The sequence below is a fragment of the Cherax quadricarinatus genome, chromosome 78, assembly GCF_038502225.1.
Source record: "Cherax quadricarinatus isolate ZL_2023a chromosome 78, ASM3850222v1, whole genome shotgun sequence".
Lineage (NCBI taxonomy): Eukaryota > Metazoa > Arthropoda > Malacostraca > Decapoda > Parastacidae > Cherax > Cherax quadricarinatus.
This window is the reverse complement of record NC_091369.1, coordinates 10,853,496-10,925,584: the sequence shown is the minus strand read 5'-3', so window position 1 is coordinate 10,925,584 and position 72,089 is coordinate 10,853,496. Positions and strand designations below refer to the sequence as shown.

At 39.6% G+C, this 72,089-nt stretch overlaps 1 protein-coding gene across 5 annotated transcripts; it reads right to left on the bottom strand.

Moving 5' to 3' along the window:
* Positions 1-35,371: 35,371 nt before the first annotated feature.
* LOC128701618 (uncharacterized) lies at positions 35,372-62,717 on the bottom strand. 5 transcript variants are annotated; one of them, XM_053795474.2, is made up of 3 exons: positions 62,597-62,717; positions 59,196-59,367; positions 35,372-55,579 (listed from the first exon to the last, which is right to left on the bottom strand). In XM_053795474.2, exon 3 carries the CDS (start codon positions 55,139-55,141, stop codon positions 51,371-51,373), a length of 3,771 nt encoding a protein of 1,256 aa, XP_053651449.2. In that variant the 5' UTR covers positions 55,142-55,579; positions 59,196-59,367; positions 62,597-62,717; the 3' UTR covers positions 35,372-51,370. The 5 variants fall into 5 exon arrangements, with proteins under 5 accessions (XP_053651449.2, XP_053651447.2, XP_053651451.2 ...); XM_053795472.2 differs by having other exon boundaries at positions 62,559-62,677; XM_053795476.2 differs by having other exon boundaries at positions 62,570-62,664.
* Between the last annotated feature and the right edge of the window lie 9,372 nt (positions 62,718-72,089).

Below are 72,089 nucleotides of genomic sequence, written 5' to 3'. Positions count from 1 at the left end.
ATCTGGTCTGGAACATAACGGTGTCAAAAACAACAAACTCAGACCACAACTTAATCAGTTCAGACCTACATACACACTGGTCTTGAGCAGCAAAACAACCAATCGCGAAGGTGTATTTAACCGATTCAATTTCTACAAGAAAAACATTAACTAGGATCAAATAAATCATAACTTTAATGAAACATGCTGGGAAATTTATATGAATATGAATTTGAACCAATGTTTCTAGAGTAAAAGACTAGCATGAGGAACTTGGGAGTAAGTAGATATCACTCTCGAGCATCACAACCGCAAGGAAATGATAGGCTGGATAACTAGAACATTCAGAACAAGAGATGCCAAGCTATGATGACAGTCAAGTCACTTGTTCTCTCTAGGCTTTAATACTGTTTTACTCTAACAGCCCAGTTTAAGGCAAGTGTAATTACTGATCTGGAGAATGTACACAGAACCTACACTGCTTGCATAAACCAGTCAAGCGCCTAGATTATTGGAATGTTTAGTCCCTCGATCTTAACTCCTTGGAACGTAGGCATGAAAGATACACACATACAATCTGCACTCGGAAAAATCTAACTGGATTGGTTCCAAATCTGATCAAACACAAATCACTCTCTACGAAAGTGAGAGGCTTGGCAGACGGTGCAAAATATTCCAATGATAAGCATGGGTGCAATGAGTACACTAAATGTAACGGGACCAAGATTCTTCAACAGCCTTTCCTCATCCATAAGTAGAATTACCAACAGACCCCCGTTATACCTTCAAGAGCGAACTTGGTAAGTTTCTCCATTTAATTCCTAATCAGCCGGGCTGTGGTGCATTTGTTGGACTGCATGCGGCTAGCACCAACAGGCTGGTTGATAAGGCATCCACCGGGAGACTTGGTCTGGGACACCGGGTCACAGGAACGTTGACCCCCGAAACACTGTTCAGGTCACCTACAGGTCACCCAGACACCTATTGCCTACTAGCCAAAAATAGACAGATGTAAGAAGACTTGTCCAGGAGTCTCGCCCCCGCCTAGGAATCGAAACTGAGTCCAATTCGCTGAGAGTCCCTGTGACGGAACTCTAATTCTCAGTAGACAAATCTAGCGCTGTTAGTATGGTCTGCGTGGTCCTGGCATCGATGCCGGGTCTTGGGACCGATATTGGCGGCCAGCACCACACTTTGATCTCCCTGGGCGCTGTAGTGAGGTGAGACAGCTAGAGAGAGAGAACCAGGGAACTGGAGGGAGGGAGGGATGGAGAGCGTAAAGAATAAGAAGGGAAAACTAAGAAGGTTGCATAAGTAGGAGAAAGAAACAGAGAGGAAGTGAAATGGGATATTTTAAAAATTCGTCCAGAGGGGTGAATTTACTGGAAAGAACCAACTCATCCTGTGAGCATAATAATAGTAGTAGTAGTAATAGTAATAATAGTAATAATAATTATAATAAGAATAATAATAATAATAACAACAACAATAACAATAATAAAAATAATGAACATCCCGGTATTGCCGTAACAGCAGTTACGGCAATACCGGGATATTCATTATTTTTATTACCCGAATATGGCAGTTTATATAATTTTTTGGGTGACATAAACTGCCACATTCAGGTATTAATAACTAATTAGCCCTTCAAGGATGGGGGGGGGGGGTGCTGGGGCCTACTTTTCCTCAGATTAAGCCTGATGACTTACATTCCCCAGACGCTGTATGGCCCCTTTGGATTTAGTGCTTCAAAGTAAGAAGAAGAAGAAAACGAAAAAGAAGTTAAATTATCCAGAGACAACAAATCCTACTCATTTTCATAAAATACTGTGAAGCTTAATTTCAACGTGTGGAAATGAACGCTAAGACTGACAAATAAGGGTGAAACATACGGGGATAAAGTACACAATATTCTTTTATTATAAATGAAACAATTCTGTGAAAACGTTAAAATCATATGGTTGGTTTTGAGAAGGATTTGCCCTGTATGGGACTAGAGGTACATAATGAGTCCAGGGAGTGGACCGCAAAGTTTTGACAGCTGAACAACTTACAAAGGTAATAAACTATTTGCATGTTTATATCTGGTCACAATCGTAATGAGTTATTAACGAAACCACTAATTAGGTCACACACACACACACACACACGATAGGCCAGTAGGCCTGCTGTAGTGTTCCTCCATTCTCATGTTCTTTAAAAACAATTTTGTACCACTGAATCATAAGATACACTTAATTTTGCTTGTCCTTAATAACATGCGACTACAGATTAACTCCTAAATATCTAACCGCAGACTAGTCACTGCACGATATTATATCAGTTATGCCTTCACTTCAGAGTGTTCAGAGATCATTATTAGATACACAGAACAGTGTTCGGAACTTCCGCCTCCAGTTCGAGTTGCCCAGTGAGTGATGTATAGAGCAACCACCTCCAATTAGAGCTACAGAGTCAGTGAAAACTCTTCTACTGGAAATCGAGTCAAGCACGAATTGAGAAATAAGTTTCTTGTAGTCTGTCCGCAACCGGTGGGTCGCGGAGAAGCCAAGAAAGAGAGAGAGAGAGAGAGAGAGAGAGAGAGAGAGAGAGAGAGAGAGAGAGAGAGAGAGAGAGAGAGAGAGAGAGAGAGAGAGAGAGAGAGAAAGAGAGAAAGAGAGAGAGAGAGAGAAAGAGAGAGAGAGAGAGACAGAGAGAGAGAGAGAGAGAGAGAGAGAGAGAGAGAGAGAGAGAGAGAGAGAGAGAGATAGAGTATGCTAAGGGGAAATTGAGAGACCATCCTGTGGGAGTGGGGTACGTGCACCGCTAGCAAAATGACACCAGCCCCATGGGAACCTGTGTTAGCAAGAGAGGAGGACTTCTCTGGGGAGGCCTAGAATGTATGGAGGGAGGCGTGAGGTGTATCGAGGGAAGGGCTGGGGGGGTGTATGGAAGGGAAGCCTAAGAGTGTATGAAGGGAAGGCCAACCACCTTAATTACTAAGAACTTTTGAAGTCCCTTGACCTGTACTCCCTGGAATGCAGGCCAGAAAGATGCATCATAATTTACACCTGGAAAATACTAGAGGGACTGCTTCAAAATCTGCACACAGAAATCACTTCCTACGAAAGCAAAATACTAGGCAGATGGTGTAACATACCCCAGTGAAAAGCAGAGGTGCCATGAGTACACTAAGAAAAAACACAAATAATTGTCCGGGGTCCAAGACCGTTCAATAGCCTCCCATTATACATAAAGGGAATTATCAACAGACCCTGGATGTCTTCAAGAGGGAACTGGACAGATGCCTTAAGTCAGTGCCCGATCTGCTGGGCTGTGTTCGTACGTTGGATTGCGTTCAGCCAGTAGGCATAGCCTGGTTGATCAGGCCCTGATCCACCGGGAGGCATGGTCGAGGACCGGGCCGCAGGGGCGTTGACCCCCGGAACAACCTCCAAGTAGACTCCATGCAGGGTGTTTAGTGAAGCAAGCACTTGCGAGAAGAGTGGCACCCCTCTTAGAGAAGAAGCACCAACACTTACCTCAAGACACATCACTCGAACTTCCTCACCATGTTGAGTGACCCAGGGTCTGAGGAAAGGACTTCCTGGTGCACCATACCTGGAGTATACCTGGAGGGAGTTTCGGGAGCCAGTAGCAGTGTTCAGTTACACATGCATGTTCTTCCCTCATCTTACTCTCAATTTCCCCCCCCCCACCTTACCTCACCCTCAATTTTCCCCTCACCTCATCCTCATCTCCCCTCGCCTCACCCTCAATTCTTCCCTCGATATATTAACCATAATATGCATCATTAAAATGCATAGTAAAGAAGTTATTAAATATGTTAATATTCTTGTAGATATTAACAAGTGATGAAGTAGGGATCATCCTTGATAAAAATTTATAATCCAGCCCGCTCCCTCCTAGGTTACAAGTTACACCTACGTACCTACCTCCCCTTCCTCTCTCTCTCTCTCCCCCGTGGTGATGTACTACGCCAGGAAGGAGCCCCTCACTACCAGCAGCATCGTCAAAACATAACATTGTCTTGGGAACTCCACACGCGAATTTACTGAAAATACGACACCCAGGAGAAGAATTCTTCTGCATTATAGAGAAAAATATTGTTTTAGACTCACACTGAACTCACCAAACTGCGTTTCCAGGGAACGAGTTCCTGCTCCAGCATGCATGCATGTATTGGCCGGTTTGTGTTAGCGGGGGTCGATCCACAGGACATATGCCCTCTTGTTTCATAGACGTGTGAACACAAGACATTGGCTAGTAGATTGCTTGGCTTCATATAAAGTAATATACAGTTACATCTATTTTTGGTTCCTTTAAGCAAGGTACCTTGACGTTGGGGTAAGGCTCTCGACCTTTTACTGGTAAGACAACTAACAAAATACCTTTTATATATTCTAGTTGATGACGCCATCAACCAGGAGGGGTGGTATGGGACCGGGCCGAGGGGGCGGTGACCCTGTAATCGTATTCAGGTTTACCTGGAGTTTACGTGAAGTCGCTTCCGGAGCTCCCCTTCCTTGCGGCCCGGTCCCAGACAAGGCCTCCTGGTTGCTGGCCTGATCGATCAAGCTGTAAGTGCCAGCCGCCCACAGTCTAACATATGCAAAGCAACCCTACTTATCAGGAATTATTTTGAGGACTGCTGAGTTCCCTCTTAAAGAAGGGTGTTGAAGAGTCGTGGTTCTTTAATTAAGAGTTACTGAGCTCTCTCTCGGTGTACTCATCGCTCCGCTGCTTATCAGTGGAGGTATTTTATACCGTCTGCCAAGCCTTTTATATTCATATGTAATAATTTCGGTATGCAGGTTTGGGATCAGTCCGTCCAGTGTCTTCCAGGTGTAGATTATAATGTATCTTTCTCGCCTACGTTCTAAGGAATACATGTCAACGGACTTCAATCACTCCCAGTAATTTAGGTGCTTGACCGAGTTTATATGAGCTGTGAATGTTCTCGGCACATTTTCCAGCTCTGTAATTTCGCTTTCCTTGAAAGTGGCCGTTAGTACATCAATATTCCAGCCTAGAGAGAATAAGTGACCTGAAGAGTATCAGCACTGGCGTGTCACCTCTTGTTTTATAAACTTCTAGTTATCCAACGTATCGTTTATCTTGCAGTTGCGATAACAACACTGTTGTACTCCTTGAACCCGAGATCTTCTGATATCGCTCCCAGGTCTCTCACGTTTGACATGCGTTCTATTGCGTAGTTTAAGCTTGTCTTGTACTTCAATCTTGTTTGCATTTCCTCCATTCTGCCGTGACGTAGTAATCGAATATGCTAATATTTACTCCTAGGTAAACAGGTACAGCAGATGCTAGGAATGCCTAGTGTAAACTAAGTAAGACAGTTAAGTTTATTTAGGTACAGGCACACGTAAGTCCAGTTATCATATACATAGTGTAAATTATCTAGGACAACCCCCTAAAAAAAGTCAGAAAAAAGTGTTAGCCAGTAGACATACTGCAGTGTTCCTCATTTCTCATGAGGCACCCAACTTCTGTATTCTAGCTTACACAGAACAGTGCAGAGGATGTACATCTGTCTGTAACTTTCTTTCCATCCCTCCCCCTGTGTATCCTCTCTCTCCCTTCCCTTCACTGTATCTACTCTTCCTCCCCTCCACTGTACACTCTCTCCCTCCCCATACTTTTCCTCCCCTCCAGCCTTGCCCTGGGGAAGGCCGCCTGTAATATGATCCTCTGTCCTGAGTGGTGGTGAGTTGAGTCGTGGACCTGGCACTGGTCCAGAGGGGAATAAGAGGCACTGGTCCAGGGGAGAACAAGAAGCACTGGCCCAGGGAGAAAAGGGGGCAATGTTCCGGGGTGGAACAAGAGGCACTGGTCCAGGGAGAACAGGAGGCACTGGTCCGGGGGGGAAGAAGAGGCACTGGTCCAGGGAGAACAGGAGGCACTGGTCCAGGGAGAACAGGAGGCAATGGTCCAGGCTGGAACAAGAGGCACTGGTCCAGGGAGAACAGGAGGCAATGGCCCAGGGAGAACAGGAGGCAATGGTCCAGGGAGAGCAGGAGGCAATGGTCCAGGGTGGAACAAGAAGCACTGGCCCAGGGAGAACAGGAGGCAATGGTCCAGGCTGGAACAAGAGGCACTGGTCCAGGGAGAACAGGAGGCAATGGTCCAGGGAGAACAGGAGGCAATGGTCCAGGGAGAACAGGAGGCAATGGTCCAGGGTGGAACAAGAGGTACTGGTCCAGGGAGAACAGGAGGCAATGGTTCAGCGTGGAACAAGAGGCACTGGTCCAGGGTGGAACAAGAGAAAATGGTCCAGGGTGGAACAAGAGGCACTGGTCCAGGAAGAACAGGAGGCAATGGTCCAGGGTGGAACAAGAGGCACTGGTCCAGGGAGAACAGGAGGCAATGGTCCAGGCTGGAACAAGAGGCACTGGTCCAGGGAGAACAGGAGGCAATGGTCCAGGCTGGAACAAGAGGCACTGGTCCAGGGAGAACAGGAGGCAATGGTCCAGGCTGGAACAAGAGGCACTGGTCCAGGGAGAACAGGAGGCAATGGTCCAGGATGGAATAAGAGGCACTGGTCCAGGGTGGAACAAGAGGCACTGGTCCAGGGTGGAACAAGAGGCACTGGTCCAGGGTGGAACAAGAGGCACTGGTCCAGGGTGGAACAAGAGGCACTGGTCCAGGGTGGAACAAGAGGCACTGGTCCAGGGTGGAACAAGAGGCACTGGTCCAGGGTGGAACAAGAGGTACTGGTCCAGGGTGGAACAAGAGGCACTGGTCCAGGGTGGAACAAGAGGCACTGGTCCAGGGTGGAACAAGAGGCACTGGTCCAGGGTGGAACAAGAGGCACTGGTCCAGGGTGGAACAAGAGGTACTGGTCCAGGATGGAACAAGAGGCACTGGTCCAGGGTGGAACAAGAGGCACTGGCCCAGGGTGGAACAAGAGGCACTGGTTCAGGGTGGAACAAGAGGCACTGGTCCAGGGTGGAACAAGAGGCACTGGTCCAGGGTGGAACAAGAGGCACTGGTCCAGGGTGGAACAAGAGGCACTGGTCCAGGGTGGAACAAGAGGCACTGGTCCAGGGTGGAACAAAAGGCACTACCCAGAAAGAATATCAAAATAAAAGCAAAAGATATATTGACCAAGGCGAGGGAGCTGTTTGACTTATGAGATTTCCAGTCTATCTACTACAACAGACTCATCAATTATATTCAAAACAAGTGTTAACCCGTATGGGTCATTCAGCGCTGCACGAGGGTCAACAGTTACTTGAAAAGCATTGGAAACCTTTAATATAACGGGCAGGTTTGCTGTCTCGCAGTGATATTAAACATTTTTAAATATAGGACTTAACATCACCTTCCGTTACGTCAAGTCTCAGTATAAAAACATCAGCCGTTCCTCTCGCTGTACTGTGTAAGTCTTGACTCTAGCTCCCACACGTAATTTGCCACCACCACCACCACATCCATTCCATTTCCATCCCACAGAATCATATTCACACTTAAGTTTTCTTTACCGTTCAATTAATCTCCACTCTTTTTCACCATACTGACTCATGTAGTCTGCTTCTTTCTTAAACTTCGTGTCGTATCGTCACATGGCCTCACATTTGGTAAACTTTCCTTACTTGGTAACAGTTATGCATAATGTAAATTACCTAGGATAACCCAAAAATTCCAGGCCAAGTGCTATACAGTGTAGATATAAGACATAAATAAACATGATGCAAATAATAGCAGTGTCACTTGCTCAGCAATCAGGGAGCAGCCCATACACCACAAACCAACAGGTTTACTAGCCACTGCCTGAGACAGAGATGTTTGTGTGTAAAAACACAAAGGCAAGGTTCCCCATCCAGCAGTGCACATTCATCAAATATCACTTGCTATCTGACACCTGTCATAACACTGTTGTTCAAGGCGTTCATGTACATGGATAATGAGAACCTTCAAAACTAGGGAGGCCAAGCCCATGATGACACTCTTCAGGTCACTTGTTCTATCTAGGCTGGAGTATTGCTGCACACTAACAGCACCTTTCAAGGCAGGTGAAATTGCCGACCTAGAAAATGTACAGAGAACTTTCACGGCTCGCATAACGGAGATAAAACACCTCAATTACTGGGAGCGCTTGAGGTTCCTAAACCTGTATTCCCTGGAACGCAGGAGGGAGAGATACATGATTATATACACCTGGAAAATCCTAGAGGGACTAGTACCGAACTTGCACACGAAAATCACTCACTACGAAAGCAAAAGACTTGGCAGACGATGCACCATCCCCCCAATGAAAAGCAGGGGTGTCACTAGCACGTTAAGAGACCATACAATAAGTGTCAGGGGCCCCCGAGACTGTTCAACTGCCTCCCAGCACACATAAGGGGGATTACCAACAGACCCCTGGCAGTCTTCAAGCTGGCACTGGATAAGCACCTAAAGTCAGTTCCTGATCAGCCGGGCTGTGGCTCGTACGTTGCTTTGCGTGCAGCCAGCAGCAACAGCCTGGTTGATCAGGCTCTGATCCACCAGGATGCCTGGTCACAGACCGGGCCGCGGGGGCGTTGACCCCCGGAACTCTCTCCAGGTAAACTCCAGGTGATGTACCCGGTACTCCAACTGATGCTGATAATCAGTCCCAATCCTCAGGTCTTGGGTAAAGCAAAAGATGCACTGTTAGTCAAAGTACCAATTCAAGTGACAAAAGAACTCTGTTGTCCCCACTTATAGCCACCTCAGTGTGCTCATGCTATACTGCAGCGTAAAGTACTGCATGTAATAACTTTCAAACTTGTATCTTTAGGGGGTAACTTCCCTAAACTCCTTGACTGTATAAATGAGTGAATGTCTGTGATCACATTTACCAGTGCTGCTTCATCTTCTAACGTACAACATCCAAAAGACCAATAACTGCCTTACTAAATTTTGTCAAGCTCAACCACATCTATTGTAATTGTGTATTTCTATTGTAATTTGCCTAGCTGTACGAGCAGTGTTAGATACTTCTCTCTTCAATTCAGTAGCTCTTCAATCCTTGAGTGGATATATGAGCTAAAGAGAGTGGATTATTATTATAATCAAGGGGGAAGCGACTGGAGAATAGGAAGAGATCCGTCAACATATTTAGCTCAACCTGGGTCATAATAGCACTATCAGAAACAGTGTTAACATCAGTAAAGTCCTTAAAGACCTTCCATAATCTGTCTACTCCATGAGTACACACATACTCTATCCTTTCCTCTTCCTCACCATTCTTCTCTTTCCCTCACCATTCTTGCTTCTCTTACCACTCTTGTGTCCCCATCACTACTCTTGTCTCTCTGACTCACCAGTTTTGTCTCCCTCACCTTCCCTATCTTTCTTCCCTGGTGAAGGGCTTTTGATCAGAGACACTGGAGCTACCTGTCGCTTTCCTCAATCTAAGTACATTACCTCCCGTTCCCAGGAGCCGTATGACCTTCACGAATTTAAGAGCTTCAGTCAATTTTTATTTTTTACACAAACGATTTTCACAGGGTTAAGAGATCCCACCATTATTTACAAGCTAAGAGCTGTTACCTACCTCACCTCTCTCTCTCTCTCTCACTAACCACAAATCCGTGTATGCCAGCAGAGAGTGCATCATACATACATTACCATATTCGGGGATTACATTCGCCCAAAACACTGAATAGTAATGCTCCCTTAAAATGGAGAAATATTCTCCCTTTTTCCACCCTCATTTTTTTGAATATTGACTTGGTGGGGGTCTCTAAAAGCTATTTTGAAATTCAGTCATGTATTATTTATACGGGGTGTTCCCTTCAAAGTGGGTACTTTGATGTGTGTGAAGAGTCCTTGATCCAAGGAAATGGAGCTGCCCTTCCCCACTGAAACACTGATTGCCTCTCACTCACCAGACGCTGTATGACCCATATGGGTTTGGCTCTTCACCGTCAATGTACGGTACAACTACCTCTATTATTACTGCCATTATTACAGTTCCTATTATCACTATTCCTATTTTCACTATTAATATTACTATTTTTATTATCACTTACTTTTTATTACCACAATTCCTATTTTTACTAATACTATTACTATTCTTATTATCACTATTACTATATTATTTGTCTTACTACTTTTACTACTATCCCAACTATTCACACCTTCTGCCACAAAAATGTCATCAATGTGAAGGAAATGAAATAATTTACCAGAAAACACGATAGTGATAGCGCCAGCCAGACAGTAAATGGTAGTAGTGTCGCACCACAGAAAATGGCAGTTGTGTTGCACCACAGAAAACGGCAGTTGTGCTGCACCAACAGAAAATGGCAGTTGTGTTACACCACAGAAAATGGCAATTGCAATGCACAACAGAAAACAACAGTTGCGATGCACAACAGAAAACGGCAGTGATGCACAACAGAAAACGGCAGTTTTGATGAACCACATAAAACGGCAGTAGTGATACGGAACAGAAAACGGCAGTTTGCATGCACAACATAAAAACACAAGAAAAAAAACAAGGGTTTCCCCCCATTCCGAATCCCAAAAGCGAAGCCCTGAATCACACAATCAAGATCCCGACTCGCAAGACCACGAGTCACGAAATCAAAACCCTGACGTACAAAATTAAGACCAGGACTCAAGATCCATACTATGATTCACAAAATCAAGACCCTGACTCATACAGTCAAGACCCTTTCACACAATCACGATCCTGACTAGCTGAAATCAAGACCCTGTCTCACAAAATCAAGACTATCTTACAAAATCATGACCTTGACTCGCAAAATCTAGAACCTGGCTCACAAAATCAAGACCCTCTCTCACAAAATCAATAATCAACAATAACAATCCTGGATATGCCACTCAGTGGGGTCCACCACAGTAATCTGCTTTTCCCACGATTATCTTTTTTATCGCCTCCCTACATCCTCTCCAACTGAATTCCTTTCAACCTCATCCTCAAATCCCTACCCCAACTACTCCCCCTCCCATAAACAAAATACAAATTCCACCTTAATCTTTCCCTCACCCAATACTCCCTAAAATTCTCCCTAACTTTCCAAGAAAATTATCTAAACTTATCCTTCCCCAAAACCCTCCTTCAGTCTCCCCATAAATCTTAAATCCCATCCCCAACTTTCCCGAAAAGCTCTAAATCAAAGATCCTTAAATCTCTAAGACAACTCCCTAGCTAATACACAAATTTCCCTCAAAACACTCTTCCCAAATCCCTCCCCACATACGCTCGCTTCCAGCTGCTCCCACTCCTCTCGAATCCCTCCCTAATGCTGCATCACATACAAACAGGGTTTAGCTTTTTTTTTTTTTCAAATAAATAACCATCTGCCCACAGTTGCAGGATTATGCATCACGATACGATAAGTTTTGTTCGGATTTTTAACCCGGAGTGCTAGCTACCCAGAATAACCCAATAAAGTCAGTGCGTCACTGAGGACTGTCTTATTTCCAATGGAGTCCTGCAATCTTGTCCCTCAGGATGCGACCCATACCTGTCGAGTAACACCCGGATACCTACTTACTACTAAGTGAACAGAGCCAACAGGTGTAGGGAAACATGCATAACAATTCTACCCATGCCGGGAATTGAACAACTAACACTCAGTGTGAAAGGCGAGTGCGTTGCCTACCAAGCCACGGGACATCATAACTTCTCTTCCCCAGGATTTTAATTACCCTCAGCATTCTTAAGTTTCTTCCGATATGAGTTTAACGTTTGGTTTTAAAATAATGATAATAATGATGATGATAATAATAATAATAATAATAATAATAATAATAATAATAATAATAATAATCTCAACAGAGAAAGACGAGACAAGGACCTGGACTCTCCCCAGGCTCGTCGAGACATATGGGCACGTTTCTTGCACCTTCTGCCCCGTGGTTCACCCAGCAGTAATAGGTATCTAAGTGTTAATCTCCTGCACGTGCTCCCCCTGATTCAACTAGCAATGGTAGGTACCCTACTCTTCATAGATCTAAACTTACTCCCTGTTCAGAGCATCCACACTTACTACTGTGCAATCTATATCTACAGGACCTTAAATTCCAATATTAACCTTGACCTAAAATGCTTTCTTGATAGTTGTGACAGGATCCACAGGCATAACACCAGACACAAACATCTCCATGACATTCCCCGTGTTTGACTAAACCTTTACAAAAATTCAATGTATTTCAAAGGACCTAAAATCTGGAACACCCTACCTGAAAACTCTAGAACTGCAGACACATTCATCACTTTCAAAACTACAGTTAGAAAACATCTTATCTCCCTGATCCACCCCGACAACTAGCTACATGATAACCACCTGGTGGTTCACAATTACACTCACTCACCCACTGACTATAAACCCAGAAATACTAATCTTAATCTTAAAATAATAAATCCTAACTAGTCATAAGTTTGCCTATGATACTCCAATATAGACACTTTGTATTGTGCCAAAACAAAAACATTCACATTGTTAAACTCACAAATTATGATGTAGTCACTTAGCCTTAATACCATAATCTGTAAGGATTTAATGTTAAGAATTAGTCTAAGTCTGCTCGAAATGCCTAGCCAGGCTAGGTGTCCTAGTGGCCCCTCTGTAATTAGTATTTTATAACATGTAAACCACACAATACCCAAAACCTGTAAACCCCACATTGTAACCCTTATAGAGAATAAACTTGAATTGAATAGAATTGAATAATCTGTTGCACCTACTACCCTGGCACATCTAGCAATAACAGATACCCAAGTGTTAATCTCCTGCACCTGATGCCTCTGGGTCAACTAATAATGAAAGTATCTCTAACTTCTTCCCAAACTGGAGCTACTCCCCATCTTCGTATCAAGCTTGATTACCTCCCATTCCTGAGGTGCTGCATAACCCATACGGTTTTAGTCCTTCCCCATGGCTATTCTATCTTCCAAATCGCACAGTGGAGAGAGAAACAGCACTAAAATAGACTGTGCTTGAAGGGAATATTCCTGTGGAAAATTGCATTTATCTGAATGTTACTCATTATGTACATAACAGAAAATGATAACAAAGATAATTATCATTTATCAGAGTTACATAGACAAGTAGGAATTTGGGACACCTAGGTCGCAAAAATGTCCCCCTTTGATACCTACCACTGTCATATCTACAAGTTGCTCTGGACCTATTAATTAAATGAAATATACATACACCAGGAATACTGGTAAATATATAAATTTGTGGACTGTATATTAAAAATAATAAATGGTTATATATATACACAATTACATAACAGAAGGAAAATATATCTTAATATCACTCACCAATTTGACTGGAGATTAATGTGTATTATACCCAGAAAACCTCACTGTCTAAATTTATGAAATTACTGGCCAGAATTAAACATAAACAGACTTATCTGAGGTTCCTGGAGCTGTCTTGTCCAGTCGCCTGATACTCAAATTATACAGGAATGCATATCCACCAATTTCGCCTCCTATTTGAGAGGTGTCAGCACAATTTTGACCTCTAGAGCACAAAAAATTCTTCCCATTCACTAACGTTGTAGCCAATTCAAAACCAAGATGGCGAGTCTCGTCTGCGCAGACGCAGGCTTTCCGTTTTCTATGACATAAATATTATTAAATACAGTATGGCCATCTATTTACATATAAATACTGAATTTCTGGAAAATATATACAGTATTTTCCACACTGCGGCCGACCGGAGTTCGTTGCTAAACAACTCAAATTGCTCATTTGACAATGGTGGAGGACCTGGGTACATATAGGATCTGGCATCCACATGGCGACATATTACACAAGATTTAATCACCCTTTTTACACTTTCCGTCCTTGTGGAATCCAGAAAGTTTCCCTAATACAATTTAAGGTATCTTGTACCCCACCATGCATTACATTTTTATGGGCATTTAGAACAATTAAATTTGTTAGATGATGAGTTTTGGGAAGTAAGATAGGGTGTTTAACATAATCACCCAATTCAGCATTTTGTAACCTACCTCTGCACCTAATTACATTGTTCTCTAAATACAGCCCCAATTTCTCTATTATGGAACCTTCCACAATTTTACTTTCCATCATCAATTTAATCTCATTTCCATAGATTTCCTCCTGTACCCTCTTTATCCAATATTCAAGAGGATGTAAAAACTTAAATGAAATATTCATCTTGTTTAGAAAATTAAACACCAACTTAGTTACATTGATTAGTTTGGGTAAAGAAGAATACCTATTTATATCAATGGCTAAGGAAGGACAAACTACTGGAGCGGTGGTCACAGTAATTTCAACAGGAGCAATATACGCTTTTTGTACAGGCCAATTAGCTTTATTTACCAACCAACTCGGTCCTTTAAACCATGATACAGCATTTACAAATTTAGCATAAGGTAAACCTCGAGAAAAGAAATCAGCTCGATTCTCCTCACCAGGTATATGATTAAATGTTAACATATGCTGACCCAAACTATTATACTTCTCTTGCATCTGATTAATTTCAGCGACTCTGTTTTGTACGTACACAATTTTACTGTTTCCATTATGAATCCATTGTAAGGATACCTCATTATCAGACCAAATTACAGTGTCGCTAATATTTATCTCCTGCAACTTATTTCTTATATAATTAGCTAATTTGACACCTACATAAATGGCTGTTAATTCCAACTGAGGCAAGGTACGTGATTTAATTGGAGACACTTTAGCCTTAGACATAACAAGAGAAATAACACTATTACACTGAAGGTAAACAACTGCTCCATATGCCAATTTTGAAGCATCACAAAAAATGTGGAGTACATTTTTCCCATTTGGATTGGCCACCTGGCGTGGGAACTCCAACATTGGAATTTTTTCATAATCACCAATTAATTCATCCCACTTGTTAATGAATTCCTCAGGTAGTATTTCATCCCAAGCACATTTAAGTTTCCATGCTTCCTGTATTAATAATTTCCCTCTTATAGTAAGGGGTGACACTAAACCTAGTGGATCAAAACATTTGGAAACTTCAGCAAGCAAAACTCTCTTAGTTAATTTATTGGGCATACTGTAATTATTAGGTTTTAACATTAACAAATCTCTCTCAGTATCCCAATTTAAACCTAATATACATTACTACATTTTGGCACTTCATCTCCAGGGTAATCTTTACTTATTTTGTCCTTCAATTTGGACGAATTACTACTCCATTCTCTCAGAGGCATATTTGCACTTTGCATTATTTTATTAGCCTCTCCATAAGTCATTAACAGTTCCTCTTCAGTTGACGTCACACCCAGGAAATTGTCCACATAAAATTGTTTGCTCATTACTTTACTCAATGGACTTCCCGTATATTTAAGGTGTGCATTTATCGTCGCTTGAAGTAGGAACGGACTGGATGTAGCACCAAATAATACGTTCCTAAAGCGAAAGGTTTTCAGAGGGCTAAGTGGGTCACTAGGATTCTCAGGCCATAAGAAGCGGGTACAATCCCGGTCAGCCTCTTGTAAACCCACTCTTAGGAAAGCTTTACTTATGTCAGCCGTAAAGGCATAATTTTTCATCCTGAAATTTAATAAGATATCTCCTAATTTTTCCATCAACGACGGACCTGTCATTAAACAGTCATTTAAACTAGGTACATTTTTGTTACTCCTGGCACTACAATTAAACACAATTCTCAAAGGAGTGGTCTTAGAATCCTTCTTCACTCCGTGATGTGGCAAATAGTGACCATAAATTTTGGCTTGCTCAGGAGGTACCTCTACTATAAATTTATTAATTAACTGCTCAGCAATTATATCATTATAGGCAGTTAACAATTCTGGTGTCTTACTCAGTTCGCGGAGCTGAGCTTTTAACTGCCCATATGCCATTCTGTAATTTTGGCCAATTCTGGATGGTTCAGTCTCCACGGAAGTCGTACCCAGTATTGTCCAAATTCAAATTTTACATCTCTCAGGTATTGCTCCTGAGTAAAAGAATTGTCTGGACTTTCTTCATTTACATTTATTCCAATGCTGTCTAATTCCCACAATTTATGCACTGGCTCAACACCATCCTCTATGGAAGAATTATACTGGGGTACAACTTCATGAGTAAGACACACAGTTATGGTATTTGTAGTTTCCTCTAGTCATGAATTATTATTACGAGGAATCCTACCATACATTACATGGCCTCCAGCAGTCTTCAAAAGGGTGACACCACATTTCTTTACCATACCCTTTACAAAGGAGGCATAATAGTCACTACCTATCAAAATATTTATTGGGCCTACAGAATCATCGCTTACACCAGAAGGTGCTAAATTTACATTATGTGAGAGTCTTTCTGTAGCTTTACTAAGTCCTACTGTAGATATTTTCTCTGGAAGTCTATCTACAATTACTGCATTAACACGTTTTTTCTCATTGCCCAACCTGACAGTTACATAAACAGTGTCATACAATTGAGACCTTTTATCCGAGAGAAAACCAGATAATTTTAAAGTTGTGGGATCTCCCATCTGTACTTTCATACCATCAAGACATTTACGTTTAATGAAAGTACGTTGGGATCCTTGTTTTAATAATGCAGTTACATTTTTTTATTTATGCCTTTTATCATCAATTTTTACCTGTAACACAGGTAAGGCTACTTCAGCAAAACCATCATTATTAACATTAGCAGCAATTTTTACATTAGCCACTGTTGTGTCAGGATTGTCAACATTATCATCATTATCAACATCATATAGACCCTTACACATGACTATATGGTGTCTTCCTTTGTGACATTGATAACAGTTGTTTAATTTGGCAAAGCAATCCTTTACATTGTGATTACCTAAACATCTGATACATCTGTCAAGTTCCTCCAATCTTTCAACTTTATCATTCCATGAATTGTATGCATTGCAATTCTTAGAAAAATGAGTACCCTTGCAGAAGAGACAATCTCTCTTTTCTCTGACTGGTTTCTTATTAACTGGGCTACTCTTAGAAGGGTACTTAATCTTCTTACCTTGTTGAGAATCATTATTTCTGATTCTTGCTACTTCATATGCACCTATGCAACTATTTTTAGGAAATGAATTTTGATTATTACCATTGGGATAATTTTCCCTTTGTGAAACTTGACAGATACCTCAGAGTTATTATGTGTTGCATCTTTAAAATGAGTTAGTTGGCTGGTCTGCAACTGCACAATTAATTCTTGTAGACCTAGTCTTATTTCCTCCAGACCAAAATAACTCTTGTGATACTTGTTCGAGACCCATTCAAGTGTTTTACAGCTTAATTTATTCTGTACCATGGCACTCAATAACCAGTCTGATTCCTTCAGATTATATTTATTACTTAAAAGTTTGGAGAGTGCTCTCCAGTTTAACTCTAAACTGCTGTAAACCTTTGTAAGTGTGATCTGGGGATTTTAAATTAACAATGATATTCACTAGATCCAACCTACTTTGTTCTATATTACCATAAGTGACCTTCAACAAGTCAACTGCTTCCTTGTAAGAGTCATTTACATTGGGAAAGGCTTGTATGAGTATGTGAGCATCTCCTCTTACCTGTCCTTTGAGGTAAAATAATTTAGTTACACAGGCTAGGTCACTCCTGTCATGCACAGCTGCTTTAAAAATTGACCAAAATTCCTCCCAATTTTCTCCAAGATTAAACACAGGCAAACACAATTCTGGGAGTTTTGGCAAAGACATATTATTTGTTGGAGCAGACTGACCAACTGCCTGGTTTACACATTTTAATTTATTCAAGGCCTGACTTTTACAAGAAAGAATCTTTTCCTCTAATTCATAATACTGATTAATCATGAGATCTATTTCAGTCTCATCTACACAGTTTACTAATAAATCTCCTTCATATTTGTTGTAATATAATTTGTATGAATCATATCTATTCCCTAAAGCATCTAAATACAATTTTAAATCATCAGTATTCACAGTTTCTTGATTCATTAATTCCAAGCACTTATTATATGCCTTGGTTACATAAACTTTTTTAGCCTGTACTGACGCTTTCTTTACTCTATATTCCATATGTTTGTCTTCTATATTAATTTCCTCATTTTCAGCCATGATGCAATGTATTAAATTCAACTTAATAACACTGATTATGTACTAAATTATGCACTTTATAAAGGTAAATAGTACAACTTACCTTTAAATAAATTCTAGCTACTTGAGCTTAGCAATTACATGTAAAAAATTGTAATATAAATTTTAAATACACATTAATAATGTTAGCTACACTTGAGCTTAGCAATTACACATGTAAGAAATTTATATATAAATTTTAAATGTACATTAATACAAACCTTTAGCCAGCCTTGGCTTATCAAAATTATTATACAAATTAATATAAATCCTTGCCAGAATTTGGCATAGCAAAATTAATATTATATACATTAATATAATTAGCAACACTTGCCTTATCAATTACACATACATTGATATAAATCTTGGCCAGAATTGTCTTATCAAATTAATATTGTAATAATTATAATCCACTACACATTAAGTAAAATTAATATTATACACATTAATATAATTAGCAACACCTGGCTTATCAATTACACATACACCGATATAAATCTTGGCCAGAATTGTCTTATCAATTTAATATTATACAAATTAATATAAACTTAGCCAGATTTGACTTATCAAAATTAATATTGTAATAATTATAATTCACTACACATTCAGTAAATTTGTGAACTTAATAACATCCACCTCCTTCTGCCATTTCACATATAATTATTAAGTAATTAACTAATTAATGACTTCACTAATTACCTCCGGTTCAAGAAGGACCAACAGGCAAATTAAATGTGGAAAATTGCATTTATCTGAATGTAACTCATTATATACATAACAGAAAATAATAACAAAGATAATTATTATTTATCAGTTACATAGACAAGTAGGAATTTGGGACACCTAGGTCGCAAAAATGTCCCCCGTCGATACCTACCACTGTCATATCCACAAGTTGCTCTGGACCTATTAATTAAATGAAATATACATACACCAGGAATACTGGTAAATATATAAATTTGTGGACTGTACATTAAAAATAATAAATGGTTATATATATACACAATTACATAACAGAAGGAAAATATATCTTAATATCACTCACCAATTTGACTGGAGAATGATGTGTATTATACCCAGAAAACCTCACTGTCTAAATTTATGAAATTACTGGCCAGAATTAAACATAAACAGACTTATCTGAGGTTCCTGGAGCTGTCTTGTCCAGTCGCCTGATACTCAAATTATACAGGAATGCATATCCACCAATTTCGCCTCCTATTTGAGAGGTGTCAGCACAATTTTGACCTCTAGAGCACGAAAAATTCTTCCCATTCACTAACGTTGTAGCCAATTCAAAACCAAGATGGCGAGTCTCGTCTGCGCAGACGCAGGATTTCCGTTTTCTATGACATAAATATTATTAAATACAGTATGGCCATCTATTTACATATAAATGCTGAATTTCTGGAAAATATATACAGTATTTTCCACAATTCCTTTAAGAGAGGAGGGGGGGGGGGAAGTGCGGGGTGTATTGATGCTTATGAAGGGCTTTTGATCCCAGGAATTAGAGATGCGTGATCCCTATGGGTTTAGCGTAAAATGAGACGGATGGAATGATGTAAATCGTGAAAGAAATGTATCGAGCGTTCGTATATTTAGACATTTTGTCCCTGAAGAAATCTGTTTGATGGATTCCACCGATCACACTGAACTTTAGGGATGAGATTAATGTTGGGAGAACTGGGGGGGGGGAGTTGTAAGGGTTGGGAGAAAGTGGAGGGATTGTGAATATTGGGATAACGTGGGGAGGGAAAGATTGTGGGTGTTGAGAGAACGTGGGGGGGGGGAGATTGTGGGTGTTGGGAGAATGGGGGGAGGAAGATTGTGGGAGTTGGGAGGACATGAGCTCAGGCTTAGGGTGTTGGGGAGACGTGGACCTTGTGGGTGTTGCAAGGACGCCAGGATTAAAAGTGGGGGAGGGGAACATGGGAAAAACTATAAAGAACCTTTGAACCATGTTTAGTGAACCCAAGTAAACATGTTCACTGTGATGCCTAAGGCCACCTTATGAATTGGAGATACCCAACTAGTTTTCACCAAACCTGAATTAAATAGGCATCGGTGCTTAGAAGTTTCTCATAACTGATTCTAACAATACTGAACAGAAAAAGGTAGCTATAGCGTTAATAGCACCCTAGCCCGTCATGCCTATATCACAAGACAACGGTCAAGTGACTGTTTTCATGAGGCGAGGCTTAAACCTGAGAAGACTTTGCTTACACTTGACTTGAACACTCTTACGTCATTTGTTACCTCTGCTATACAGTACATTTGTGCATCACTAGAATGAACAAGTTCCCATAACTGAAACATTTCCTATTGAAATGTCTTAAATGTTCACATACATGTCTTTTTTCAATATAGTTGTAGCTGGAGCTGTCATCAGCACCCGCCACTCCGGAAAACCGAGAGCGCTCGTAATAACGTATTTACAGTTACACTCCTCTCATTATTATTACATTCTCTACAGTACATGGTAGAATGTGAGAAAATCAGGTACGATTCCACGAAAGGAAGGGTAGGTCCAAACCTCGGAAGAAGAGCCCATCACCAGCAATAAGGTACTTCCCTATAGAAGCACACTAGTCACAGCCACTTTATTTACAAATAAGCTATACAAAATATTCCAACATTTCTTAACCTATTTACCATTTTTGGGTTATCTAAGGTTATTTAGCATATGTATTTGTAAAAGAAATCGGTTAAGATCACGATAATTTATTATATTGCAGATGATGTGCTTAATGTCCCTTTGAGGGGGAAAAGGGGCTCTTGGCCCAAGGAACTGGAGCAATCCTTTCTTTCCACGGATCAAACCTGATATCCTGTTTTCCAGGTGCTGCATGACAATTTGTTAGTTTAGCGCTTTCCCATGAATATAACAATGTGTTTAGTGTAAATATTGTAGAAATTAAATCAATAAGTTTAAATGTCTGCAGATGAAATAAGGCAAAATCTTATAATAATGTGCTTAATGTAAATATTGTAGAAATTAAATCAATAACCTAAAATATCTGTGTATGAAATAAGCCAAAATCTTATTATTATTTTACTGCGTTGCCTATTTTCCCTTGGAGATTTTAAGATGAAAAAAAATGATCGCATTCCTATTCTTTTCTGATCATACTTCCTCTCGCTGGTTGTGGCAGGGTCCGCAGGTCCAGAATCTGGTCAAGCCAGGTTAAATCCTCCTGCAGTCCTAATCTAAACCTTCCTGGAAATCTCAGAAGGAACTCCCTATATCTCCAGCGTCAAGGAAGCGTGAAATGAGCTGGAACTGGGAATCAAACTTCAAAAGGACACAAGTTTAATTACTCCTCATTTAGTTTTAATTGAAAATTAATCTTTTCTTTCTTATTTATATACTACCTTACCAGATGTAATTTATGATTCCTCCCAAATCTGACTGACTGTGAGTAAGTGTGTGTGTGTGTGTGTGTGTAAATTAGTTAAATTTAGAAGTTCTGTATTTTAGAAGGATTCATAAGTTACAACTGATAAGGTAGTACATAATGGTTTAGAAAGACACGTAAGCAAGTGCATAATACTTAAACCTGCCTGAGCTTCTCTTTACGAACTAGAACCTAGAACCTAGAACCTGCCTGGGCCTCTATTTTCACACGAGCTCATTTGATCCCCCTCCTTGTTACACACCCACCTAAAGTATGAAAAATATTTTAATATTTTGAAATATATGATACGAGAGCAATGTGTTGAAAAAGACAAAACTTACATTACAAGTAGTAGTAGTATAATCAAAGGGGGCGCTAAACACGTAGGATTATGCAGCGCCTGTGGGGGGGATGTGGAAGGTATTCATGCTTAATTCAGGGAACTGGAGCACAGATCCAATTCCCAAGATCAAAGACCCCTCACCAACGTCAAGGAACCTCCCTTTATTAATACATAAATAACCCGTACACAGGAGAAAAACTTATGATGACTTTTCGGTCCAGCTAGGACTATTAACTAGTCAGTTTGGCTAATTAATGGTACAAGTCAGACCGAAACGTTATCATAAGTTTCTTTCTCCCATATGCGAGCTACTGTGAACTGTCCCGGTCAAGATATTGTGTCTTTTTATTCTTAACCTTAATTACTAAAAATGTATGAAGTCCCTCGATCTGTACTCCTGTATCTGCACACAAATCATTCCCCAATAAAGTAAAAGGAATGGCAGACAGTGCAAAATACTCCCAGTTAAAAGTAGTAAGTGTGAAGGGACGAAGATTTTTCAATATTCTCCCTTCCAACATAAAGAATACCAATAGACCTCTGGCTGTCTTCAAGAAAGAACTGGAAGTTTCTAAAGTCAGTGCCTGATCAGCCGGGCTGTGGTGCTTATACTGGCCTTCGTGTGGCTAGCACCAACGGTCTGGTTGATCAGATCCGGTCTGGGACCAAGCCTTGACTCTCGAACATTCCAGGTCAGGAGCATATCTTATTTTTTGTCGATTTTAATAAGGGGAAAGTGTTAAACCCAACGGGGTCATTTAGCGCCTAGGGAATGGAAGGCAATCAGGCTCGATTTATTGAAGGGGAGGTAAAGTCCAATTCCTTGGATCAAGAGCCCCTCGCCAGTATCAAGGCACCTCACTGGATTTATTATTAAAATCAAAACTAAGCGCTAAACCCAACAGGGTCATACAGCTCTGTTACTGGAGAAGCACAACTTTGTTGAAGCTTACCTGAACCTTCTGCGAGAATATGGCTGCCTCTACAACTTCAATTCCCCTCAAGGGAGGTTCCTTGACGGTGGTGAGGGGCTCTTGATCTAGGGAATTGGATCTGTGCTCCAGTTCCCTGAATTGAGCCTGAATACCTTCCCCCCCCCCAACATGCACTGTATAATCCTACGGGTTTAGTGCTCCCCCATAATTATAATACAACTTCAATTTTCGTTCCTTACCTGAGCCTTTGGAGACATCCCACGGTTTCCAACGCATCCTACACAAAGTCTCGTACTTTGAGTGTCTGGAGGCATGTCGTGGCTGACTGACTGCAGCACCTGCTAAAAACAGCATTGCACAACACTTAATATTCACACTTCGCGCAGCATGTGGGTCTCTGTCAACTCGCCAAACACAACCAGCCTATTATATTTATGAGAAAGCACCAAACCCGTAGAGGCACAAGGATATATACACCTACAGCCGTATATCTCTCAGTGTGCAGTATATATGCCGAGAGTTTATTTTAATCTTAAACATTAAAGTCATTGCGTGATAGGCATCCTTAAACATCCTCGTATTATCGATAAGCTTTAAACCCAATTAATTAACTGTAGGAGGTCATATAATGCCTGGGTAAATGGGAGCTAATTAGGTTCGATCCAAGGAAGAGGAAGACAAATTCAATTCCTTGGATCAAGAGCCCCTCGCCAGTATCTAGGAGCCTCCCTTTAGGAGACTACCAACCTATTACAATATGCTTCTACAATTTCTTTTTCGTATACACTGTCTAGCGAGGACAAAAAATATCATTAGCTTAAATTATAATTCTTTTATAGGGGAGAAATGCCCGGCACAGATAGGAGACGACAGTAGATGAGGTAGTCGTTCATCCTAGCAGTTATACACCTCTTTGGTATCCAAGTTATTATTACAATAAAACTAAGCGCTAAACCCACTAGGGTTATGCAGATGTGGTATCATGTAATTATCTATTTGTAGCTACAAGAATATAACTATGCTCATGGTGCTACGTCATTAATATTTCATATGGCTGAAAAAATTCCAGTTGTTGTAGCATCAACTACCCACTTTTCCATTATGATTATCATGGGAAGTGCTAAACCAGTAGTGATTATACCGCGCCTGTGTTGGGAGATGGAAGGTATTCAGGCTCAATTTAGGGAACTGGAGCACAGATTCAATTCCCTCGATCAAGAGCCCCTCACCAGCATCAAGGAACCACCCTTGAGGGGGAGCCCCTTTTTCCAAATTTTCACTCTTCTACCACTGTTAAGGAAAAAAATATCCCTTAGTTATTATATTATTTATGGGGGAGCGCTAAACCTGTAGGGGTCATACAGCACCTGGGAAGAATGGAAAGCATTCACGCTTGATTCAAAGAATTGCAGCACAGGTCCAATTCTTCGGATCAAGGGCCCCTCACTAGCATAAAGAAACCTCCCTTGAGAAGAGCAGTTATTGAGAATTATTATTATTATTATTATTATTATTATTATTATTATTATTAAGTGAGCAAATTGCCTGCAGGAGGTTTTCAGGGCATTACCTGAATTATTACCTGCAAGTAATTTGGGTTAGGTAAGTGGGGCTTAGTCACAGCAGGTGGCTAAACTGTAACTCCCTCGATGCCCACTTCTTCACCACTCACAAAAAGCCAGACCTGACATTAAATTAATAATTATATTAAACATTAATACCAATAAGGGTAATTCATAATGTGGACTGTATATGATTAGGTTTGCTGGGTACACAATAGAAATTCTTATTAACACCATTTAATTACTGGAAGACACTTAATGCTGATGGAACACACCCTAACCTTACCATAGCAGCTAAAATTTATGATGGCCAACAAAAACTACTGTACATTATGGGTAAGCATCACTTAACTGAGGTGTGCTCCTGGGAGAATTGGAGTCCTCTATTTTTTCGTCCTGGTTACCGAATTACATGTATAAAGGTTTTCCACACTATCCCAATTCTTCAGCAGGGGACATTAACATGGGTTCCTATTACAAATTCAGGCCGAAAAACCCCAACTGACCTTCGAGAATGCCTGATTACATTGCAAAATTCAATTCAGTGTTCACACATTAAATTCAATATGGCGTCTCTCCCTCTATGGCATCACTCAAAATTTCTCGAAGGGTCTAAATAGCATTATAATATGCAATTATATTATTCATTTATATGTTCTACATTTTGGAAATTATGTATAAATTTCCACAGCAGTATTATTACTGCAGTCAGAACAAAGCGCTAAACCCACAAAGGTCTTCAGAAGACCTGTATACCTTCACTTCTATTTCTTTTTTAATTTATACCTGTGGCCTCTCGTTACTTTTGTTGAAAGTGCTAAACTTTTATATTATGACAAAATATGTTGGTGTATCACTTCTTTTTCCCTCTTATCAGCACGTTTAGGCTTTAGTGTTTTCATCATCTCATTGTAACTCCTATTCATTCGCTCGAGATAAATTATTTTGTTGCTCTTCGAATCTTATCAATACTTATTTTAGGATTAGACGCCAGATTACAGCTGTACATTACAATTTTAACTTGGGTTAAGTTTTATAGTTTTTATTTACATTACATTTAAGGGAAGGCACTAAACCCAGTCATACAACACCTGGGTAACAGGTGTGGAGATTTTTTTACATAATTTTCCTAAAGATAAAACATATATAATAATGTATTAAAATGTGATGCTATTGGACCCTTCGAGAAATTTTAAGTCAAGGGGGGTGTGGAAGAGCCGGAGAGTGACATGGACAAGAGATGCCATATTGTGCAATGTGATCGGGCATTCTCGAAGGTCAATTGGGGGTTTTTCGGCCTGAATTTGTAGTTAGGAACCCATGTTAATGTCTCCTGCTGAAGAACTAGGATAGGAAATTTGCAGGACCTCAAGAATTACGTGCGAATGGTGTTAGATAAGGGAAGTGCACCATTAGTTCTTGCATTTAGATCTCTAGCTGGCCAGTGTAGGGTTTAGGTGTTAGGCAGGTTTTGTGGTGTGAGCCATCTACAGTAATTAAATGGCATGTGTTAATACCAATTATATTTTGTGTTCCCAGCAAGCTTAATCCTATATAGTCCACAACTTTAATTTAACAGAGTAGCTGGTTTTAATATTGTATTAATTTAATTTCATGTCTAGCTTCTTGTGAGAGTGGTAGGGAGTGGGCTTCAAGGGAGTGACAGTTTGGAGACCTGCTGTGGCAAAGTCCCACTTACCTCATCCAGATTACTTGCAGGTAATAATTCAGATAATTAAACTACTAAAACTAGCTACTCTGTTAAATTAAAGTTATGGACTATATAGGATTAGGCTTGCTGGGGACACAAAATATAATTGGTATTAACTTACCATTTAATTACTGTAGATGGATCACACCACAACACCTGCCTAACATCTAGACCCTACACTGGCCAGCTAGAGATCTAAGTGCAAGGACTAATGGTGCACTTCCCTTCTGTCATCCATACACAATTCTCGAGGTCCCCAAATTTCCTGTCCCAATTCTTCAGCAGGGACATTAACACAGGTTCCTAGTTACAAATTCAGGCCAAAAAACCCCAACTGACCTTCAGTGTTCACACATTAAATTCAATATGGCGTTTCCCGTTTACGTCACTCTCTGGCTCTTCCACACCCCCTTTCACTTAAAATTTCTCAAAGGGTTCAAATATTATTATTATTATTATTATAATCAAGGGGGAAGCGCTAAACCCGGAGGATTATACAGCGCCTGGGGGGGGGGGGATGTGGAAGGCATTCAGGCTTAATTCGGGGAACTGGAGCACAGATCCAATTCCCTAAATCAAGAGCCCCTCACCAACATCAAGGATTATTATTATTACAATCAAGGGGGAAGCGCTAAACCCGGAGGATTATACCGCGCCTGGGGGCCCGGGGGATGTGGAAGGCATTCAGGCTTAATTTGGGGAACTGGAGCACAGATCCAATTCCCTAAATCAAGAGCCCCTCACCAACATCAAGGAACCTTCCTTGAGGGGTTCCAACATCAAGGAACCTTCCTTGAGGGGAGGGTTCAAATAGCTTCACATTTTAATACACAATTATATTATTCATTTATAATAAAAAAGAAGTGCCAAACCACAAGGGTTATATTATTCATTTATATGTTCTACCTTGAGGAAAATTATATACCAAATTTTCCACAGGAGGTAATTAGGTTCACTCCAAAGGTGAGAAGTTCCAATTCCTTGGATCGAGAGCTCCTCGAGAATTTTTATTAATAATGATTCCTAGATTCTATATTCTCTACATTCTCAGTAGCCTTATTTTGCCTTTTCCCATTTCCATTATTTATTTTCATGGGGGAGTGATAAACCCATAGGCATTATACAGCACCTGTGTGTGGGGGGATGGAAGGCATTCATTATTATTATTATTATAATCAAAAAGAAGCGCTAAGCCACAAGGGCTATACAGCGCTGCAGGGTAGGGAAGGAAGCAAGGGAATTGGATGGCAGAAGGGAGGGGGGATGATCAGCAGGTTACAGAAAACAGCGGGGCAGGGGATAGTACGGGGGTAGAGGGTAGCAAGAGATACAAGTAGAAAGGGCTGAAAGTATCAGAATTTGTGAAGTAAGTCAGTCGTTGTCAAAAAGTCAATGAGAGAGTCCGGATGAAAGGTGGGTCCATCAGCGAGAAGGGAAGGTAAAGAGAGAGCAGCGGGGCGAAGACGACGACAGAGGTAAATTCTGCGTGCTCGTTGATAAAGTGGGCAGTCCAACAGAATGTGGCTGACTGATAATGGAGCTTGGCAATTCTCACAGAGAGGAGCAAGACGCCTCTCCATGAGATATCCATGAGTAAGACGAGTATGGCCAATGCGAAGACGGGAGAGAGTAGTCTCCCAACCTCGACACTGGTGATAAGAAGACGGCCAGTAACCTATACTCGGTTTAATAGACTGAAGTTTGTTGCCGAGCATAGTAGACCAACGTTGTTGCCAACGGGTGTGAAGGTGGGAAGATATTACAGCAAAATAGTCCGTACATGGAATACCTCTATAGGAAACTGGTAGGTCATGTACTGCTGACCGCGCAGCAGTGTCTGCCTGTTCATTGCCCTGTACGTCAACATGACCAGGGACCCAACAAAAAACAATATCTTTATGCTTAGTAAAGATGCGGCGTAGCCAAAGTTGGATACGGAGGACTAAGGGGTGAGGTGTATCAAATTTTTGTATAGCCTGTAAAGCACTAAGGGAGTCTGAGACAACCACAAATGATGACACAGGCATAGATGCAATACGGATAAGTGCTGTAAGGATGGCATATAATTCAGCAGTAAAAATACTAGCTGAAGATAGTAAATGCCCTTGTACGACGCTGTCCGGAAACACTGCTGCGAATCCTACGCCGTCAGAAGACTTAGAGCCATCTGTGTACACAGCAATGGCATGAGAATGAGAGTGAAAGTGGTCAAGAAAAAGAGAGCGGGAAGCGACCGTAGACAGTTGGGCTTTCGAGCAAGGGAGGGAGAAAGAACAGACTCGAACAGCTGGAACTTCCCAGGGGGGTAGGGAAAAGTGAGATGCTACATGTACATAGAAAGGTGGTAGTTGAAGAGAAGACAAGAGCGAATGAAGGCGAAGAGAGAAGGGACGGAGTAAGCAGGGGCGGCGAACAAATAAAGAATGTCTACTAATATCAGTGACCATTCTATAAATGGAAGGATTGCGGAGATCATGAGAGCGTACATAGTAGCGCAGGCAATGGGCATCACGGCGATCGGATAAGGATGGAACGTTCGCTTCTGCATAGAGGCTTTCGACAGGGGAAGAGCGAAAAGCACCAAGGCATAAACGTAATCCTTGGTGATGAATGGGGTTGAGGCTAGAGAGAGTAGCAGGAGATGCCGCTGAATAGATCTGGTCACCATAATCAAGTTTCGATAAAATAAGGGTGGAATGTAGGTGAAGGAGGGTTCGACGATCAGCTCCCCACGAAAGATGAGCAAGGGTTTTAAGAAGGTTCAGCCGGCTGTGACAAGTTGCCTTCAGAGAGGTAATGTGAGGTTTCCAGGATAACCTACGATCAAAGAGGAGGCCCAGAAACTTGACTGTATCACGTTCAGGGATACGTGAGCCATAGAGGTACAAAGGATGATCAGAGATGACAGAGCGTCTAGTGAAAGTGATTTGGTGGGTTTTAGTGCTGGAAAATTTAAACCCATGTGTGGTGGCCCAATTGGAAACACGGTCGACTGCATGCTGGAGAGAAACTGTAAGGAGGTGACAGTCAGCGCCTGCACAGGCAATAGCGAAGTCATCAACATAGAGTGATGACCAAATATTTGATGGAAGACTAGAGGCCAAATCATTAATAGCAAGGAGAAAAAGTGTTGTGCTCAGAACACATCCCTGGGGGACACCTTCAGCTTGGACAAAGTCCGGGGAGAGCACATTATTAACCCGAACACGGAAATGCCTGTCAGTTAAAAAGTTCTTAAGGAAGGATGGTAGATTGCCTCGAAGGCCTAAGGAGTGGGCTTGGGCTAAAATATTATACCTCCAAGTTGTGTCATATGCCTTCTCAAGGTCAAAAAATATGGCAATAACTGAGTGGTTATTCGCAAAGGCATTACGAACATACGTATCCAAGCGCAGTAAGGGGTCTATGGTAGAACGTCCCTTACGAAAGCCATATTGACGAGTGGAGAGACTGTTGTGTGTCTCTAAATACCACACTAAACGTCTATTTACTAGACGTTCCATTACTTTGCAAACTGCACTGGTAAGAGCAATGGGACGATAGTGGGAGGTTTCATGTCCCGTAGTGCCTGGTTTGCGGAAAGGGAGAACAATGGCGGATTTCCACAGCTGTGGAAGAACTCCTTGTGACCAAATAAGATTGTAAAGGCGTAATAGGACTGCAAGGGCTGACTGATGTAAATGTTGTAGCATACGAATATGAATGTCGTCGGGCCCAGCTGCCGATGATCGACAAGCTGAGAGTGTTGCCTCCAGTTCTTGAAGTGTAAAAGGCACATTATACTGTTCTTCTCTGAGAGAAGAAAAGTCCAAGGGTGCTAACTCTCTGGCAGACTTTGAGGAAAGAAATGAGGGGCATAGATGGAGTCCCTGAGAAATACGGACCAGATGATTGCCAATTTCATTGGCAACATCTAGTGGGTTTGCTATATCAACACCGGCAACCCGCAGAACAGGAGCCGGGTCAGGAGAATATTTACCACTCAGTTTTCGTACTTTTTTCCAGACTGCACTCATAGAGGAAGCAGAGGTGATGGTGGAGACATAATCTCGCCAGCAAGTGCGTTTAGCGTCACGGATGACACGGCGAGCAATCGCACGTTTCTGTTTAAAATCAAGGAGTCGCTCTGTGGTTCTATTGTACCGGTACCTGCCCCATGCAGCGCGTTTCAAACGTACTGCACGAGCACAAGCAGGAGACCACCAAGGCACGCATTTCTGAGAATGCCTGCCCGAAGTTTGGGGTATAGAATGAGAAGCTGCGGTGAAAACGGAGGACGAGAAGAGGTGTAAAAGCTCATCGATGGAGGACGAAGAAGGAACCTCTTTAAAAACAGTCAGGTGTGAGTAAAGGTTCCAATTTGCCCGATTAAATTGCCAGCGTGGGGTGCGAAGAGGTGGCGTATATGAAGGGGAAGTAAGAATGATTGGGAAATGATCACTGTCATGTAAGTCCGGGAGAACAGACCAAGTAAAGTCTAATGCGGCGGAGGAAGAGCAAACTGAGAGATCGATGCAAGAGAGAGTATGAGTCCGAGGATCAAAATGGGTGTGAGTACCTGTATTTAAAACATGGAGGGGGTGGGTGGCAAGAAAAGCCTCTAACTGAATTCCACGGGAATCACAGTGAGACCCTCCCCAGAGGAAATGGTGGGCATTAAAATCACCAAGTAACAGAATCGGTGGCGGTAATGACGAAACAAGGAAGGCAAAATCCGGAATAGATAATGCCCGAGAAGGAGAGAGATATAAAGAACAGAGCGTATACCACCTATGTAAGTGGATACGGGCTGCTGTGTAATGCAGCGAAGTATGAATAAATAGCTGATGGTACGGAATATCAGTGCGGAGAAGAAGGGCACTTTCATTAAAGGTCCCATCAGGAAAAGGATCTGAAGAATACAATAAATTATAGCCTGAGATGTGAGAAATAACAGCAGAGTGTAATTTTGGTTCCTGTAAGCAAACACCAACAGGGGCAAACTGGGAGAGTAACATCTGAAGCTCACCCCGATTACCCCTGAGGCCGCGTATATTCCACTGTAAAAAGGCCATGATTGGCAATGATAAAGATACTTGAAATCCGCAGGTAAGGGTTCCTACGGACTAGAAGGGTTAGAAAAGTCCACATGCGGAGGCAGTGGAAAATGTTCAAGCAGCGAAGGAACGGTGCGCTGTGAAGAAAGGAGTTGCGCAGATGGAGCAGAGGAGAGAGAAAGAGCGGAAGGTGGATCAGTGTCCATTGATGGTTTGGTCTCTGCAATATATTCAGAGATTGCTTCAAGTGTTTCGGAATTCAGAGATGTCGTATGGGAGACAATATTGGGAATGGTAGGGGGAGGATGAGTAAAGATTGGAACTGTATTGGACTGTACCAAGGTAGGGGGGGGCGAAAGGGTGGAGGGAACTGGAGAAGCGTGGCAGGGGACAGAAGAGACAGGAACCTGGGAGGTGGCAGAAGAGGAAGGAACTTGGGAGGGAACAGGGGAGGAAGGTACATTACGAGGAGGAGGGTGAACCTCTGCACTTGTAACTGAGCCAGTGAGAGGGGAAGAACTAGGGACAGAGACAGGGAGGGTAAAATGAGGAGGTGGAAGATGGGTAGGAGGTGTTACCGGACCTTTTTTTGACTTTTGAGAAGTAGAGGGACGATTGGGAAGAGGTGTCGTACGAGGTCTCGTCGATACGGAGGCTTGTAAGAGAGAACTCGAAGAAGCGAGATTAGACTGAGGCGTTGAAGTAGGGACGTCTGAGCCGAGGACAGCAAAAGGATTAGATACAGGAGTGATTATGGGAGAGGTAACCACAGAGGTGGGTGTAGAAGATGGGATACCAGAAGTGGGGGGACGTTTTGAAACACGGGAATAAGAAACACGTGGGAGTCTCCCTTGGAGGCGGAGATGAGAAACTGCCATGGCATAAGGGAGACCTTCTGTCTCTTTGAGGTAACGGATTTCCCGCTCGTTTAAATAGACCTGACAGCGGCGAGAGTACGAAGGGTGAGCCTCATGACAGTTAAGGCAAGAGGGAGATCGATTGCAAGACGTATTAGAATGGTCATCGGCACCACAGACTGGGCATTCGGCGATAGATCTGCAATATTTCGCTGGATGGCCAAATCGCCAGCAATTTCTACACTGTTGTGGTGTAGGGATCACCTTTCGAACTTGTAACCGATGTCCTGCTATATAAACGGAGGATGGGAGTTCTCGGCTGTCAAAAGTTAAACGAGCCACATTGCTAGGGTATCGTCTCCGCCCACGGGCAGGAAGAACGTAAGTGTCTACCTTGAGGATTGGGAGATCTTGGAGTTCCAGCTGTTCTAGAATGTCGGTGCCACATGTCTGGAAATTTTGTTGAACTATGGTATGGGGCAGAATAACGGTACCACTACAAGAATTGAGGGAATGATGTTTTTCAAGGGTGACAGGAACAGTATCTATATGGGAAAGACGAGAGAGCTCACGAGCCTGGGTAGCATTCTGTACGGTAATGATGCGCGTACCGCTCTTAAGAGCATGAAAAGAAATATCTTTACCAACATGGCGTAGGAGTGCCTTGCCAATACTATGGTCAGAAAGATAGGCAGTAGAGGAAGTTGGTCGTAAAGTGAAGAATTTAGTCCACTGTTCAGTCTGAAACTGAGCGTGGAAAGGTAGTGAAGGACGTGTCGATCGTTTCTGAGAAGAACGAGAAGGTGAAGGTGGAGAAGTATCATCAGCAGGTAATTGTCGTTGACGTTTAGGCGTGGGACCAGAGTTGGTCCGACGTGGAACGGGTCGGCGATTTGAAAATTGCCGCACCGTAGAGGGAGAGGCCGGAAGCATAGTCAGAGGAGAGCGAAGGTCTGATAAATCGAAGGAGTCAGTCGAGGCCTCAGTACCTGAAGCGGGTGAGGAAACAGCACCGGCAATAGGTACAGAGGCATGAGGAATGTCTGAAGAGTGGTCCAAAGACGAGGCGGGGTCAGAACGGGGTGCGGTATCAAGAAGGGGCCCGGGGGTACCAGGTTCATGGACTAGGGCTGCCATGGTTAGGTTACTTCTTTCTTTTTGTTTTTAAGAAAAAAAAAGAAAGAAGAAAAGAAAATAAAAATAAAAAAAAGAAAAAAAAAGGGGGGACCGGGGAGGGATAGTTCCTAGGAGGAATGAAAGGGCCAGAAATCTCCCTCCGCGCCCAAGAGGACTCGACACCGCTAGTAACGCAGATGCAGCATGGAACCCGTGCCATACCCTACCCTTCATGCCAGTAAACCAGCAATCTGGGATAGCAACCTCACATCTGCCGAGCTACCTCGGTGGACAAAAGAGAGGGCGGCCGGATATCCGCCACAAAGCATACCTCCTTCAGCCACCACCCCCGGAATCCGAAAGGTGGCTTCCAGAGATACACCCGTCGCCCAAAAGACACCCAAAGCTACTCCGGGATACCGGAGAGGGATCGGGACATCCCTAGGCAATCCAGATTCCACGGCAAACTACGCCACCGCCAAGAAACCTCAACGGAATGGGATGGACCCCGGTGTCCTTTCCCCTACCTAGGAACTAGCGCGCCTGTGGGAGAAATCACGAAGGCTAAAAAGAGGAAGGGCAAAAGGGAGGGGTGAGGAGGAGGAGGAGGAAAGGAAAAAGGGGAGGATGGGGAGGATGGGATAGGGGAGGGGAGAATGGGGGGTAATTAGGTTCGGTCAGCCTCCTCACCAGCATCAAGGAACGTCCCCTGAGGAGTTGCCATAATATACCATTATCAACATATTTCATCATCCATATCACTGTCACATTTGCTTAATATGTCTAAACCATCTTGTAACATTAACTCTTGGCTCAAATCAATCGACCAAGTATAATTAGAAGGTCCTAACAAAATTATTAATCAACTAGATTTTATGATTCTAAAGGATATACAATACTGTAATTTCTGGGTTAAAATTCTCAAATTCTGGGGTCAAAAATGATCAATAATAATAAACCTCTCTAAGGCAAACCCACCCTCTCATCTACTGATATACTAGTAAACAAGTTTAATAACCATAGCTTGAGTTGCTTGTTAACATCCAGGCACTGTTCTATAAATTTTTGTATTATAATGTTTAGGATGATTGTTCAAATTCAAACTGAGGAAGGAATATCAGTACAGTACTGTGACTGGCATATTGCTAATTGTGTGGATATGAAAAAGGTTAGTGACTATGTCTGCATTGTCTTTAGTAACTATATGCATCCCACTTTTCTGGGCATGGAAGAAGACATCCTGGCTGATGTTAGTCAAGTTTTTGCCAATAAATTGGTCTGTAGGGACAGCTTTTGGGTTTGTTGACTGAAGGGAAAAGAAATTTGTCCTGTTTTGTCTTCTAAATGCTTCCTGTATTCGGAAAGATTTCCAGTTTCTTAAAATGAAAGTAAAAATGTATGCGAGCTACAATATCAGTATCATCTATTGCATTTTGATGTCTTTTGGAAAATGGCTTTGAGCCAATCTGTCCTTTGATGCGTGAAGGATCCGAGAATTGCCATTACATTAAGGGGCGGGCAAGCCAGGTCCATGGTCAAGGTACCAGAGGGAAAAGGTACAATGCCATTACCAGGATCAGACAACATGTGATCCCATAAGCAATTCCTGGAACCAATGAAGGCTTATGGCCATGCAGGGGATGGTAAAGGGTGTTATAGTCACTTGGGATCCAGGAGATGCCAATGTCCTATTTATCATAAGGTCAAAAAGGGGGGATGATCTCCAAGGAGTATACCTACCATGAACCACAGTTACTGCTGCTGCAACAGGTGATACTATTGTTCCCTGGAGGTCAGCTCTTATCCTACCTGGTGCACACGAAGATGGCACTTCCAAAAATGACTGAGCAAGGATTAGCAAATGCATCTGTATAAACAAGAACATTAGCCGAGTCTTTTTCAGTTTGTAATGGTATTATGAAAACCATTAGGAATGCCAGGAGCCTCTCATCTTGGATTTGCAGGCAGCCTCCAGTAGTGCTTCTGCCATCAGATCATGCCAGATGGCCACCTGATGTTTCACCAGGTCACCTAACACTCTAATTATTATTACAATCAGAACTAAGTGCTAAACCCACAAGGGTCATATAGCACTGCAGGGTAGGATGTGCTAAAGGTTTAATATGCTTGATCTGATACTAGTGAGGGTGGAGAGTATAACATAGTAAGGGCGGTGAGGAGTGATAAAAGAGGGCAAAAGGAGAGGGAGATTAGTCGGTATTTAGACTTGAAGTAAGGCAGGGCAAAAAAGATCTAATTTCTTGGAACAGGAGTCCCTTTGTTGCAACAAGGGAACCACTTGAGGGGAATGCATTAGCATAAACAAACTCAAGATTCCCAACAATTTGAAAAAGAGACTAATATCTTTTGTATTATTTATTCAACTAGCAATATACTGTAGCTGGTCATTGGTACAACAAAATATGTACGGGCTGTGGTCTATTCCTAATTCCCAGACCGTTCTACTGTAACTACTCTATAGAATAAACATAAATTGCAGTGTAACCTCAAACACATGCAAGCTGTACATAGTGATGCATTGCCAGTTTCCATTATATCACAACTATGCATAAATCCTTGTCTAATTCCATGACTACAATGTCAAATCTGTTCATGAAATTAAAAATGAGCTAGAAACACAGATCAGGGTATCACAAAGAAATGCTCCAAACTCTGAACAGGACAATATGTAAAACCACAAAAAGTCAACATATGGGAGATAAATATTGGTCTTATGCATAATGACTAGGTCATAGCTGGATTTTTTAATGGCTTATTTACTTCATAAACTAAAATTTTGTCAGTCTAGACACTTGTGAAACCAGCAACTTGTCCACAGATTCAGAAACATGTAAACTCAAGTAACTTTTGGCACATACAGTACTGTATTTCAAAACTTATTAAAAGGATAGTAGTAAAACATAATGATCACATTACAATCTAACAAGAGAAAATTAGTTTGATTATGAGTGCTAAAACCTTTCTTCTTAACTTCAATTTTTCTACAATGTACATAATGCATAGCAAAATATTGAATCACAGTGTACATTAAATAAGAGAGAGACCTAAACGTTGAGATCAATCTAAAGTACAGTATCTGCAAGTAAATCGTAAGTCAATTTCTGAGTGTAATAGCTCGTGTAGAATCTCAAAGGACAAATTTTTTTGACAATACCATCCTGAAGTATGCGGCTTAAGACCTCTTCAGACTCTACAGAGTACACTCCTACCTTACCTAGAGTACTCTGCTAGTTGCATCTTCACATTCCACAAAGTATACTCTTACCCTAACAAAAGTACACTGCTAACTGCATCTTCCTTTTATCTCATCTTTAACATCTGTTTACTACTATTATACAGTACCATCACTGTTCACGGGGAAAAGAAAGCTGGGTTGCTTTGATGATGGTGAAGGGATCATAAGCCAAGGAATTTAAGCTACCCTCCCATTCCATGGATCAAACCTAATTATCTCTCATTCCCCAGGCACTGTATTACCCCTATGGGTTTAGCACTTCCCTATGAATATACTAATACATAATAGGGGTACTGCATCATCATTTATTTTTCAAAATTAATACATTACTTCTGCATGCAAAACAATTACACTATACTGTATCATACTGAATGGAAAACAAACAGATCTAAACATAGCTATATTATCTTAAAATACTGTAAGCAAAACTGCAAATAATTCTAAAGGAAAGTATCAGAGCTCATGCAGAATCTTATGAACAAATTAAATTACAATACCCCACCCTCAAGTATAAAGCATAAAGATCTCTTATTCCCTCCACAAATTAATATCCATTCCACCCAAAGAGACACTGGTGGATGCAACACCATTTTCATTTAAACTAAAATATTTGCTTCCTTATATTACCACCAATCACCTTTTAAAACTAATACACTATTACTTCATCCATTCTCCATCATCACACATCTTGAAAAAGGAGTCTTCAGTATTAATTTACCTTCCATTGTCTTTGTCTAGCTTACAGACTTCTTTACCTGAAACTAAACACCTTAAACACTTTCACTCTTTTAAAGAAATTATTATCTTACTTCAAACCAAGTAAGAATAACTTTAAAAGTGTATCAATACTGCATAACTTTAAGGATATATAATGTATGAAATAATATTAGTTATATATGAGAGGTGGTATAAGAAACTGATAATCTTGTGCTGTGATATGTCTGTACAATTGTTATCTCATTTTCATATACAACAATCAATAAAGTAGCTGGGGCATATACTTGGTCTCCACAGTCTACCTTAAATAAGATCAGGGCTGAATGAAGTCAAAGAATGGTTTACCTATCAGCTCCCAAAGAAAAATGGGCTAAAGTTTTAAGTAGGTTCAGCCAACAAAGGCATGTGATATAAGACTTTCATGATGTATTCAAAAGTCAAAGAGAAGGCCAAAAAATTTAACTGTCATGCATTGAAATATGGGACCCATACAGGTATTAAACAGGCTGTGGGATAAGAACATAAGAACATAAGAACGAAGGAACACTGCAGAAGGCCTACTGGTCCAAGTCTCCTACCGGCTTAAGCCAATGCACCCAACCTAGTCAGGTCAGGTCACATTGACTTAAGGGAGGAACACAGCAACCGACCTGGTAGCACAAGCTATCAGGTCTAACTCACACCCACCCACATACACTCATGTATTTATCCAACCTATTTTTAAAGCTACACAACGTTCTGGCCTCTATAACGGTACTTGGGAGTTTGTTCCACTCATCCACAACTCTATTACCAAACCAGTACTTTCCTATATCCTTCCTGAATCTGAATTTTTCCAACTTAAAACCATTGCTGCGAGTCCTGTCTAGGCTAGATATTTTCAGCACACTATTTACATCCCCTTTATTTATTCCTGTCTTCCATTTATACACCTCAATCATATCCCCCCTAATTCTACGTCTTTCTAGAGAGTGCAGATTCAGGGCCCTTAGTCTATCCTCATAGGGAAGGTTTCTGATAAAGCATCATGTAAAGGTTATCAAATTTGCTTTAGCAATAGAAAATTTTCAACCATGTGAAGTGACCCAATTGGTAGCATGATCAATTGTGTATCAAAGTCGTTGCCATAAGCTGACTGTCTGAGCCTGCACAAGTGATGGCAAAATCATTAGCATACAAGGATACTTGTTGGAAGATAGTTGCAGGAAGAGCCAAGTCAAGTCTACCTTATTCCTAATAGCTATCTGGAATAAGGTAGTACTGAAGATGCAGCCTTGCAGTATGCCTTCGACTTGCACAATGTTAGGGAAAAGGCTGTTATTTACTGGAACACTGATGTGCCTCTTGGAGAGAAATTATTTGAGGATAAATGGTAAATTGCCTCATAAGCCTAAAAGAGGGCTGCAAAGAAAATGGTGTAGCACCAGGCAGTGTCTTCAGCTTTTTTCCTGAACTAAAAAGAAAGCAATGACTGAATGACTGCCTATGAAGGCATTCCTTATGCATGTATCCAGAAAGAGTACTGGGTCAATGGTGGAATACTTAGCCTGAGGTACCTGGGTTTTGAAATGAGAAATCCACTGCTGTTTTCCACTGAAAAAGTATAACCTCTTCAAACCAAATCAGATTGAAAAGGTATAAGAGGAAGACTAAGGCTGTAGGGTGTAAATGTTGAAACAAATCTGGATTTTATCTGGCCCAGCTGCTGGTAATTAGCATTTGGACAGCATCAGGTTTGGATTGAATAAATGAGGGGCACAAATTTAGCCCTTCAAAAACATGAATGAGGTGTGACAACTCTGCCTCCACATCAGCACAAGAACCACTGCTACCCACTTCAGCTAAGTAGACCCACTTCAACCCTCTCCATACTCGTCAAATTTAAGGAGTATCTACTACCAGAATATAAAGTATGCTTTATTGAAGTAATTTTTACCTAGTATACAACAGTAAAGTTTTTTGGTGGTAAATTTGTAGGTCTCTGAAACATGACTATTTTTCCATAGGCTTTACCTTTCATGATATATGATTTTATGTTACATTATGGCTTTCCAGAATGTAACCCTTGAGTTATGTGAGGGCTTAGTGCAATAATAAAAATGTGCAATTGAGCAAGGATTTCCCCAATCCTTCCTGCCCTCTGTCCAAATACAGTATATTTCATTAAAGGTTTTTATTTATGATATGCAGTACACACTGTACTGTTGTCTTAAATTAAAACTGTCTTCCTATTCTTTCACCTTTTTTTAATTCTTTAATCCTCCCTTTTCCAGGCATCTGTTTCACTCTCCCAGTGTAGGTGTAATAAGCTATATATAGCTACAGGAGCAAAGCTAAGTTCATAGTATCCTGTCTTTAGTATATATCCTATTGTTAAGTTTTTCAAGATACTCTGTAATGGAGGAATGGGTGTGATGGAGCAATGGGTATGTTGCAGGAGTATATGTGTTGCACGAATGGGTGTGAAGGAGTGTGATGGAGCAAATATAATAGAGGACAGAGTAGTGAAGTGTGTGGAGAAATGAGTGCAGTGAAATGTGTGTGTTTGCAGTAAGGAGCATGGCAAAATGAGTGCATACAGTACATGAAGGAGTGTGTAGAAAGATGAAGGTTTAAGATGGGTTGCTGTTTATGTGTTAGTCTAAAACTAAGTAGCACAAGCCCAGCTCACGATGGAAATAAAGTTACAGCCATCTAGAAAGGACAGAGAGGCTCTCAACATGGAATGTTCACACTGTCTCAGTACAAAACTAAATTCCCAGGTGGTGGACAGGACCCAGAAAGGATAGCAGAGAATGGCAGGTTGATGATTAGATGTGGCAGCGATACTGAAGTCTAGGGCAGCACAAGACAGTGTACAAGTAGAGTATGGTCAACTGATCTGCTCCTCAAGCACTATGTAGAACTACCTATCAGTAATAACTGCCTTTAAGAAGCTAGTAATGACTTATTTACATGCCATGTTTTCTTTATAAATACTACAGAAGACATCCTATACGACTCATTACAAAATGAAAGAGGAAGTATATTTTAATATTCACAGTTCTCTTTGACATATGTAAATAACATTTAATACCTAGTAATAAATTAACATAGTAGTAAATACGAGAATAGGTTGTATAAAAAAAGCTGCATCTTGACAGTCCAACTTTTCACAATCAATCCTCCCATTCATCAAAGAAAACACCCACTTCATTTCAGCCACCTTCTTCAATGCCCTGACATGCTTACTCTGAAAGAAGGATGCTGTGACAGCTGAGATCTCTCAACACTCCTGGCAACATGAATTAAATACAAACCTGCATAAAAACTCCTAAGGCACAACCTAGTAACAAAAATTACAACAACTAGCACAAACACATAACACAAATAAATACTAACTTAAAATAACCCTATTAGGTCCTGAGGTCCTAATAGGCACCTCAATTACAAAAAAAAAAAAAAAAAAAAAAATAAAAAAAAAAAAAAAAAAAAAAAAAAAAAAAAAAAAAAAAAAAACTGAGCTAAATGGCAAAAGTACTATCACTCAAAACTAAATTAAATCATAAATGTCAAAAGATTTCCCTAAAATTTTCCCAGAGGCTCCTACTGGCACTCTGGTAATTATGAAAATCACAACTGGGGCAAAAAAAGCTGAAGCCATTGGCAAACAGTTTAAATATGCTCCACAGTCAGCCGTATGTTGTAAGTCACAGAGAAAGAAGTATCTTCAAGCATGAGGCTATGGATTGGTCCCACTTTTAATGCAAACTATAATTTCATAATTGACATCAAATGGCTACATCAACTATGGCCTTCCCCACCCCTCCCTTCTATTTACCATCTCTGCCATACAGTGCCAAATGACTCCAACAGGAGTAGAACTTTCCATGAACATAACTGCATGTTCCAAAACCTCCTCTATTGCTAAACACAAACAGGAAACCTCTACGATAACAACATGTGCATATCACAGCAACAACAGTTATTATACAACACAATTACTACAATAAAATATATAATGTTCAGTTATACAGTATACAGTACTGCATTTTCCAAAAGCCAAACTATATAAAGAGCTAATATATATGAACATTTTCAGGTAATGCAAATAAACAGTGATCTGCTGCATCCGGAAAATTTATAACAAAATTAGATAAAATATATGCTACAGAATTTAAATTGATAATACATGATATACATAATTACATCATTTGCCCCTGATCCCTGGGAAGCTGGCATACAGAAATGACATTTAAATTTATAATACATGTTACACTAGATTCTTTGCCTCTGATCACTGGCAAGTTGCCATTAGTCTGTATTCAACATCATTAAAGTTCATTGTTTACAAATTCCAACAAATCTCCTTTAAATCATTGGAAAGAAAAATGCATTTTGATGAGGTGAAATTCTGCACCAGGAACTCCAGAGATCCCACGTAATGTTTGTGTCTCATTTTCACCTAAACTTGTCTCTCTGGCCTTAAATGGGTCCACTGAACATCTTATTCAGTATAGGGCCCCCTTCACCACCACCATTCACTAAATTTGTTCAATGTTCTAATGGCTATCGGCTGGGACTGCAGCAAAGCCACGAGTCCCAAATGGAATTCAGGACACAACAGATGGAGGAGTTGGTGGAGCCTGTGGGCCCAATGGATGCCAGCACAGAAATTACCCTTATTAAATGCAGTTTTCTGTTGATGAGCCCTGGGGGCCCATCAGTACCCAAGACTGGAGAAAGCAACAGCTGAAAAGCAGTGGAATCCCTGAGAGCCAGTTGTGTAGATTGTTTTTCGGTCACACACAGGCGATTTTATAAAATTATTGACAGCCTTATTGCCTGATGAAAGGATCTCTGTACTAGGACTTTAAGCAAAGTCCACAGCTCAGAATGGATGACAAAGAGGACCATGTAGCATGACTACCCAAGCCACTGTATGGATAAAAGTGCCAAAGCATGGGCCCAAAGGCAAGCCCTAAACACAGTCACAATCAAAGGACTTCCCAACATACACACACATGGATGACCAAACAATGAGGGTCATGGGGTCTGGCCAAGGGCAATGCCCTGCCAAACAAGTAAAGTGCTACACTGCACTCCAAATCTTTATGCTGGGAGAAGCACCAAGCAGTGACTGAGAAACCCCATGTGGGCCCGAACAGGGACAAGCATTCAATCTTTCATTTTTAAAGACTAGGTCGTAACTGAGTAAGAAGTCTTGAGAAAGGAGTGACTGAGGAACAGGCTGGATATCCCTAGAGAGGTAATAGTCTAGGGTAACTCTTTGCTTCATACAAACACCCAGGCAACACCACCTACAAAAGGAACATAAAAACAGGGAGGAGGCCATATTAATTGCCTACAGAAGTGGATTACGTAGAAGGACCCTGAAGCTGGCAGACTACTGCCAGGCCTTGTAGGTACCTATCACTTTTTCCTCTTTGGCAGCCCATAGCTCTTGCACAATAAGAAAACAGCACAAGAATGGATAATCTTTGGAGAGTCTGAAGCATTACTCTCTCATACAATCCAGAGCCCTCTAAGGCCTGACAATATTGAGGCCTGAAAACAAAGCAGAGGTACTACACTGCATAGGTGTGGGCACCTTAGGGGGACCAAGAATGAAGCCAGCATTAAACATGCCAGGAAAGGGTGGATGCACCCAGAGCAACATCCAGAGGTCAGAGGCGACTGGCAGAGACAGCAGGTAGTTACACTGCCAACCACCTTAGTCCCACATAACATCATATGTGGGGGCAATCAGGTGCAAGTTTGGCATAAAGAATCAAAGTGAGAAGAGGTGACATTATGACACAAGTGGAAAAAATAATGATAACAGAGTTCAGGCTTTACTGAACTAGCTGAAGTTGGTCATAACCAGGAAGCAGTGGTGATGAGGCAGGCCTTTATTAAGTTTATGACATGCCATGGATGCTACAGGCGCCAGAGAAGTGAGTTTAGATGTGAATAAGGCATGATATATACCAGGTGGGCTCTCCAGGGCCCCTCAGCAGAAAAGAACAAACAGTACTGAAGCTGACAATTATCAAAAAAGATACAGCGGAACCTCGGTGTTCGTCATTAATTTGTTCCAGAAAATCTGAAGAAAACCAAGTTTGCTGAAAACTGAAGCAAAATTTCCCATAAGAAATAATGTAAATCCAATTAATCTGTTCCAGACACCCAAAATTATTAACAAAAAATACATTTTATAGAGAATAACTATAGTTTTACATACAGAAAACAATGAGAAATAAATATAAAGGACTAGTGAAATGGATAAATGAACATTTAACATCACTTTTACCTTTCCCGAAGACTCTTGTTGGCGTATGGAAGATAGCAAGGAGGGGAGAGGGAGGAGAGGTTATTGTTTGGATGGGGAATCCCCTTCCATAAGGACTTCAGGTATCAAGTCCCTATCTGGGGACACTGTACCCCTGTCGCACAAAAAAAATCAGTCCAGAGAGGTCTGTTTCTGGCGTCTCTTTACGATTTGCCTAAAATGGGACAAGGCATTGTCATTGAACATACCATACCCCCGGCCGGGATTGAACCCGCGGTCATAGAGTCTCAAAACTCCAGCCCGTCGCATTAGCCACTAGACCAGTGTTGACGGCAGTGAAGGGACTTGAGCTAGAGTTCGTCACGGCCACGCTAGCTGGAGATTCGTCTGTAAAAACTTGCATTTGTGGTCACAGTGGTGCCTGTGCTAACCTTCCTATGGTGTAGAAATATACCTAGTTGGATGAATCTTATTGTGGCTAGCTGGTCTAGTGGCTAACGCGACGGGCTGGAGTTTTGAGACTCTATGACCGCGGGTTCAATCCCGGCCGGGGGTATGGTTTGTTTGCAATCGTGTCATTACGATTTCTTGAGTCATTGAACATGTTGCAGACATGGCTTGCAATAGCTTTGTTAGTGATATTTCTCTACAAAACTTTGCAACTCACTCTATTTAGCACATATGTCCTTAATCACTGAAGAAGGCACATTCTCCCTCTCTCTCTTCCTCCTCCTCCTCTGAAGCAATTCTGTCATGTTTCTCGCCTTCTTTATCAAAGGGCTGGCACTCGGAACTTTCTTCGGCCCCATGGTGGATTATTTAGCAGTCGTAATAAAAAAACAAGCACAAAAAAATGGATTATTACGAAATGTTTCATATGAACACACAGGGTAGTGTTCACTCCACAAGAAACAAAGCTAGACTGACTCAGAATGCATGCATGGGATGCTTTGTGTGGGCACGGGCAAGCGGACACATTCGGTATGGTGGACAAAAATCGAAGTGATGAGAGAAAACTGGGACAAAATTTTGACAAAAAAAAGTCGTTGAAAACCAAATTCGATGAAAACCAGGGCCAACAAAAACCGAGGTTCAACCTTATCACAAGAATGTAAAATAAGAACAGTTCCTGTACATGCATTTGAATTGTAAATCATATGATAATGTGCTGTAATTATTAACTGATTAAGCATGTACTAGCAAAAATGTAATTTTTATGACTAATATTTTTAATGATAACACTATGAATAGTAGTTTTATAGTTCAAATGAATTTACAAAATTTGTCCAGAAAAAATTATTACTCTGACAAATACAAAAACTCACACAATTCCTATCTCCAACTAATTGTTTACTTTACTACATTACTTCCAAAAATAGGGAGATTCACTATAAAGAAATAATGACCATTTCAGTATAAGTCAAGGCACACAGAGGTATAAATGTAAACTCAATTTTCATACCTCACCCTGACTTTTCTATTATTCACTGTACACTATTCTCATTGCACATATCCAAAAGAAAACTCTCCATTGCCTTCACTTTCTCATCTTGGAACGTCATGATCGTGTTGAACTTATACACATCAAGAGTGACAGGCAAAGTTCAAATGACCTTGAAGTATGAGAGAAAAACATACATGTGTGTGCAATAAAAAGAATGCAAGTCAGTCATCTGACTGACTGTAGCAATAAAAAACTGGGAAACCCTTGTGGTCCCATTTCATAGGTTCTAGTTTGGTCTCTTGTCTCATTTGTGAATGCATATATCATTACCTGTAACCAGATAAACATGAAAACTAATCACATCATTGATAAAAGATTTCTAGGCACTGACCAGTATATATTAACAATTGTTACTGAACTTGATACACATAACAAAGGTCTAAAGACACCCATTTTTCACATATCTTACGTATCAAATAATTTAATTTTTTGCACTGTTGAATTTACAAGCTAACTGCTGTAATCCTACCTGTGTATGACAGTCAAAATACTTCCATCACAAATCCCAACTTCTGGTACCACCTTTACAAACATGATATTGTTCTCAAAATTTTCACATATTAGCAAAACTCTAAGAAAAATTCTCTACAGTAAGAAGCTTTCTAAACCTGCAGTTTCAACTTAGATTTTCGAGCTGTTTCAAGAATCAATATGATCTGGGAATGTGTTTAATCAGTTTCTTGATATTCCACTATCAAGGTCTACACTGATCAACTTCAATAAAAATTCATTTTACAAAAATAATTAGGTGATATATGCATTAAATCAATCTGTAGCAGAGTACTGTCCAGAAACTCTGCAGCTGAAAAACCCAGTGAAAATAAACAAGCTAAAACTATAATTATTTCCTTACTACCAGAAAAACCACCCAACTAATTTAATTTTATGAAGAAAATGACTTATATGAGCCCAGATTACCTAGCTGTGCTAATCAGAAGCACTAAACTTAGTTCTAATTATGGAATTGACGTTCCTTGGTATGTAAGAAATTAGCAATTTTATACAAATTATTATTACAGATCATGGTAGTGTGCCTACCAATCTACACTCTGATGAGTAAATAGTATAATGACAAATAAAAGATCAGTATATATATTTACCATCTTATAATACTGTCCATTAATCAATAGCAATTAATACCTTGCCATAAGATGGAGTGATAAATAGCACTTAATAAACAGCCGAAAGAAAAGGTAGGAATTAATATACATAAATCTTCAGAAATAATTTAAGGAATCTAGATCAACAAATTATTGCATTGGCTGAACATATATATTATGGGCATATTAAAACCCTAATACTGTACTATTGTTTTTATGAAAGCAATAGGTTTCCTGCACTTTAATGGCAAATTTACAAGAGAACAAATATTCTACCTGTAAATTCTCAAATAATCTCTACAAGACATAACCAGTAATGTACTGCAGCAGCAGTTGAATCTCATTAATCCAAACTCTATTACCATACACTCTTATCACACACTAAATTTCAAGTTTTGTCTTTAACAAATGTAAGGATTAAAAGAAGTCAGGTTAGTGAGATAGCATGCAGGTATTTTTCTTTTTTTACAGCTCACTGAGATGTCCCCATTCAGATGACCAGTGCTGCAGTCAGCCCAAGTTTTATACAAACACAGATTTTATTTAAAAAAAAATACAAGGTGGCATTAACGTCTTGGAACTTAGATATCTATATACTGTAGTACGATGTTTTTGGAAAGCCCACTGGACCTACAGCAGCAGCCATTACCTTCTCCAGAAAGCCAACAGGAGTATCACCATACTCACCACCAAACAATTAAACAATTCACTAAAATACCTTACCCTAACTAGGAGGTGCGGGATTACCAAAACTGCTGTCCAGAGGGCTGAGGAAGGGTTGTTGAGGTGGTTCGGACATGTAGAGAGAATGGAGCGAAACAGAGTGACTTCAAGAGTGTATCAGTCTGTAGTGGAAGGAAGGCGGGGTAGGGGTCGGCCTAGGAAAGGTTGGAGGGAGGGGGTAAAGGAGGTTTTGTGTGCGAGGGGCTTGGACTTCCAGCAGGCATGCGTGAGCGTGTTTGATAGGAGTGAATGGAGACAAATGGTTTTTAATACTTGACGTGCTGTTGGAGTGTGAGCAAAGTAACATTTATGAAGGGGTTCAGGGAAACCAGCAGGCCGGACTTGAGTCCTGGAGATGGGAAGTACAGTGCCTGCACTCTGAAGGAGGGGTGTTAATGTTGCAGTTTAAAAACAGTAGTGTAAAGCACCCTTCTGGCAAGACAGTGATGGAGTGAATGATGGTGAAAGTTTTTCTTTTTCGGGCCACCCTGCCTTGGTGGAAATCGGCCAGTGTGTTTATAAAAAAAAAAAAAAAAAAAAAAAAAAACTAGAACACAGGCACAGGAGAAGTCCACAGTATACCTTGTGGAGGTTATGATGGCTTTTATGTAGGCGAGACAGAACGGGATTTAGAAAATGGACTTAAGAAACTCAAATATGCATGCAAATGGATGACACAGGCAACACCTATATGAAGAGCAAATAAAATATCAAAATTATACGTAGGTGACTTAAGACTGTTGCCAACAGGATAAGACAAAACAGAGGAATATACATCTTGCCTAAATCCAGTGCACAGTACAACCTCTCCTCACTTAGTGATGTACTCATTTACCGATGACTCAGACTTACAGTACACCATAAACACTTAAAAATATACTAAAAATGTTATAAATGATGCAACGGTGACATTAAAACTACCATAATAGCATGCTCCTTGCTTAGCGTCAAATTCATTTACCAATGTGATCTTAGGAATGGAACTCCATTGTTAAGTGAGGAGAGGCTGTACACAAATAATCCGCATGTAGGAGACAAACTTATAACAACATTTTGGTCTAAGCTGAACCATTAATTAGTCACCGAGGAACACCGATTATTCACTTATTGTTCCAATCATGGTACTGTGCCTTTTTATTCCACAAATAATCTTGGATCAACATGCTAAAACCAAAATACCATGACCTCACATCCACCTGACATCACCTGTAATGCACCTGGCCTAACAGTGACAACTGACCTTTCTCAGTGGCCCCTGATTTGACCCAGCAGCATCTAATCTTATATGCTTTATATACCTTTTTTTTTTTTTTTGTATCCCATGTACTTGATGAAAGCCTTATTGGGTTAAATGTATTAATAAAAGTTTCTTTGCTGAAAATGTCTTTTTTTTTTCACCATTATTCACAAATGCTGAAAATGCCTGCAAATTTTTTATCCCACATTCATGTTGAATTTCAGCCTACTATAGTAACAAGTCTACACCTGAATGTAATTCTGTATTTATTCTGCATGTTGGTAATAAATGCAATAAGGAACAGAATAAAAGGCAAGAGAAAGCAAGAACAAAAGTGCAAGAAAAGGGAGAAAAGAAGGGAATGGGGGTGAAGCAAGAATAGCATCAAGTTGCTACCATCCTGTCATAGATGGTGAAACAAATATGTTAAATGTTTTACAATCTGGTAGGGATAATGGTCTTTTCTGTTTGTTTCATACACACACACACAATAAGAGATAAAAATCTTGCAGCTATTATTTACATCCAGTATATATCACATTTACCGTCCTGCCAGGTGAGTGTAAAACGAAAGCCTGTAATTGTTTTACATGATGGTAGGATTGCTGGTGTCTTTTTTTCTCTGTCTCATACACATGCAAGATTTCAGGTACGTCTTGCTACTTCTACTTACACTTAGGTCACACTACACATACATGTACAAGCATATATATACACACCCCTCTGGGTTTTCTTCTATTTTCTTACTAGTTCTTGTTCTTGTTTATTTTATCTTATCTCCATGGGGAAGTGGAACAGAATTCTTCCTCCGTAAGCTATGCGTGTTGTAAGAGGCAACTAAAATGCCAGGAGAAAGGGGCTAGTAACCTCTTCTCCTGTATAAATTACTAAATTTAAAAAGAGAAACTTGCGTTTTTCTTTTTGGGCCACCCTGCCTCGGTGGGAAACGACCGATTTGTTGGAGAAAAAAAAAATCACATTTATGTGAATGTACATAGGTTTGTATATACACACTCATCTGAGTTTTCTTCCAAATTTCTTACTAGTTCTTATCCTCTTAATGTTTCTTTTCAAACTCCACAGTGAAACATGTTAGAACCCTTTATCCGTATGCAATGCAACTAAAACACTAGGTTCAAGGGGCTAGTAACCAGTTGTTCTGTATCAATTACTAAAAAGCACAAATAAGGAAATGGTTTGAATGTTTTAGGCTATACTGAATACAGTACAGCGAGCAAATAAGGCTTAATATGAAACAAATATAAAGTTCTTTCCTCTTATAAAAGACATGATTATCTGAAGGTACGACACTTCATTTCCCTGTACCAGTTATTTACAGCTCTGAGCAGTGCCACTCTTGCATACATTACCCTACCTGCTTAAATCATCTACAGTACCTGTATCAAAGCAGTTAAGAGGACATCGACATCTGCATCTTAAGTACACTTTTACACATTTATTTTTTTTTATCAGCACAGTGCTCTCGGCCTTTGTTATAACAGAATTTTGGTACTGAAAGTGCCTGGTCACAAGTCTGGATTAACAAAATTCAACTGTATATACAGTACCTTTGGATACAAATGTAATTACAACTTAATACATGATATGATATGCTTTGTATTCAAATGATTTGCAACATAGATCTTGAGTTGCATCCAAAGCATTAAGCCAACTCCTTATGATAAGTTTCTGAGATACTCATTGAATTTAAAAACTTCCCAATCTCCCATTGGTCATCAGGCAGCCTGAAAAAATAACTGATTTAACTTTAATTTTATTTATAGCTTTGCAAGACTCAGAGTATATCATTTTCAACCTTAAATTCATAGAATATGCAAATTGCTACAGGGTAATCAGCTAGCAGTCTGGCTGGCAAGATCACCCATCAGCTGGCTCTAAGTTATTGGTCTGAACATTTTTAACACTTTTCATACTGTATTTGTGATTAGTAATTAAAAATGTATTTGATAGTGCAGGAAGCATCAACACTGTGAAGTTATGGTTGTGTGGGGGAATATATTTATCAATTTGAAACCAACTGCTGAAATGGTCATTGAAAACTTACCCTGACTAAACAGTGTAACTCTCAAAGATTCATTCTAATTCTATTGCAGTTATTTAAGAGTTGTCATTTAAATTTAATGTTTATTTTACTGAAAATGTTATAAGCAAGATGGTCATTTGTTTGAGGAGGCACCGAGTTGGGTGAACTCTCATTCTCATTCTCTCTCTCATTTTCTCTCTCTCTCATTCTCTCTCTCTCTCTCTCTCATTCTCTCTCTCTCTCATTCTCTCTCTCTCTCATTCTCTCTCTCTCTCTCATTCTCTCTCTCTCTCTCTCATTCTCTCTCTCTCTCTCTCATTCTCTCTCTCTTTCTCTCTCTCTCTCTTATTCTCTCTCTCTCTCTTATTCTCTCTCTCTCTCTTATTCTCTCTCGTGGCTGACATTTTAAATAAAATGCAGGTTTAAATAAAAATGACACCTATTGAATGTCAAAGGACTTACAATGAATCAAATTAAATTACATTGTTTAGTCAGAGGAAGTGTTTCTTGGCCATTCCAGATTTTTTTACCACTCTAGCCGTCTCCCACTAAGGTGAGGCGACTCAAAACTGAAGAAAACACCTTCATTGTCACTCATTCATTCAGTCTAGCCAGGTGCACTGAAATTACAATTAAGATAACCCTCCAGGGTTAACCTCCCTCAGAATGCAGGCACTGTACCTTGCTCACACTCCAACAGCATGTTAAATCATAAAAACCGCTTATCTCCACTCCTATGAAATACACTTTGCAACACAAGCCTGTTGGATATCCATTTCAGCTATCATTTTATTTAAATATTTATTTAAATTGATCAAATATGATATTGAATTACTAAATACACTCTCCACTAACTTTACAGTATTAATATTCCCTGCACTAACACAAATTAAAAAACGTACAAGAGCTAATCACACAAATAATATATTCCAAGTGTTACAAATAACATTAACCCTTAAACTGTCCAAACGTAGATCTACGTTTTTTCAACATAGGAAAGTATGTAAAAAAAGTAGATCTTCTTTTCTTTTTTTACATTTGAAAAAGTGTAAAAAAAAACTTTGATCTACGTTTTTTTTTTGTTATATTTGAAAATATGTAAAAAAAACATGGATCTACTTTTGGAGCACTACGCATGTGAACGTAGATCTGCTTGGACAGTTTAAATGTTAAAAGCAATAACTTACAGAGCCAATAGACTGGTGATATTGCTAGCTGGACCAAAAGTTGATTACACTGTAGCAAAATACAGCAAATTAATGACATTTCAACTAGCAAAGCATTCAAAATTAAATTCAAGCTTTCTCACTGAAAGCATACAAATACATAATTTAAACCAAAATATTTTAAAAAACAATTCTGACTAGTCTCAGGAAAATATAAATAATTAAGGAAGAAAATTCAATTGAATTTTATCCATTGTGTTATAAGCTACTCAAACATTGTATTCCATCTTTTAAACATTATGTATCTTTTTGCAGCATTTATGTTTAATTCAGTGCATAATGTATTATTCTGTATCAACTTCCTCTTTTATAAAAATTTCTGTGCCCCCTGTACTGTTGACATACTCTATAGATTTATTTAATGTATGGCATTCATTATCACTATCATTTTTAATTTCAGAAGAACAAAAGTCATTACCCTCTGTTGTTTCTGAAATAAAATTACTACATTCTGAGTCTCCTTCCTCTATTACTTCAGTTTTAATGGTAATCACATGTTTCATAAAATTATATACCTTTTGTCTTTTAGCATCAGTAGTGAAGCCTTCTTCAATAAATGATAAACATTCTTTCTTAAGACTCTCAGCAGTTGCATGAAAATCTGATCCCTCTGATGAGTCCTCACTTCCATGTGTAAACATATGCTGTTCAAGATTATTTTTTCTACTGAATTCTCTTCCACACTTTGAACATTCGTAAGACTTACTTCCTACATGAGACAACTTATGCCTGTTTAGAGTGCCCTTCTGTGTATAGAGTTTTCCACATTCACTACACTCATATTTCTCTCCTATATGAGTGAACATATGCTGCTTCACCTCCCCTTTACACTGTAGTTTTTTCCCACACTCTGTACAATCTAATGGCTTATTCCCAGTTACTGTCGTAATGTGCCTTTTAAGATCACCTCTAAGTCTAAATTGCTTCCCACACCCTTGGCATTCAAATGCTTTATCTTCATTGTGTGTGATTAAGTGTTTCCTGAGATGTCCTCTTAACTTGAATGCTTTCCCACATTCCATACACTTGTATGGCACATCACCACTATGTATGGCTCTGTGCTGATCAAGGTTACTTTTACTACTAAATTCTTTGCCACAGTCACATTTAAATAGCTTTTCCTCTATGTGTGTGGCCATGTGCTGTTTCAGATTGCCATTAAGAGTGAATCCCTTCCCACATACAGGGCATTTGTAGGGAGTTTCTCTCGAATGAGTTACTCTATGCTGTCGAAGATTGCTTTTCCTATTGAATTCCTTTCCACATACAGAACATTTGAAAGGGTTATCTCCAAGGTGAGTAAACATATGCTCCTTAAGATCACAGTTGTATTTGAAGTCTTTCTCACAAAGAGAACATCTGAATGGCCTCTCTTCAGTATGAGTTAGCATATGCTGCTTTAAAAATCTTCTCTGTTTGAATTCTTCCCCACAAATGATGCATTCAACTGGTTTTTTCCCTGTATGTATTGCCATATGTTGATTTAAATGCCCTATAGTTTTAAATTTTTTTCCACACAAACTACACTTAAAAGGTTTTTCATCAGAGTGGAAGAGCATATGTCGCTTCAGCGAGCTATTAAACCTGTAAGTCTTTCCGCACACTTCACACTGGTATGGTTCTTCTCTGGTGTGGAGAACCAAATGTTCCCTTAGTTCTGCCATGTGTTTGAATTCCTCTTTACACTGGTAACATTTGAATGGTTTTTCTCCCAAATTAAACACCATATGATATTTTTTTCCCATTCGTATTAAGGCATCTTGTTCATTCACCCCAACCATTTTTGGTACACACTTGGAGCATTTAACTGGATCTTCCACATTTCCACTATCATTATCTAGCCCAGAGCTGATCTGTTTATCTATCTTCTCGCCACATTTTGAACACTCTACAGATTTCATTACTGTGTCTTTAATTTCAATTTCTTCTTTAGTCAAACATTCTAATTTTACTTCTAAACACTCAGATGGTATCTTATCTACAAGACTGTCCATGCTATCATTTCTTCCATCATATAAGCACTCTGATGGCAAGTGTTGTAAATTACGCGACTTAGAACTAGGGTTATCTTCCTCAAAGTCATCAAGTGGTGTTTGTTTTATTTTACAAATTTTTTCATCTAAATTTGTGCTTGCTGAACTTTCTAATGTATTCTGTTTTGATTCTGGCAACTTCTTTTTAATGTATTTTTTGGGCTTTCTATAATTTCGCTTTTTATGAGGTTTCTGTTTTGGCAAAGTGTTATCAGTGTTATCAATATTTGCATTGCCATTCCACGAACAAACGAACAGAGTTTCTCCTTCACCTACTGATTTATTTTGATCAGTCTTTTCCAAGCTAACTATGTCATCTTTCTGGTCCCTCATCTCTTCCTTACCTACCAAAATTTCTTCATTATCCATCGGAAATTCATCACTGTGTACTGGAAGTTCATCACTGTCGACTTTAATATCATCACTGCCTATGGGAATTTTATCAATGTCTAGAGGATTTTCATCAGTCTCAACAGGAAGTTCATCAGTATCTACTGGAATTCCAAAATTGTCTACTAAAATTTCATCCCTGTCTACTTTAATTGGATTATTGTCTACCAGAAGTCCATCCTTGTCTTCCAGAATTTCACTGTCAGTTGGAATTTCATCAGTGTCTAATGGATTTTTACAGTCTACTGAAAATTCATTATTGTTGACTTTATTTGCACTGTCTACAAGTTCATGATTATGTATTGGAATTTCACTGCTGTCTATCAAAATTTCTTCATTGTCACCTGAAATTTTATCAATGTCTACTGGAATTTCATCACTGTCTACCTGAATTTTCTCTATATGAATTTTATCAGTGTCAACTGGAAGCTCTTCACTGTCCACTGGCTCTTCTTCATTGTCCATTAAAATTCCTTCATTATCTGCTGGAATTTTATCACTCTCAACTGGAATTTCATCACAGTCCACTGGAATATCATTGTCTACAGAAAGTTCATCACTGTCCACTGGAATTTTATCACTGCCTACTAGGATTTCATCACTGCCTACTGGGATATCCTCACTGTCCACTGGAATTTCATCACTGTCCACTGGGATATCATCACTGTCTACTGGGATATCATCACTGTCTACTGGGATATCATCACTGTCCACTGGGATATCATCACTGTCCACTGGGATATCATCACTGTCCACTGGGATATCATCACTGTCCACTGGGATATCATCACTGTCCACTGGGATATCATCACTGTCCACTGGGATATTATCATTGTCCACTGGGATATCATCACTGTCTAATGGTATTTCCTCAGTGTCCAATGGAATTTCATTGTCTACTGAAGGTTCATTACCGTCTACTGGAATTTCATCACCGTCTATAGGTATTTCATTGCTGTCCACTGGAATATCACTGTCTAACGGAAGTTCATCGTTGTCCATTGCAATTTCATCACTGTTTACTGGAAGCTCATCATTGTCTACCGGAATTTCATCATCTAGTGGAATTTCATCATCATCAACTGGAAGTTCATCACTGTCTACTTGAATTTCAACATTATTTACATGAAGTTCATCGCTATGTTTATCTTTACATTTTTTGCCTTTGCCCTCCGAGCACTTTAATGGAATCTTATACATACTCCTTTCATTCTTTGAGAACTCAAAAAAATTCAGCCCTATTTCAGAGGTGTTGCACTTCTTTTCAGTTACTGAAACATCTAATGGCTCTTCTATATCTGATGTGCTGAATTCCATTTTTGCACTATCCTGATCATCAAATAACTCATCCTCTATGCTATTTGTATCATGTTTATGGTTTTCACCCTCTAAGCAGTCGAGTAGCATTTCTTGACCATTAACACCATTTGCTTCCCTGTCCTCTGGAAAACATGAATATGGTCTGTGTTCCATTTCTGAGGGTTCCTGCTGAGGCTTTTCAACTTCTAAAAAATCAAAGGGCATTTCTTCCATTTGTATAATTTCATGCTGGTTTTCACTGCTTTCTGCACACACAAATGGGTTCTCATTTGAGAGTAAGAATTCTCGTAACGTAGGGCTAATTGGATCCATGGTACACCTTAAACAATATGCTTTCGTGTTTCTTAAGTGCTGCTTAAGTAAAATAATTGAGGAGCTTACAGAATATAATTTTGGAGTAAGCAATGGTAGATAAATGAGAGGCTTACATAGTTTTCCCACTAATGACAAACGATCCGTTGTATGGTAGCCTTCAAATAAAAAATAAAATTTTAAAATGAGTATTACTGTCAATTTTCTTTCACAATACAATTAACACATATCTAACAAAGAAAAGTGAATTACATAAGCAAGTCTGTACACTACCCTTAGTAACATTATCCATACACAAGATCAAAATACTTGTCTAATGAAGGAAGGAGTAGCATCCCATCTATCTTGAAAAGCACTGTGGAATGTTGTCAAGAAAACTACACATCCAGTCCGTTCTCTGGTGGTATTTTCCAAAATCAGTTCAATAGCATGTACCACCTGAAAGTGCAAAAAAATCTGTAAAAGCAGAAAACATATGAACTATAAAAAAATGACACATAACTAAACAAGAGCAGCAGTAGTTTTGTGAAAAGATAAAAATGAGTGGGATGAGTGTAAAAAAATAATAAAATTACAGGGAACAACCATACAGGATTAGAGGTAGCATAAAACTCACATTTGGGAGAATAAACTTTAGACAAAATACAGCCTCTCCTCACTTAGTGATGTAGTACTTGTTTACTGATGACTCAGACTTACATAAAAAGGGCTCTCTGACCAGTATACATACCTAAATAATGTATTTTAGAGCTGATTTCCTCTATTCTGCTTATTACAATTTACAGTACACTACTGTATAAACATTTAAAAATATAACAGAAATGTTATAAAAGGTGCAAAGGTGACATGAAAACAATATTAACCCGTAAACGGTCCAAACGTATATATACGTTTTTTCAACATTTGAAAGTATGTAAAAAAGAAGATCTTCTTTTTGTTTTTCTACATTTGAAAATGTGTAAAAAAACTTTGATCTACTTTTTTTTTTTTGTTATATTTGAAAATACAGTGGTCCCTCGTTTTTCGTAATTAATCCGTTCCTGGAGATGTTACTATAAACAAAATTTATGATTTGCGAATCAATTTTCCCCATAAGAAATAACGTAAATACAATTAATCCGTTCCTGACACCCAGAAGTATTAAAACAAAAAAAATTTTTACATGAAATATACATGTAGTACATAAACAATACAATGGGAAATGATGAATGAAACATTAACAGCGTAACACTTACCTTTATTGGAGATTCTTCTTAGTGTATGGGAGACTGGAGGAGGAGAGAGATTGGATTGTTTACAGTTTGGAAGGGGAATCCCCTTCCAGCAACACCTCAGGTACCAATTGCTTCTGTGGGGTTGCTTCTCTTCTCTGTTTCTTAATGCCACTAGGACCACCTTGAGAGTCACTCTAGTCCTGTCTCGCAAAGTAACTGTGGAGAGAGCTCTGTTTCTGGAGTCTCTTTAACACTTCCCTAAAATGGCCCGAGACTTTGTCACTGTACATATTTCTCACCTTCTTTACCACAGGCTTGGCACTAGGAGCTTTCTTTGGAGCCATGGCAGCTTATTTAATACTTGCAAGCACTAAAATGAGTGGAATATTATGAAATATTTCGTAGGAGCACTTGAGGGGACCTTCACTCACTGGTAAACAATGCCAGACTGGCTGGGTAGGGAGACCGCCCCGGCTCACACCGTGCATACGCGTCCCGGACGAACTACTATTCGCGAGTCAACCTATGAAAAGCGAGTCCATGTTTATATGAAAATACCCCTATGAATGGCGAAATTTACGATTGCCGAGAACTACGAAAAGCGAGGGACCACTGTATGTAAAAAAACTTAGATCTACTTTTGTAGCGCTACACATGTGAACGTAGATCTGCTTGGACCATTTACAGGTTAAAGATGGCCGACACAAACCCACTACCATTATAGTATGCTCCTCACTTAGTGACGAATTCGTTTACTGACGTGGTTCAGAACGGAACTCCGTTGTTAAGTGAGGAGAGGCTGTACCATCTAAATTTCTCTCCAAATTGTGGCTTAGTTGCGAACTGTTTCAGCCATAGTACTATATTATTCTTCAAAAATTGAACAAGTCTAACATGAAGGAAATTTCAATGCAGAAAATGTCATTTTCTATCTAAAAATATCAATAACATATTGTACAAAGAAAACAGGCAACTTGTCTATGTCACTTGTGAATTTGAAGAAAAACATGCTAGGCTTGAAATGGAATGCAGCGTGATTCCTGCTTCAAAAACTGCCCTCCAAAATAGGTGCAGTTATTTGCAACAAAGCAATTTTATAGCAACTATGAATTGTGCACTATACTAACATTATACTAACACTAATATTTAGTGAAGGGATTCAGGGAAACCGGTTATTTTTATATAGCCGGACTCGAGTCCTGGAAATGGGAAGTACAATGCCTGCACTTTAAAGGAGGGGTTTGGGATATTGGCAGTTTGGAGGGATATGTTGTGTATCTTTATACATATGTGCTTCTAAACTGTTGTATTCTGAGCACCTCTGCAAAAACAGTGATTATGTTTGAGTGAGGTGAAAGTGTTGAATGATGATGTAAGTATTTTCTTTTTGGGGATTTTCTTTCTTTTTGGGTCGTCCTGCCTCAGTGGGAGACAGCCGACTTGTTGAAAAAAAAAAAACAGCTAATGGACTGAGCAAAGTTTTTTAATACTCAAAGGTAAGAAAGTGAAAAAGAAACACATAAAAAGAAAGGAGGTTTTGTGTGTGAGGGGCTTGGACTTCCAGCAAGTGTGCGTGAGCATTTTAGATAGCAGTGAATGGAGAAGAATGGTTTTTGGGACCTGATGAGCTGTTGGAATGTGAGCAGGGTAATATTTTGTGAAGGAATTCAGAGAAACCAGTTAACCAGACTCGAGTCCTGGAGGTGGGAAGTACAATGCCTGCACTTTAAAGGAGAGGTTTGGGATATTGGCTGTTTGGAGTGACATCTAAACTGTCATACCTGGGCATCTCTACGAAGACAGTGATTATGTGTAAATGAAGATGAAAGTGTTGAATGATGGCAAAAGTTTTTCTTTGTTTTTTGGGTCATCCTACTTTGGTGGGAAACAGCCGATGTGTTAAAAAAAAAATTATCTGCAAACCAGTTGTCAAGACAGTTTTTAAATTAATTTTTTTATTATAGCCAAGACATTGCTCTGCATCATGCAGGCGAGAGAGATCACATATACAGAAAATGTAGAATTAACATAGGTAGTAAACTACTTGAGGTAGTCATTGAAATTAGGGGTAAATGTGACAAAATAAATATTACAGGGAGACTAGTCTTGTGCCCAATGGATATACTATACATAACTGTATGTCCAAACTTAAAAGCTAAACACAAACCTAAAAGTGCCCACAAAAAAATGCATATTTTCAGTTGACAAAAAAAAAAATTATTTAATTATTTGAGCATTGTGTCAAACTGTGATGAAAGTTTTTAACCTTAATGTATTTCACTAAAGCAAATACAAAGTAAATAGTAGATAATCCTAGAGTGCATGCATACATACTACTGAAATTAGTTACTATCGTTAATACTATAGATGATAAAGGGCAACTAATTATAAATCACATGGGAGATTTAGAGGGACAAATGCTAAAGATCTTGAGTAAAGATTATGTGAAAGGGTTACAAATTATTGTATTTGGGGAAAGTACTACAGTAATTTATTTTAATCAGGGGAAGCACTAAACCCTTAGGAGTCATATAGAGCCTGGAGAATGGGAGGCACTCAAGTTTGATGAAAGGCAGATGAAGCTAAGTCCAGTTCCTCAGATCAAGAGCCTCTCACTGGCATAAAGCACAAAATCTATAAAGATCATACAATACTCAAAGCATTTGGTAATAGAAAGATCTTAGCTGACTGCAGTAGTATAAGAGACATAAATGTAAAGAGACACTAGAATACGTACATGGAAGCAAGCCTGCATCCAACAAGTGGTAATATACTGTATGTTCCAACTCTAAACAAGTCAAATACTGTACTTAGTTTCTGAAAATCCTTCATGAACTTACTAGTAGCTCTTCTTGCTGCTCCATAGCATTCTGGAGTATGAAATCTATATAAAAGGCAATTCTCTCAATTAATGACTGATCACCATTCATTAATACTGCAGGAACTAAAGCAGTTCTACTCCTCCATTTAGTAGTCAGCTAGCACAGAATTTCTCCTGGTTTCAATATAGCCCTGAAAAAATGTAATTGTGTTATATACAGAAATTTCAACCATGAAATCTGACAATGTTTACCCAATATCTAACTATATTAAAGAAGAATAATGCAGAAACATAAGTAGTCAAATAGCATATATATATATAAAACTGGGTAAAAATATGACTTGCTAAGGTCTAATGGAGAAATGTTACTATCTCCACTTTTCATGCAGACATATGATGAACCTTGAAGACAGCACATGTTTTCGGTCTTAAGAGCTGCCCAATACCAGATTAATAATACACATGCATTTTATGTGACCTACACTTGCATTGATGACTACAGCATCACAGCTGAGCAAAGCATATTTTTTATTACTAAACTCACTCCCTCCCAAGGGTAAATTTAGTAAGCTGGGAAGGAACAGGTAAGGATGGAATGTGAAAAAGGGTGGGTGGTGGGTGAGGAGAGAGGGTAATAATAGTAAATGGCCTAACCACTTTGGCACACATTAATAAAGGTGTGTGTGTGTTGTGTTATACATGATAATCAAAGGACGCAGTATACCACACCAACCATAATTATGCTAAATCAGTTATGGATATATTGTACATAAAAATAACCACTAAGTGTATAGCCATATCTATGTACTGTATTTTTTTTTAACATACCTTTATGATTGGTAATGCAGTTATAAATATAAACCAAATTTACAAGACATTAAATACTTGTGCTCAATCACATTCAATATACTGCCAATATAAGAACATACAAATGAAAGAGCACTGCAGCAGACCTACTGGCCCATGCTAGGCAGGTCCAAGTCACCTACTGACCTAATCCAATCAGGTCCAACTCACACCCACTCGTGCATCTGTCTAACCCATTTTTAAAGCAGCACAATGTTTTAGCTTCAATAACGTTACTTGGGAGTTTGCTCCGCTCATCCACAACTCTCACTGCCAAACCAGTGGTTTCCTATATCCTTTCTAAATAAGTGATAATTTATGTAGCCATTATCAGCACTTTATGTAACTTGCATGTTGTAAATTGAACTTTATAAATGGTGGGGAGATTTTCAGAGGTATGAGCATCTTGCAGGCTTGTACCCTCCAAATTGTTTGTAAGAGTTGAGTCTTAGTTTCTGAGTGAGTGTAGAAAAGTGGTTGTGGGGATCTGACTCGTGCTATTTTGTTTCCAACACACTTTGCTTACATAAAAAAAGAAAAAGATACGTATATGCAATACCCCAAAAAAAGTATATTTTATGCAAAGGCATAAAGAAGTCCATGAACTGACACTAGCACCTGACAGTAATATTACAAACACACTCAGGCTCTTGCCTGCCTGTGATGCAACTGGTACACCACAAATACGTGCCAAAAAAAAGGTCATTAATTTATGTGATCAGCTGATAGAGAGGAAGGTTCTACTATCATTATGAAAATGTGTTGGAGGCACTATGATGGTTGGTTGTGTCCTAGCCATAAGAAATTATTCTAACTTAAAAAGAAATGCAGGCCTTGATTCACAGATACTGAAACAATACATAAATTATGACCATAAACATGTAATACTGAAGTTGAATTAAAAATGTATCATGCTGAAGGTTAGATGTGAAATGCATTAGAAGGGAGAGTAGAGATTAAGTCCATGTATGGATAAAGCAAAGATATGACAAAGCTCCAGGGGTCTAGTCACAGCAAATTGTCCAAAATAATCTACTCGAGTTCATCCTGAACATGTAGGTCAGGTAGCAGTGCATAAACAGTTCAAATCAAATCATTTCTGTAAAAGTACTGACAAACTGTTTCCATACTACCTTTCCTCAAATTCTGAAATGAACAAGAATGAAAAGCAATGTGGAACTATAGTGTACTAGGAAAGTGTAAACTTAGCAAAACCCATTGCAGTCAGATATAACATTTCTTATATAGCTATAAAAGACTGGAATAAATTATTCCTGGACAAGTGCTAACACTTTAGAGATCATACAGAACCTGGGGAAAGAGCAACTGGGTTTGATCCCAGGAATGGTAGTTCTAATATTCTGGATCAAGAACCCATCACCAGAATCAAGAAACTTTCTTTCCCTTTATGTTGAGGACCTCTCAGTGATAATAAATCATACCACATGAGTTCATTGCAGCATCCTAGGCTATTATTATATATTTTTGGGAAGCAATAAACCCTTAGGGGTCACATATCACCTAGGAGTTAAAAGGAATTAGGTTTTATTGATTATTACATTCATGGGGGAAGCACTAGGACCATTGATGTCTCAGTGCCTGAGGGAAAAGGAAAATATTCAGGTTCAATCCAAGAAAAGGGAGCAGAGGTCCAATTTCTAAGACCAAGAGCCTCTCACCAACATCAAGGAATCTTCATTGAGGGGTCTTAATACTAAGAACCCTTCACCAGTATCAAGGAACATTCCTTGAGGGATTCTCATACTAAGAGTATTACTAAATAAATAAATAAATAAATACTGGCTCAGAAGAGCTGTTCACCAGCATCAAGAATCCTACCTTAAGGAATCCTCATACTAAGGGTACTTAAATAGCATCAAGGAATGTTCCTTGTGGGGGTCATAATACTAAGAGCCCTTCACCAGTATCAAGAAACCTTCCTTGAGGGATCCTGATACCAGGAGACCTTCACCAGTATCAAGAAACCTTCCTTGAGGGGTCCTAATACTAAGATCCCTTCACTAGTATTATGGAACCTTCCCTGAGGGGCCCTAATACTAAAAGCCCTTCACCAGTATCAAGGCACCTTCCTTGGGGGCCCTAATACTAAGAGCCCTTCAGTATCAAGGTACCTCCCGTTACCCTAGGTTAGAGCTCCATAATCTATCAAACTACATGCCTATAATGTGCTTAATACAACCAATGCTGTAATTAAAGACATCCGTCTGTAAAAACATCTACGTATCTAACCAAAATAGAGTAAACTCTTCAGAGAAACTAAGGATAACACAGGTTTAGCCATCATAAAATATCGCCATCGTATATCTACCATGATTTTATATGTATTATTGTAACTGTTCAATTATAGCTATAATTAACCTGTAAGTAGTGTAATACCTCTGCACACGACTTATTCTGAATGAGGATCAATCAATGAATCAAAGAAATAGTATCGAGGGAAGCCGTGTGGGCGTCCATAGAGGCCGCCTCACACCCACTACCTGCACCAAACATGGCCACTCCACCACCCACACACCTCATATATACCATTAAAATAGGAGACACTGCTCTTACACAAGAACCCGGTACACACAGCACCAGCCAGAGGAAAATTACCGATCCTGGGGCAAGTCTCTGCTAGGTTTTTTTTTTTTTTGTATGTATATCATTTGAAATCTAAAAACACATGTTGAAGTCAGGTTGGCTCGTTATCCCTTCAAGTTGAGTAGTTCATAAATTAATATTTTGGAGTACTGTATGTATATAGTATACTAACTATATAATATATATATACAATGTATATATATATATATATATATATATATATATATATATATATATATATATATATATATATATATATATATATATATATATATATATATATATATATATATATATATATATATATATATATATATATATATATATATATATATATATATATATATATACACACACACACACACATTTTCCAGATTTTTTAATAATTGATAATTTAAATTATATTAAGAATAAATATAAATGGAAGGAAACTTTTACTCGGACAATTAACAGTTAACCTTTTCAGGTTGCACCTCACATCAGAAGGCTAATACCAAGGTACCTACTTACTGCTAGGTGAAGAGGCAACAAATGTAGCAAAAATTGTTCATAGTTTCCACTTGTGCCATGATCGAACCCAGGTCCTTCAGATGTAAGCTGCAGGCGCTACATCTTAAGCCAAAAGGCACAATAAAACTACATTGTACCTGTAGAAATAAAGATTATATTCGCATAATTATCGAATTATGAAATGGATATTGTCAAAATTTATGTACAAAAATGTCATTTTATAATGAGACACAAGGGAGTTTCCTTGAAGCTCGTGAGGGGCTCTTGATCTAAGGAATTGTAGTAGTGCTCCAGTTCCCTGAATTGAGCCTCAATGCCTTCCACTTCCCCTCCCCCTCAAAGGTACTGTGTAATCCCTACAGGTTTAGCGTTCCCACATCTCTAATTATAATGAGAACTTTTCCTACCTTTAATAACAATATAATTCTGAAAAAAAGCAATAACAATATAACTGAAAAAAAGCACACTACTTGACAAGATTGCTAGTCTTGTCTTTTTATCATATAAATATACAAGATGACGGGTATATCTAGTTACACCCAGTATACACATATCCCATTGTATACCTGGAATATATCTGGAGGGTGTTCAGGGGGTCAACGCCCCCGTGGCTTGGTCTATGACCAGGCCTTGCAGTGTTTCAGTTCTATGGGAAATTGAGATGGAAAATCACTCACTACGAAAGCAAAAGACTTGGCAGACGATGCACCATCCCCCCAATGAAAAGCAGGGGTGTCACTAGCACGTTAAGAGACCATACAATAAGTGTCAGGGGCCCGAGACTGTTCAACTGCCTCCCAGCATACATAAGGGGGATTACCAACAGACCCCTGGCAGTCTTCAAGCTGGCACTGGACAAGCACCTAAAGTCAGTTCCTGATCAGCCGGGCTGTGGCTCGTACGTTGGTTTGCGTGCAGCCAGCAGCAACAGCCTGGTTGATCAGGCTCTGATCCACCCGGAGGCTTGGTCACAGACCGGGCCGCGGGGGCGTTGACCCCCGGAACTCTCTCCAGGTAAACTCCAGGAATCTTTCCTCCCTATACCATGCGTGTTATATAAAACAACCACAGTGCAGGGAACCAGGGGCTAGTAATTACAATGCAAGGGTCCAGGTTATGTAACCACAATGCAGGGATCCAGGGGCTAGTAACTACAATACAGGGAGTGAGGGGCTAGTAACTATAATGCAGGAAGAGAGGGGCTAGTAACTACAGTGCAGGGAATCAGGGGCTAGTAACTACAATATAGGGAGCCAGGGGCTAATAACTACAATGCAGGCAGCAAAGAACTAGTAACTACAATGGTGGGAGTAAGGGGCTAGTAACCCCTTCTGTAACAATCACTAAAACAAAAATTTTAAAATTGAGTTGTATGAATGTGTGTGATAAGCATTGATTGTTAATGTTGTAGATGAAAACAGGCCAGATGTCCTAGCAGTATGCAAAACAAAGCCAAAAGGAGTGGGGTAATTTGAATGGGCAGTAGTAGATGTGATTAATTGTTATTATTAGTCATGGAGGAACGCTAAAGCTGTAGGGGTCATACTGCACCTGGGGAAATGGAACACAATCAGGCTTGATTCAGGAAATTGGAGCATGGGTCCAATTCCTTAGATCAAGAGCCCCTTTCCAGCATCAAGGAACCTTTGAGGGAATAAATAGGGTTAAATCGAATGTATTTGAGAGAAACTGAGCTAAAAAAGGAATACAGTAGTAGTAATATTAAAGGATCAACTCCTTATTTTAATAAAGAGTAGTTCTTTTTATAAAAATAATAATAAAAAGTAGTTAAATAATTATGTGAAATATCATATAGGGTGCAATGATGCACTGTATGGAAGGAAAGTGAAAGATAAATTAATAATATTGTGAGGCAAAAGGAGAGCCATTGAGGGAATGGGCAAGTCTATCAGGAAATTTTGCTGAGAATAAGACAGTTATGGAAAGATTTAATTGTTTAGAAAGCCTAGGGAGAAAAGGGACTTGGCAGTCAAAAATGAAAAAGGAATGTTAGATGGAGATGCACACTGGAAAGATGGAGAGAATATTTTGAGCTGAAGTAAGAAACAGTCAGATGTGAATGTGAGGAAAGTGTGTGAGGCAGATGAGATTATGACCAAAATGTTAAAAGCAGGTGGGGATATAGTTTTGGAGTGGCTAGTGTATTTGTTGAATGTATGCATGAAAGCTGGGCAGATGTTTAATAATTATGAATTAGCAGAGAGTATGTGGTTTCTATATACTCTATAAGGAAAAAGTGGGATAAGTGTGTAAGAATTACAAGGAAATAAACCTTTTGAGTATACTGTACTGGGTAAAATGTATGGTAGAATAAGTGAAAGAGTTAGGGGGAAAGATCAAGAAGGAGATATGATAGGCCAGTCAAGTCCATACATCTTTGGGTATTGTTGAATATTGTTATTATAATCGTAACTAAGCACTATACCCATAAATCATAAAACACTCTGGGGACTGCATTGGGGTCCTTTAATCTTCTCCCCTAGGGTGCAACCGACAACAGTTGAAACTAATATTCAGGTACTTGTCGTACTTACTGCTGGGTAAACTGGGAATGCTGGTATATGACACATGCTTAATGTTTCACCCATGCCATAGAGTGATTCCCAGTCCCTCAGTGTATGAGCTGAGGATGCTATCAACTGAGCCATTAGCACCCATCAGGATAAGGAAGCAATGTTGCAGATGTTGCAAATGTATGGAAGAGGTCATAGATTACTAAAACCAGTATGAAGTTTTTCTGAAGAGGGTGAGGTTCAAGTTAGGGTATGTATGATTATTATAATTAAGTGCTAAACCCATGGTATGTAGAATAGGTTGAACTATTTTCCAGTAAAAACAGACTTTGGACTGGCTTGTGTGATGTTGCCATAGTTGTTTAACATATTTATAGATAGGGTTATAAAATATGTGAATGACAGGAGAGGTGTGGGATTAAAAAGTAATGAATTTAATGCAAAGTGGGAGTTGTCACAGTTGCCCTTTGCCCATGACAGTTCTTTTTGGAGATTCTGGGAAGAAGTTGCAAAGGTTGGTGAATAAATTTGGGAAAGGATGGCAGAGGGATATTAATAATGAACATAGAAAAAGAGCATGGCGATGAGGGTAACAAAGTGTAACAAAAAAATGTACATATATCAGATTGGAAGAGGGAGTACAAAGTGAATATATTTAAATATTTAGTTGTAGAAGAGTCAAGAGTCAATCGCTAGTGCACTCAGCTCACACACTGAAGTCCGGAGTTCAAATTTCCTCCAGTACAGCTGGAAAACATAAGGACATGTTTCCATAAGACACCTGCTGTCCCTGTTCACCCATCAGTAATAATGGGTGTTAAGTCAACTAGTGTGAGTTGCATCCTGGGACAAAAGTGACCTAATTTGCCCAAAATGCTCAGCATAATAAGTAGCTATAGTAGTATGTCACTGATGTCAACTAGGCCCCTATACCATGTACATGTACTTGTGGTAAATAAAGATATTATTATTATAAGATGAACAACGGAAGAGAAAAAAGGTAGAGTGTATGTTTAGGCATCTGCATAAAGTTTATCTATGGAAGCAATTATTATTATTATTATTATTATTATTATAGTCAAGGGGGAAGCACTGTTGAGGGATGTGGAAGGTATTCAGGTTTAATTCAGGGAACTGGAGCACAAATCCAATTCCCTAGATCAAGAGCCCCTCACCGGCATCAAGGAACCTTCCTTGGGGGCCTATGGAAGCAATAAGGGGTTATGCACCAGATTCTAGTGGTACTAACACTATCAGAAGGTCAAAGAGGAGCTGTTGAGGTTTACCTGGAGTTTACCATGAGAGGGTTTTGAAGGTCAACACCCCCACGGCTCGGTCTGAGACCAGGCAATGCGAGCATTCAGATAGGATGGAACATTAATCAATGACCAAGAGGGTATATTAATCTGGGGCAGAAGGGAGTGATAGGGGTTGAATTTGAGTGATTTGCTCAGCATGTCCCAGGAAGTCTATTGGATTACTGTATTATTATATTCACATAAGCATTAAACCTTCTTTCTTTCTTTCAACAAACCGGCCATATTCCACTGAAGCAGGGTGGCCCAAAAAGAAGAACAAAAGTTTCTCTTTTTAACTTAAGTAATGTATACAGGAGAAGGGGTTACTAGCCCCTTGCTCCCGGCATTTTAGTCGCCTCTTACGACACAAATGGTTTACAGAGGAAGAATTCTGTTCCACTTCCTCATGAAGAAAAACATTAAACATTAAACCTGTATGGGTTTAATGCTCTTGGTTAAAGGAATTGGAGATGCCTAACTCTTCCTTGGATCAAGCCAGATTGCCTCCCATTTCATGACTGACCATAAAAACTATGAAAACCATGAAAAACAAATAAAAATCCCAAGAACAGACATATGATATTACTAACATGCCACACTGACCCAGCAATGTTCTGTTCTTGTTTTTAAAGATAATGTTATTACAATAAATTTAAGGACTAAACCCATATTCTTAGAAAATCTGTTATTTTAGATATGTTAACATATAAGGGTTTTAAGAAGCAGGAATGGATAAAGCAATGTACTTTATTTTGAAAATTTTATTTATGCACTGCCAGTGACAAGTATAAAAAAAGGAGTCAAAGGTATGGAAAGAGATTTTTGTACACTGCTTAAAAAATATTTTAAATATTTTACATTATTTTGCTTTATTTGTTTATTTCAAATTCCAAAACTTCTTCATTAGTACAGTGGACCCCCGCTTAACGATCACCTCCCAATGCGACCAATTATGTAAGTGTATTTATGTAAGTGCGTTTGTACGTGTATGTTTGGGGGTCTGAAATGGACTAATCTACTTCACAATATTCCTTATGGGAACAAATTCGGTCAGTACTGGCACCTGAACATACTTCTGGAATGAAAAAATATCGTTAACCAGGGGTCCACTGTATACGGTACCATCTTTTATTTGTATGTGTAGATATGTAACTTGGTATTACACATGTTATTGCAAACATTTTTCAAGATAATTTTATTGTAGATTTATATTCTGAGATACATAAACTATATTAAACAACTTGTATTATCCTTTAAATCTGCTTTTCAACTTCTACTCTATTTACAGCCCAAATGACACATCTACTTATCATATATGACTATTATTGAAGCACATTAGTTTAACAGATCCTGGATTATCCTTAGTGTTATTATTCTTGCATTTAAAATTGTGTAAGGAGTACTGAAGACCAAATTGACTTCCTTTCAGTTGAAGGTCCATGCCTATACTGACTTAGCCAAATGAACTGTACACAATTTCTTACTTTCATGATTAAGTAAGTCTCTCATTTCAGAGTATCTAAACATATGCAGATAACCCGCACACAGAAGAGAGGAGCTTACGACAACGTTTCGGTCCTACTTGGACCATTTACAAAGTCACACTAATTGTTAGTGCGACTTTGTAAATGGTCCAAGTCGGACCGAAACATCATCGTAAGCTCCTCTCTTCTATGTGCAGGTTATTTGTGTATCGTTCCAGTCATGGTATTGTGCCTTTTTTTTATCTAAACATATCTGCAATAATCAAGCGAGGAGGCGGTTGGATGCAGTGGAGATGTCCTGTCTAAGGGCAATGTGTGGTGTAAATATTATGCAGAAAATTCGGAGTGTGAAAATTAGGAGAAGGTGTGGAGTTAATAAAAGTATTAGTCAAGAGGGCTGAAGAGGGGTTGTTGAGGTGGTTTGGTCATTTAGAGAGAATAGATCAAAGTAGAATGACATGGAGAGCATTTAAATCTGTAGGGGAAGGAAGGCGGGGTAGGGGTCATCCTCGAAAAGGTTGGAAGGAAGGGGTAAGGGAGGTTTTGTGGGCGAGGGGCTTGGACTTCCAGCAGGCGTGCATGAGCGTGTTCGATAGGAGTGAATGGAGACGAATGGTATTTGGGACCTGACAATCTGTTGGAGTGTGAGCAGGGTAATACTTAGTAAGGGATTCAGGGAAACCGGTTATTTTTATATAGCCGGACTCGAGTCCTGGAAATGGGAAGTACAATGCCTGCACTCTAAAGGAGGGGCTTCGGGATATTAGCAGTTTGGAGGGATATGTTGTGTCTCTTTATACGTATATGCTTCTAAACTGTTGTGTTCTGAGCACCTCTGCAAAGACAGTGATTATGTGTGAGTGAGGTGAAAGTGTTGAATGATGATGAAAGTATTTTCTTTTTGGGGATTTTCTTTCTTTTTGGGTCACCCTGCCTCAGTGGGAGACGGCCGACTTGTTAAAAAAAGAAAAAAAAAATCAGCAATACATTTGTCACTTTCCATTTGTCCACAACTTTACATTCTTGTATTGAGATTTCAAAAATGTTCCAAATTAGGTAGCTTAATTTTGCTGAACACTTTTTTAAGACCCTAGGATGATGTCTTGTCTGATAATATTTGCTGTTAAGACCCTAGGATGATGTGTCTGATAATATTTGTGGTACTTTGAGTTTCAAACAGCTCCCAACTCGAACAGTTATGTAAGTATTTTTGTAAGTGCTTTTGTAAGTGTATTTTTGGGGGTCTGAAATGGACTAACCTAATTTACATTATTCCTTATGGGAACAAATTCATTCGGTATCGGCACTCGAACAGCCTTCTGGAACAAATTAAGTTCGTAACTCGAGGTACCACTGTATCTATAATAATAATAATGTGTGAGTGAGGTAAGTGTTGAATGATGATGAAAGTATTTTCTTTTTGGGGATTTTCTTTCTTTTTTGGGTCACCCTACCTCAGTGGGAGATGGCCGACTTGTTAAAAAAAAAAAATAATAATCTGCAATAATATACATGAAAACACTCTGATAATAGCTTCAATAGTGATATTTCTTACTTTCTTGATCAGGCATATTAGCACATTACCCAGCTTATCTGTAATACACATAAAAGTGCAATATTAGCCACCTTGACCAGGTATGGACTAGGTCACCAGGCACAGCAGTTTTTTTGATTGAGGTGATTAATCTACCACTAAACTATCAATCATGTAAAGTGATACATATATAATAATAATAATATTAAATAATATCTTTATTTACTACAAGTACATGTACAAGGTATACAGTCCTAGCTGACAACAATGACATACTACTATATAGAAACTCCCTTGTTATGCACCGCATTTCGGGCAAATTAGGTCAGTGTCCCAGGATGCGACCCACACCAGTCGACTAACACCCAGGTACCCATTTTACTGATGGGGAACATAGACAACAGGTGGAAAGAAACACATCCAATGTTTCTACTCTGGCTGGGAATCGAACCCAGGCCCTCGCCGTGTGAAGCGAGAGCGTTAGCCACCAGGCCACCAGAGCTTACCTGTCTATGCTGGCAAAAATAAACTGTACTACAATTTAAGAATCACATGTAAAAACTCCTCAGGCAAAGGGGGCTTGCCATCCCAGGACAACTAGAACAAATAGTCAATTCTTATTTCTTTAAGACATTTATGGATATTCTAGGTAGTAGGTTGGTAGACAGCAACCACCCAGGGAGGTACTATCGTCCTGTCTAATGAGTGTAAAACAAAAGCCTGTAATTGTTTTACATGATGGTAGGATTGCTGGTGTCCTTTTTTCTGTCTCATGAACATGCAAGATTTCAGGTACATTTTGCTAATTCTACTTACACTTAGGTCACACTACACATACATGTACAAGCACATATATACACACCCCTCTGGGTTTTCTTCTATTTTCTTTCTAGTTCTTATTCTTGTTTATTTCCTCTTATCTCCATAGGGAAGTGGAACAGACTTCTTCCTCCGCAAGCCATGCGTGTTGTAAGAGGCGACTAAAATGCCGGGAGCAAGGGGCTAGTAACCTCTTCTCCTGTATATATTGCTAAATGTAAAAGGAAAAACTTTCGTTTTTCCTTTTGGGCCACCCCACCTCGGTGGGATACGGCCGGTGTGTTGAAAGAAAGAAGATTTATGGATATTACAATGAATGGGATAATTTGCTTAGATTGAAGCCAACAGTTTAAGGATCTTAATAAAGTATACTGTACTTACACATTCAATCTAAGTGGATCTTATAATCCAATAAGAAATTTAGAAAACTGTACCAAAAGGTTTGTAAAGCAGTAAGGGCAAACTAGACTACTGTACTTATCACGATTCTTTTCTTATAGTCAAGTAGATAAGCTCACACAATGAGGTCTGTGGTTTGATTCCTGGTATGGGTCAAGACATTAGGATGTGATTCCTTAAGACACCTGCTGTCCCTGTTCACCTATCCGTAAAGTAAGTACCTGGGTGTTAGTCAACTGGTGTGGGTCACATCCTGGAGACAAAATTGACCTAATTTGCCTGAAATGCTCTGCATAACAAGAGGCTTTCTATATAGCAGCATGTCACCGATGTTAGCTAGGCCTGTATACGTTGTACATGTACCTGTAGATACAATTATTATTATTATTATTATTATTTTTTTATTATCACACTGGCCAATTCCCACCAAGGCAGGGTGGCCCGAAAAGGAAAAACTTTCACCATCATTCACTCCATCACTGTCTTGCCAGAAGGGTGCTTTACACTACAGTTTTTAAACTGCAACATTAACACCCCTCCTTCAGAGTGCAGGCACTGTACTTCCCATCTCCAGGACTCAAGTCCGGCCTGCCGGTTTCCCTGAACCCCTTCATAAATGTTACTTTGCTCACACTCCAACAGCACGTCAAGTATTAAAAACCATTCGTCTTCATTCACTCCTATCAAACACGCTCACGTACGCCTGCTGTAAGTCCAAGCCCCTCGTACACAAAACCTCCTTTACCCCCTCCCTCCAACCTTTCCTAGGCTGACCCCTACCCCGCCTTCCTTCCACTACAGACTGATACACTCTTGAAGTCATTCTGTTTCGCTCCATTCTCTCTACATGTCCGAACCACCTCAACAACCCTTCCTCAGCCCTCT

Coding starts and splice junctions, on each gene's coding strand:
- LOC128701618 (XM_053795474.2), bottom strand. CDS start 55,141: ATGGATCCAATTAGCCCTACGTTACGAGAATTCTTACTCTCAAATGAG.